This window comes from Prunus persica, chromosome G4 (assembly GCF_000346465.2).
Source record: "Prunus persica cultivar Lovell chromosome G4, Prunus_persica_NCBIv2, whole genome shotgun sequence".
NCBI lineage: Eukaryota > Viridiplantae > Streptophyta > Magnoliopsida > Rosales > Rosaceae > Prunus > Prunus persica.
In genome coordinates this window covers 9587848-9659180 of record NC_034012.1, presented here as the reverse complement: position 1 = coordinate 9659180, position 71333 = coordinate 9587848, and the positions used below count along the sequence as shown (strand labels likewise).

Here is a 71333-nt window from a genome sequence, read left to right as displayed (position 1 = left end):
ATAAGTCCATAGATTAGAAATAATTACCTAGCATATGAGAAATTATGAAAAAAAATAAAGGCCAAAAAAAAAAGGGACTTTTTAAATTTCCAAAACAAAAGATTGAGTCTTTACAGTTACCCTAAGAAAGAAAAAAAAAATTTGATTTCCCATGTTTGGTTTATAGGAAATCAATGATTTTCCATGTTTAATAAGTTCATATATTAAAAATGATTACCAGGCACATAAAAAATTATGAGAAAAAATGAAGGCAAAAAAAAAAAAAGAGGACTTTTTTAATTTCCAAAACAAAAGATCGAGTCTTTACATTTACAATAAAGTCTTTCACATTCACGATTTTAAAATTTGATCCAGCCCAAAGGCTTTACTAGGATGTGAAATTTTTTTTTTCTTCATTCCAATAAGATGATGACAAATCTTATCTCTTTCAATGGTAATGTACGTGACTGATGATACTATTGATACATATAGATTATTGTATGCATGCTATTGAATTATTTTCATGTGATTTTGCTTTATAATAGCTTTTCGCTATAACGTTTTCTCAATTTCAAGGTAATTTCTTTAATCTTCTCATATTCTGATTTAAGCTATCTAAATCAATAAAAATTTGAAGCTCTTAGTCTATCAAGGCATAGAAAATAATTTATCCCAAGTTAGTTCCCCAATTGGCTTACAATTGTTTGATCCGAATTTAAAATAACTTTTCTGATAACACTCATGCATAACATTCAATAGATAGATTTTTTTCATGAATGTTAAGTCCATACAATTTTAAATTTTAAGTATCAAATTTCGGATGAACCACCTATATCTTAAATAATCAATCATGTCAGTAAATAAGACTAAAGTTAAAAAAAATTGAATAGAAATAAGGTTTTACTCAATTGAATTGAATAAAAAACTCAGGCAGTTTGTATATATTATTGGACGAATATTAACCTGTCGACATATATGTGTATATATGTGTGTGCGCATATAGACAGAAGAAGCATGCGCACATTGTCAGGTCAACTGAAAAATATTCTATTCAAACAGTATGAACATGCTTGCATGAGAGCCTCAACTGAATGATAATTGTTTTATTCTGTAATTTCTTTCTCAACTGCGTGAGTGATCAATCATGCAGACAGTCACCAACCACATGATCCCAGTACTCAGGTTGTCGCCACATGCACATCAATCACGCATGCCTGCATGTGATGTGGTCTAGGTCACATTTACTCAAAAGAATAAGTTTTATATATATATATATTTATTTATAAAAAATACTATTGTTTGACACCATGACATTGACATCCAATAACTTTGGTGCCTATTTGTGTTGATTTACCTACAATGTCTATAGAGGTCAATTGTCCCCTCGATAGTTCGATCACATACATTATAAATGGGATACTTACGATATTTCTAATCTCAACTCGTTTTTTATAAGTTTCTTTTAAAATAAAATTACGCTTTATAAGAAGACTAACGTATACAAATTTGTTATTTTAAAATCGGGTTATTTATGTTCAACACAAAGGCATTATAATATGTATATTGGACTTTTGAAGAGTGTTATGCATACTTATTCATCAAGTCATATCTATGCTAACTTATACAATGAATTATGTTATAATATAATAATTTGATAAATTAAAAATATTGAAATTTGTGCTATGAATCTTTCATCACTCATGACAAAAGTAGCACATTCTTATACTTTGAAGAAAAAAGAGAGCATATTCCTTCCTAAAATGTAGCATATTCTTTTTCATATTCTTTTTCAGTTTTGACTAGGGTAAAATTTAACTGGCTTTGTTTGCAGTTTATGTTGACTTTCATGAGCTCAAGGGGAAGTCATATTCATATAAAGGATGAATAAAGGAAAAATATATATATATTTTTATGTTGTTTTTATTCTAGTCGTAAAATTATTTGGACCCTCAATCTTTTTGACTTTTTCTTAAGTTGCAAGTTTCTTCACTCCTCGTTGTGAGAGTTTGACTAAAGATAGCGGTCGGTGATTGATAAGTTGCGGGAATTATAGGGAGGTGGCTTTCTGCTTATTGAAGTGCTTTTTTATTTGACTACTTATCACCCACGCTTATCTGGGTTGACGATCTATCAAAATTAGTGCTTATATAAAATAAAATAATACAAGTGTTTATTATTCACGAAAACAGAAAAAAGTCGAAGCTGAAAGTGAAGTCCAGTATCCCACCGTGATGGAGCAAGCACGTGAGAATCTGGGAGTTCCAATTCTTTTTTATTCTTTAATCAGTTTCAATTTGTTATTGAATACCTCAATTTTATGAAGTTTCTGTTAATAATCATTTCTTACGAATTATGTTCATACTTTATAGTTTTAGAGTTTTAAATTCATCGTTGCTCTCAAATTCATCTTTATTTTCACTTTCGTTTTTCTCTATACTCTACCACGAAAAATGAAGTAGTATTATGTCGTTAATTTAGTATGGAAATAAAGGGAGAGTATTTTGTTTTTTTGGAAATTCTACCAAATGTGTGAATGTTTAGCATTTTAGTTGTCCAATGACAATTGTATTTTTAGAAATTCTACCAAACTCTTTCTCTCCCTTTATAGATAGATAAATCTTTCTTTGAATTGAAATAAATATCTTCTAAATTGTTTATCCTTTTTTATTATAGAATCAATAATATATTATTTTAAATTAATCTAATTTATTGAAAAAAAAACTCCAACTTAACACCCGACTAACTAACCTAATTCACATCGTTTATCTTTTGAGTTGCACAGAGATATTTGACAACCACATATGATGCTAACATCATGAATCTTGCAGGCGTTCACGTCAACCCTTGCCACACCAACAGGCAACATGATGCCACGTACTTCAATTGTTTCGGGGCATGTCATCCCCTTATTTTATTGGGTTTTTGTGATTTAGAAAGAGAAAAAAAGGGGGCAAGTCGTGCCATTTTTTTCTGATTCAGCAGCACATTCCATGAGATTCAAAGATTCCACCATACTATCAGTCATATATATTAAGGGAGGCCCACAGTATAGGCGAATAAGGCGGTCGTTTAGGGTTTTTAAATTGAGAGGGCCCAATTTTTATAAACCTTTATATGTGTATTAGTTATGATTTCTTGGTTCACAAGGATATAAGGGATTGTGGTCATTTATCATTGGATTATATTCAACGGTTCAAAAAGTTTTCTTAAAATGAGTGCAAGAGTGAGTGAACCATTAAATTTACATCTAACGATAGGTGACTATAAATTTTTTCAACTCCTGTAGTCCAAGAGATCGAAACTGATATATGCATATGTATGGTACTTTAAAAAAATTATATTATATTGATGTTATATTAAGCTCAAGTATTGTTAAAAAAAAAAACCTCAATTATTTACTCTTAAACTAAGAAGGGGAAACTCAATAAAGGACCATTTTTTTATTTATTTTAAAAGTTAAACCAGTTTAATAAGTTAACCTAGCAGCATATACCTTAAACAAAAAATAAAAACAAAAATACTTAGCAGCATATAGGGAATTATGCTATGCTCAACAAAAGAAAAAAAAAAAAGCAGTTTATTGAATATCTATTGCCAGAGGAAGCACTCTTGGAGGAAGAACAAGAAAGTAAAAACCCACATGACTATTGCTTATATTTTCTATTAAAAAAGACATGATAGAAAAACTTGATAATATAAAATTAATTGATACTTTTTACATTGAAAAATGCAAGACGAGTAATATTTAAGTGATGTTTTGATGCATTTTATAAAGTTGTTATGTGAATTACACTTTGTTTGTTTCTTTTTAGGTTATAATTGTGACATTTTTAGTTCATATAATTTTTTTTCTAATTATTTGATAAAAATCACACAAATATACATAGAGGGTAGAAGGCCACATTTGGTGGTTCGCTTAGGGCCTCCAAAACCTTAAGACCGCAAATGAAAAGCAGCCTCAAAGTCGACCTACCACACACACACAAAAAAACAAAACAAAAAAAAACAAAACCATACAATAATGTTTCACCAGAAAAAGAAAAAAGAAAAAAATGTATAATAATGCTACGATTATTAAATTTATTTACCAAATAATTATATGTCAAAGTATTTGTTAGCATAATATTTGATAATATGAAGACTAAAGCAAGTTCATATTCAAAAATACACATTAGAGAGATCATTTCGTAAACAAAATTTAGCAGAGCAGCGCTCTAATGAATATGTTACTCAATTATAAAGAAGAATTAATAACTTTTTAATGTGATAAGACAACCCGGTCTTTTAAATTACATTTAAACACCTTCGTGTGACAAATAATATTTTTTTTTTAAAGAATAACAATAGTATTGTATTGATAGGAGGATCAATAACTAGTATAAAAATTAAGTTATATGGTTAAGAATTAAACAAGTTTTTCTATACAAATGGACTCAGTCATCGAGCTAACTAGATAATCTTACCTTCTCAACTGCATGCAAAAGAAGGAAAGTCAGGCAAAAGATCAATGTATGTTGCATGCATCTCATATTATAGTCTTATATTGGCCGACAATGTCGTCAAGTGATAACCTCCTTTCGGGGTGATACAATACAATAATATTTTGATGAGGAGTTTAGATGAGATTGATTATATAAGAGACTTCCCGTGACTTCATAGATAAACAACTTGGTGGATAGGTATGTCGTGATGTAACCTACAAATAATTCAATATAAATTTGATATCAACTGTTAAGTCGGTGTCTTTACTTATTTTTATTTTTTTTAATATCTAAAACTCTATTGGAGGAGAAATTATAGAATGATACAGTACTACCACGTCAGCTGGTAGTACTTCCATTCAAAATATGCCATATGTCATTTTTTTATAAAAATTATAATTTTTTTTTACAGCTGGATTTAATACTTTCTTTTTAACTTTAGAATAAGATTTTTTTAATTTTAAAAAGAGAAAGAACCCAAAGAAGCCGCCGAAAACCACCTCCCACCACAACTCAATCCCCATCCTTGCACTTCTTCCACCCAACCCAATAGTCCATGGATTAAGAAAATAAAAATTAAGAAAGCAAGCTCATTAGGGACTCGACAAGTTTCTGTATGTGATGGTTATTTCTTTTTGGGTTTGTTGATAATCATTTGTACAGAAACCACAAAGGAAATAATCAGTTTTTGTTATTTCCAGTGATTTCTTTATGTAGTTCTTGTTTTAGATTAACCAGGTGGCCAACCAAAACTCTTGTGCGATTGGGTTGGGTGGTTGGTAGTGCAAGGTAGGAAGATTTGGGTTGTTGTGGGAGTTGGTTTCCAGCGTCTTTGGTTTTTTTGTTTTTTAAATATTATTCTAGAGGGCAAAAGTCCAGCCGTAAAATAAAACATTATAAAAAATTTTAAAGTGACATATGGTATATTTTGAATAGAAGTATACTAGCTGACGTGGTAGTACAGTACCATTCTATAATTTCTCCTATTGGAGACATGCAAATGGGACTTACTAAAAAAGCATCTGTATGAACTTACAAATTCATAACAATATAAATACAAGATTGATCATATTAATTTTGGTCTGAATGTTACAGATTCATAACAACATAAATACATATCTTGTAACATATATAAGTTTAGCAGAGAAACATTACTCAAACTATACATGTTTAATTTAATTGATAAAGAGAAATGTTATTCACATTCTCAGCTGATTCATTAAGGGGTAGTGTTGTAGAAGCAAATTTGGAAGAGGGAGACTAAAGTTGGAAGGGTCTTAAACTATGTCAATTCTTGTGGGAGACTAAGGGCCTGTTTGGTATTTAACTTGAATCCAACTTTTTAAACTCAAAAACATAATTTGAGTCCAAAACAAAGAAAATCTGTTTGGTAGCCTTGTTTTTAAAAACTCAAACTCACGAACAACTAAAAAACACCCCAATTATTAAAAACAAAAAAAATATATATGTTTTTCAGTTTTTTTTTTTTTAATTTCCCAAAAGTTCTCAAATTTTTAAGATTTGAAAACAGTTTTCAAATTGCATACCAAATAAGTTTTTGAATCTTAAAAATAGATTTAAGAACTCCTTATTTTTAAGAAAAAATCAAAATTTTTGAGTTCCCTATTTGAATAGAATACCAACGCCCCCTAAATTACTTCCCTTGGAACATCTCTCGTGGACTACATTTACTTGGAAGGATTGACTGAGATAAAAATTCAAATCAATTCGGAGAAAAACTTTTGGAAGCTTTTATCATTGGAGACACTTTGTGATCAAGGGCGGAACTACAACACGGCTGTGGTGGGTTGTAGACCAAAAAAGCTTTGTTTTTTTTTCCCCTCGAAGCATGTGGCCTTTTGCTTTTTGTTTTTGTTTTTTTTAGGCAAATCAATAATCGTTTTTTTCCCCAAAATAATTATATGTGAAACTTAATTATTTATATTTTTTCACTTTGTATTTGTTTTATTCGGTTGATACCAAGAAACAAGAAACTTAAATAGGTACATTTTTAATTATATTGTTGAATACAGTAATTTTGATAATGTGTTTTTTTTAGTTACATTTAATATGTATTTGTCTTATAAAATTTATTAAAAATTAGTCAATGAAAAAATATATATTTATATATCATTAGAGATTAAGCTAAAATTTTTAGCTAACCTATCCATCGAAAAATTTATAGTTCTGCCATTGCTTGAAGTTGCATGCTCTCTTTACTATATACATACATATGCTCATGTATGCACTGTGTCTTTTCAGATAAATATTCAAGCTAGTCAAAGGATGTGGAGGGGTTTGTTTGAGCCAACGTCAAACTGCATTTCATTATATATTTGAATTTTTCGTGAATTTGAGTTATCAGCTACTAAAGTTCCAAGACTGACATTTTACAATATATATGGTTTTAAATGATCCTACTATAGAAGGATAGAGACATTATTGATACACATATAGACACATTAAGCAGCATAGAGAATCACATGCAAGATTTGAACAATTATTAGTAACTCTATTTTTTTACTATAACTAAATTCTAATCTTTGTGAAATGATGAAGAATAGACAATGACGAATTATTTACACTTTTGTATAAATAAATTCTGACAGAGTCATTTAGTTTTCTCCAATACCTTATATTTTATATTCCATATGAATTTAATTTCTCCATAACACCAAAGTATATTACCCTCATTGACACAAGAAACAATATGTATGTAAGTATATATGGGTGGTTATCACAAGTTATAAGAAAAGTACATTTTATTATGACCAGCTTTATCACACGAAAGTTAACTACAAAAACAACTCATACGGATATTGAGGTGTATATGGTGATGAAAAGGCAAAGAGAGTGAAAAGGCACATGGAGAGCAATCTTGGCATGGTGAATGCTGGGGAAGACATTTGATTTGTATGGTGTGGTTTATGTGCAGTGGCGGATCCAGGATTATGTGGCAAAGGGGGCTTAGTGTAAAAGTTCCGAAGATTGGGAGGTTGGGGAGGTTAGGGTTTCAGATGGTGGGAGAAGAGGGGCTGTATGTGGAAATGGCTTTGGTTCTGTTATGTCGAAGCATATTTTGCTGTTCTGTTTTGTGCAGTTTTTTTTTTTTTTTTTTTTTTTAAAAAAACAGGCCCAAAACGACGTCGTTTTGAGGCCAGGTCATTTTAAAAAAAATTTGACTGAGCCTTGACCAAACGACGTCGTTTGGCAAGGCTGGTTCTAAAAAAAATTAGAACCCGCGCGCGCTGCGCGCAAGGCGCAGGCTCAGCACAGCAACTCCAGCTCGTCTTGTGGGACTTCCGTCGAGCACTTGGTGTGCGTACAAGGGGGCTTCCAGCAGCTATCCAAGGGGGCTTTCATGGAGTCCCTTCCCAAATTTTCAGCCTTCCAAGGGGTCGTCCGACCCCTCTTGTCCCAATGTGCATCCGCCTCTGTTTATGTGTAGGGCTTAGGGTAAAGAAACATCAATTTATATTGATCAAAGAAAGCTTCAACTTAATTCTCTTAATATTTTATATTGACTTGGATTTGGATCATCCTAATCATGACTAAAGAGGGAAATGCAATGTTCAGAATAGCTAACTAAGTTTTCCTTAATATGTGTGAATTTGTGCATTGTTCTGTTTGATTTTTATGAGAAATGATAAGAACATGATACAAGCATGAAGCACCCGCATCTCCCTTATCTTAACCCATGTCCACCCTTATAACAAAAAAGAAGAAAGAATATTTGAAAATTTTGACAAATGTCAAAACCACATTGGTTATAAGGAGAAGCTCCTCCTCAATTTTAAGGAGCAAAGCTTTTTTCAATAATTTTATGTCAACGTGTTTGTTAAATACTAAAAAACAAATGTATTTGTTAAGTTGTCAATGTGGTTTAGTTCAAAATGGCCTTAATTTATATACCATTGTTACCTTGACAATGTGTATAAGAAAACCCATTCTCACTTCCTAATTTTGGGAGAAAAAAAGAGAGTCTAAAGTAAGTTCATATTCGAATAGATACACATTACAGAGATCATTTCTTAATATTAGTAGTTCTAGTCAATATATTACTCAATTTAAAAAAAAAAGTAATTTTCTTTGTGATAAAACAATTCGTCTAATTTAGTTTAACAATTTAATATGTCAACAAATTAGGGTAAATATCAAAGTCTGTTGCGTGCCTCTCTTTCTTTTTATTTATTTTTTAATTTTTTGGTGTTAAAGCAGATGCTCTATAAACTAGAAGCATCCTACAAGATTACAAAAGATAATAAGAAAACCATATTTGAAACCAAAATGTGAAAGAGGGACAAAGTGACAAAGTGATGAAGTGATAGCCTCCTTTTTGGGGTGATACAATACAATAATATTTTGATGGGGATTTTTGTAGAAATGTCACTTGAAATTATACCTTAGTTTCAATTGGTCACCTTAAAGAAAAATTTAAGAGAAATGTCACCTTAATTTTTCAAAATTCATTATTTGTCATATGACTTTAATACCATCCAATTTTCCATCCATGTTAAAGGGTATTTTAAAAATGAAAAAATCATCATAAAAAAATTATATTTAAAAAAAATCTCACATTCCCTCATCCCATGTGCGCCCTGTCGGCTCTAATCAACTCCACCCACCTTGAAATCCATTCCCTATCCAATGTGTTTTAGGGGCGAGCGGAGTCTTGTGCGATATGTTTTCGGGGCGGGTGAAATCTTGTGCGATGTATTTTGGGGGTGAGTAGAGTCTTGTGCGATGTGTTTTGGGGGGGTTGGGGGTTAGAGTTGTGAAGTATAAGTTTAGAAGAAATTTATTAAATATAGTAATTATAATATATTATATAAGAAACTTCCAACAACCTCATAGAAAGAAAGAAAAGAAAAAAAGAAGAGAAAACAAACTGGTGACTAGGTATGTGGTGATGTAAACCTACAAATAAGTCAATATAAATTTCAATTCAACAATTAAGTCCGTATCTTGAGTGTTTAGCTGCGTATCTTGAGTGTTTAGCTGGGGAATTATAGTGTTGGCTCTAACCAACTCGACCCAACTTGAAATCCATTCCCTATTTAATGTGTTTTAAGGGCGGGTGGAGTCTTGTGCGATGTGTTTTGGGGGTGAGTAGAGTCTTGTGCGATGTGTTTTTTTGGGGGGGTGTTAGAGTCTTGTGAGGTATAAGTTTAGATGAAATTTATTAAATATAGTAATTATAATATATTATATAAGAAACTTCCGACAACCTCATAGAAAAAAAGAAGAGAAAACAAACTGGTGACTAGGTATGTGGTGATGTAAACCAACAAATAAGTCAATATAAATTTCAATTCAACAATTAAGTCCGTATCTTGAGTGTTTAGCTGGGGAATTATAGCGTTGGAAACAGAAATTACATCTAAACAACTATTTGAATGAATGAATTTGATCTTTGAAGAAATGCTAACCGGACTTGCTCAAGAGAGAGATTATATTACAAGGACATGATGTCACCTCATAATTCTTACCACGAATGCCTGATGTGAACAAGTTTATGTAGAGATTATCTTTTGAACAAATCCTGTCAGCTATTTTGAACTCTGTTGTAAAATGCTTGTATCCATCATTTTGATTGCGTGGGCGAGCTGCATCTTCATATTTTCCAAAGCCCAGATCCTTTCATCATTTTGATTGCGTTTTCCAATTTGCCATGAGAGGGAGAGGCAAATAGGGAATTCTCAGCTTTCCAATTGTCATATTTGGTGGGCTGAAAATGATCTATTGACCCGGCCATACGTCTCAGAGACAAGCACATAACATATTTAACATGTGGATGGTCGATGGTGGGTGGTGAAGCTTCTTCTCTTTGGGTTTTAGAGAGCTTTGGAAAAGAGAATGTAGGATCCAGTTACTGATAGGTTTTGGACGTCCAAGATTGAGATGCTCCAAAAATAATATGCATTTCAACTATAGAGAGAAATGTTTTCTTGCGGAAATGTATGTTGAGATTGAATCTGAATACTTGATCATATTGAATTTTGTCTAAACGTATGTTACAGATTCATAACAATATAACTACACGAAAGGGCGAAGTCACATACAGACCTATCTGCGTATTATGTTCCTTCTTAAAAAATGACCGCTAATAATTGATGCATTAATTGACAACCGATCGCGTATCTTATTCCTCCTTAAAAAAGACATAAGGCCCCGGCTCACGATCAAATCAGTTATGATGAGTGATCGAACTTTAAGTCGTACTAAAAGTCCACTAGGATCCAACGACTTATCACGAGTTTGAACTTTAAAGTGGAATTTCTTAAAATTGATTAGGAACAAAAAGTGATTGTGAAGGGTTCCGACTTTTAGTATTTGAATAATTGATGGATAGACAACAATAAAGTAGAAAGAATTTGAAGGGCGAATCTAATAATAGAAACATCCAATTACAAGTGTCAAATTTTTTATGTTCTTTTAATCTGGGTTACAGAGATTTTAACGTTTCTCAACTGATCTTTTTGGGTCAATAGACCCCATCCTCGTTGGTAAGCGTTCTTAATAAGGATGGATTACTTTGTCCACCCCATCGTTAGTTTGGGACTAGTGAGGAATTTGACGATGCCACCACCAGTTGGTTGGGTCGTCTTCTTTCTACTTGTGTTTCCTCTAGTTTTTGTATTTGTCTGCTCTATTTTTCTGGTTGTGGTTATCGATTAATTTTGGACTCTGACTCTGTAACTTTGGCATTTTGCCTAGGTATTACTATTCCTGACCAAAATAAAAAACCTGAAGACATATGCCCCGCCGACAAACGGAGGATTGATTCAAAAGGGCCCACGATTCTAGTGAGACTTGATAAACAATGTTCAAAAAGAACCCACTCATTATTTGTTGGCTGATTCTTTACTTTATAACGAGAGATCATAACATGATCTTGAAAGATGGGCATTGACAACCACACACAAAAAAAAAAAAAAAAAAACCACAAAGAAAGAATTAGGGAGAGTAAATGCTCATAATCACATTGTCTTAGGGACAGTAATATACTATGCCCTTCACTATGCTATTAATTTTATTATACGACCTACTTACACGATTAATGTCACATAATTTTACTAACTCTTGATTCAAGAGTAGATTTTTGTTCTTCCAATTTTAGAAGTAATACCAAATTTAAATCTCCCCGCCCCATTTGATAAAAATAGTTTACATACCTTTTCTTATTCTATTACTGAGTAGAATCCTGCAATAAGGGAAAAATAAGAAGTACGACAAAGTGATCGATCTAGCTAATAACCCGTATGATATGATAACGTATTAGCTAGTGATTAGATGCCCTGATGTAACCCACATGAATGGAAAGAGCAACTTTGGTCTAGGTTTTCAAGTCATAAGCTCTCCAACACCAGGATGCATCTTGTTTTAAAAGTAGCCCAAACACTTGCAGTCCAAAGTACACTTGCTAGCACAATCCTTCTCCTTCATAGCAACTCCCGCAGTGAAGAACTTGCTCATGAAGTGATCAACCCCATCAACTTTGGTAATGGAAGCTATTTTCCTCACAAGATGTTAGCTTCTGAGGCTCACAACTTTTGTTCCAACCCATCAGTCCATAGGGCAATGGGCAAGCAACACATTGGTTGTCCTCACAAACCCCAAATTTCCCACATCGCTCCGGCAAGTGTAAACCCTAAGATTTCCATCAAATCCAAGCCTAAAAAATGAGAATGTACTATGGTATTTGGGTCTAGCTAGAATTTCAGGTCCTATTAGGGAAGACATGCGAGTTTGCTTTAAGCTTATGGAAAAAGCATAAGCCTCATCTAATTCCGACGTGGGCTGGAAGCTCAATGCCACGTTGTCCAACACCAAGATGTAGGGCCCATTTGAGTTATCCTTCTCTGAGGCCCAGATCACAAGTTTATTGCTCATTGACCCAGCCCTCAAAGCTTGGCCCACCAATAAGGTGTCTGTTGGGTAATTAAAGCTTTGCCAAACAAAATTGCCCTTTGAGCAATGAAGGACTGAGTTACCATTTGGAAGCAACTTAAACCCACCGCATCTTTGTTGGCAGTGTTAGTTTGCCAAGCCACTCGGCCATCGGCGTCGGCCAAGAGACGGTTTCCATCGGTCCCAAATGCCAGGGTAGCATTTTCGCCAACCGGGTTTCCTCGGTTCGCATCCCAAACCCGATACACGTCGTACCTAGCATGTCCCATATACACAGGGCAAATGTGGAGGCGTTAGGGGTGGTGTTGTAGAAGCAAAGTTGGAAGGGGGAGTTAGTAACATTCAGAAGACAATGGTTTTCATATGTTGCAGAAAAGTTTCATAATCAAAGAATTCTCCTTCATTGACAAACTTGAAAGTTTGATTTGCGGGAACTTGAGCTTGAGAAATGAAAGCAAAGAGTGAGAAAAGAAAGAGGGGGATGATGAATGACATGGTGAATGAAGTGGAAGACATTTCGTAGGTAGACCTCTCTATTTATAATAATGATCAAATTGATAACAGAAGAAGAAGAAGAAGATAGTGAATAAGAACAGAGAGAAAGAATAGAATTTCTGTATTGATTTTCTCTTAATGACAACTGTTACAGTTAGGCTCAGCTTATATACATAATAGAAAGCTTAGAGCTTAAGAAGGAACAATTAACAAACTAACCACTTAGCTCAACAGCTAACCATAACACATGCTAACCATGTGCCAATCTCAACAACTTGAACCGACTGTACAACAGAGTAGCACACTCATCACAAATAAGGCTTCAAAGAAGGCATTGAGCTTGAATGCTCTCTTAGCATCTCATGTCAACTTGGATTTGGAACATCCCTTGATATTGATAAAGGCACTAAGGAGAATATAGGATTGCTACTGCTCAGGGCCGTCCCTGAGATTTTGAGGGCCCTGTGCGAAACTTAAATTGGGGCCTCACATAATCTTATACGAAAATATTATAAATAAAAATTTATCATAACTTAATGTCATAAACAATTTTTTTATAACTAAAAGTCACCATCAATAAACATATAATGACAATCAGAAATTCAATTCACAAAAATTTAAATGTTTTCATTTGATAAAGTTAAATATTAGTATGTTTGGTACAAAATTAAGCTCCTTGTGCCCCTATAAGGTCCCTTACTGCCTCCAATAGGCAATTTATGTTTAAGAGGAAAAAAAAATTGGCAATCACAAATTAAAGAGTAGTTGCATACAACTATCATTAACAAATTAGATTATATTGCATTAAACACAAAAGCAACAACAAAAACATACCTGACTATCCAAAAATCAATCACATTGTATTTGTTGTTTTTATGTGTTCATAATCGAGTTTTTCAATAAGGATATATATACTCCTGGTGGTTGGCTTCGATGTTTCCCTTTTTAAAAGGTGTTTCTGTTTTTTTAATTATAAATAACTAGCCTCTCAGCATGCGCTTCCACACTTGCGAGAGGCTTTTTTTTTTATAAAAAATTTAAATTTATTTTAGAATTAAAAAAGATAATGGGTAATTGTGTTCCATAAAAATAGAATTCATTATCTTATTTTTCTTTTAATTTTAAAATTTTTTAATATGAAAAAGTGTGAATTTACCATAATATCCTCATTTAATTAATAATTTTAATTCTTAATGTTTGGATTAACTAAGGACATTTTCTGGTATTTTGAATGTTTCACCATTTTCTACCTTTTGCTTTATATATATAGATTACGTACAGCTTGTTGTTATAATGCCAAAAAAATATAAAAAAGCAAATAGCTGAATTCGATAAGAATCGAATTTGGGCACCTCTGTTAACTGGAAACACACTGGAATGCCAACTCCACCACAAGCGCTTTTGTACAAATATTTATCACGCTATAATATATATACAATCTTTATAAATATTATATATATAATATAACGAATTTTTTTTTTCGAAAGCCCTCAAAAATCTAGAACCCTGTGCAATGAAGTCATTTACACCACCCCAGTGCCGCCCCTTCTACGGCTGCTGGGGAAGTCAAATAAATAACCGCACATCATGCTGAAGAGAATCATGGGTAAACTTCCTTGCAAATGCATAATTTTTTTTTTAAAAAAAAAACTGGTTTTTTGCATGTTATTGTTATCGTTGAGGTATTTATTTACTTTATTTGTAGCTTTTTGGATAGGAGAAGCAAATGCACATGTTCTTGAGGGAGCAACACCAAGGCAGGGGATGGATATTTCGGGGTCTGTATTAATATATATATTGCGACGTAATTACCCCTATCTCAATATATATATGATTTTAAACTAACTGTTTAGAAAGGTGTATGGGCACCAATTATATACACATACTCACATATGCTCCCCTTGTAGATAATGGACATATAATGTTAATATGAAAGCTTTTCAAACGTTGTATTTGTAGTCAATATGTAAACTAGTACGATCCAAAATTTTCCTAATGCAGCATAACCAAACCACACACAACATTTGGACCATTATTTAATAACTCTATTTTTTTTACTATAACTAAATTATAATTGTATGAAATGATGAATAATAGAAAATGACGAACTATTTACACTTATATGTAAATAAATTCTGACATAATCATTTAATTTTCTTCAATACTTTATATTTATATTCCGTATATGAATTTAATTTCTCCGTATAACACCAAAATATTTTACCCTCATGGACACAAAAACAATATGTATGTAAGTATATATATATGGGTGGTTATCACATGTTATAAGAAAAGTCCATTTTATTATGACCAGCTTTTATCACACGAAAGTTAACTACAGAAACAACTCATACGGATATTGAGGTATATATGGTGATGAAAAGGCAAAGAGTGTGAAAAGGCTCATGGAGAGCAATTTTGGCACGGTGAATGCTGGGGAAGACATTTGATTTGTATAGTGTCCTTTATGGTGTAGGGCTTAGGGAAAAAAAAACATCAATTTATATTGATCATAGAAAGCTTCAACTTAATTCTCTAAATATTTTATATTGACTTGGATTTGGATCATCCTAATCATGACTAAAGAGGGAAATGCAATGTTCAGAATAGCTAGCTAAGTTTTCCTTATAATATGTGTGAATTTGTTCATTGTTCTGTTTGATTTTTATGAGAAATGATAAGAACATGATACAATCATGAAGCACCCACAACTCCCTTATCTTAACCAATGTCCACCCTTATAGTGCGTACTTAGCTCAACTCATTAATTAGTAATTGTCACCACAAGTGTTTGATCATCAAATAATTACAAGGCATTAATTTTTGGTATGTGGCTTTCAAACCAACAATTTGGATTCGTCTACTTATAGCACTTGTTTGAGGTTGCTTTGAAAGGGTTAAAAGTATATTTGGACAACGAAAAACGTTTCTGATAGCGTTACATTGAAAAATAAGTCTTAATGAAGAAGTAGAAACCCAATTTTGGCGTCTTCTAGTGGAGATGTTTTCGAGCCATATTTTACCAATTTTGGGTTTGTGACCCTCTGGTTGGAGATGGACTCAGAGCTTAACGTTGTATATAATTTGTCATTCTAGCCAAGCTAATTAATCAATGAGAGTTGTCAAGACGAGTTATTCATGCTTTGAAATACTTCAACGATTGCCCAAGTATTAAAATCCTAATTAAGGGTTTAATTCATTTGAACTTCATGAAGAAACAAGAAAGTAAAAAAGGAAAAAAAAAAAAAAATTCACAATCTCACCCCATTTATGGGGAACTCTTATGAATTATTCATGCTTTGAAACATTGGATACAATGGATTCTTTAATTAGATTTTAATCTCCATTTTAAATCTAATTTGATTGAAGACATACTATCTTTGCCTATGTGGCTGCACCTTTACCTTTGCCTAAACCCTTAGGCCTGGTTTGGTGGGCTAGACTAGACTGGATATTTTCATTTAAAATAGACATGGGTCCTAGCCATCGTTTGGTGAGTTTAAGTGTGTCTCGGACTGGATATGAGCATGGGATCCATGTCCCAAAAAACTATGGCTCTAGAACCCAATCCCAGATGTGGGTTTAGAATCCGAGGCTTTTTCAAGCACGCCTCTTCTCTCTTCTTTGCAAGACTGAGCCTCTTCTCTTTGCGAGACCAAGCACCCCCTTCTCAAATTCTTCTCTCCTCTCTCTTCACCTCTCTCCTTGCTCTTCTCTTCTCTCCTCTATCTTCCTCCATCCCCTTGGTCTCTGCATCAGAGAAGTTCACTTTGGCTTTCATTGAACAAAATATAGAGGGTTCCATCTTCAGCAATCTAGCTATCCGTCGCAACAAAACACTCGCAAATAAAGCATTGATTTTTAACAGAGACAGACCTATTTCATCCCCTTCATCCCCACTTCTAACCTTGGACTTGAACAACACATTGAAAATTACCCAAACAGGTCAAGATTGTATTAGATATGAGTTATCTTCTTCGTTTGATTAGGATTTTGCTTTTGGGTATAGACTGTTTGATTAGGATTTTGCTTTTGGGTATAGACTGTTTGATTAGGATTTTGCCTCTGGTTATAGACTTTTTGCGAAATGTGATGGGTTTTCTTCGATCTGAGGAAAAAAGTTGGAATAATTGTTAATAAAAAAATAAAAATAAAAATTTGATTTATTAGAAAAAATAAAGTTAATTCCAGTCTGTTGTTTGGTGCAAGAATGAATGGGACATGACTCAAAACCTAGCCAGTCCAAACCAGCCCAATCCAATGCTTCAAAGTCTATTCTAACCAGTCCAAGCCAGCCCACCAAACGAGACCTTAATATCCTCAATTTTGTTGATGCGACATAACCAACCCATATGCAAGATTAAAAGCATTATGAGTAACTCTATTTTTCTACTATAACTTAATTATAGTTATATTGAAATGATGAATAACAGAAAATGCCGAACTCTTTACATATTTATGTAAATATTCTGATAGGGTCATTTAATTTTCTCCAATACCTTAGATTTATATTCCATATGAACTTAACTTCTCCCTAACACCAAAATATTTTACCCTCACTCCAAAATATTTTACCCTCACTGACACAAGAACAATATGTATGTAAGTATATATGGGTCGTTATCACATGTTAAAACAAAAGTACATTTTATTATGACCAGCTTTATCACACTAAAAGTTAACTACACAAACAATTCATACGAATATTGAGATAATTGATCATCACGATTTAAGATGTTGAAAAATAAATTGAAACTTGAGGGTCCATTATTATTTAGACAAAAGTTTCTTCTTTAATGGAGTTTGGTCTTGGACCATTTTATCATTATGATCCTCTACAATTTCAGTCGTATTGTATGTATAAGTTTAATATATTATTGTCCCTCTCAATATAATACGTTAGACCAAAAAAAAAAAAAGAAGGTAATTTAGAGAGTGTTTTTGGTTGCACAAATGAGTGTACTTTTGGTGCATGATATTTCAACAAGGCCAGGGAATTTAGACCTCATATTTCTTAGTTGCACAAATTTAACATTTGTATTCTCCCCATGGAGAATCGAAACAAATATTTATTTAACGATATTTCAAGTTCGACAATGCAAAATACAATAAATTAAAACAATGTCAACTACACGTATTATTAGTGATTAGGTGCCTTAATGTAAGCCACGTGAGTGGAATTGGCAACTTTGGTCAAGGTTTTCAAATCATAAGCGATCCAACACCTTGACGTATCTTGGTTGTAAAAGTATCCCAAACACTTGCAATCCGAAGTACACTTGTTACCACAATCGATCTCCTTGGTAGAAGATCCCCTGGTGTACTTGCTTAAGAAATAATCAACTCCTTCAACCTTGTAGTAGTGGAAGCTCGTTGCCTTACAAGAAGTTACCTTCTCAGGCTCACAAGTCTTGTTCCAACCCAAAAGCCCTTTAGCCAATGGACAAGCAACACATTGGTTGTCCTCACAAACGCCAAAGTCTCCACATCTAGACGGAAGCTGGCACTCAGTCTCCCACACCGAATCTCTGTCGAAAAGTGTGAAGGTCTGCTCCCATGAATTTACCTTGTCATAGTAAGTATAAAGCTTGATGTTTCCATCAATTCCAAGCCTGAGGTACGTCAATGTGCTGTTGAATTTGGGTACATCTAGAAAGATATTTCCACCCGTGGAAGAGTTGGCCGCTTGATACTCTAGGGTTAGGTCATAAACATAACCCTCATCCGTTTCCGGGTTGCTATTCAAGGTGACATGATCTAATGAGCCCTCTTGAATGGTGATCAATTGAGAGTAGAGTAGTGACTTTGGGGAGTTTTTGCTCTTATAGTACAAAAATAATCCCTTGGGCTCCATCACCAAGCTGTAAGCCCCATCTTTGTTTTCCTTTTCGGAGGCCCGACTCACGAGCTTGCTTACTGCCCCGGCCCGGAGAGATTGACCCACCAACAAAGTGTCAGTTGGGCTGTCAAAGCTTTGCCAAAACAAAGGAACCTTTTGAGTTGTAGAGGACCATGTTGCCTGTTGGAAGCAACTTGAAGCCTACCACCCCTTTGTTGGCAGTGTTGGTTTGCCAAGCCACTCTGTAAAATAGGTATGAAAAGATATTTGACCAGAATAATCTTATTGATCATTGATATATGTTTATATAATACATTCCGTAGGTTTTCCCTATAAGTAAGCTAACTAGCTAGGAAAGAATATATACGGGAATCAAATAATATAACATTCCTATTCTATTATACAATCCCTAAACTGAAGGGTAATCTTTGATTCTCAACACTCCCCCTCAAGTTGGAGAGTGGATGTCAAGAACTCCCAACTTGCGTGACATACGAGCGAAATCATCTTTGCCCAATGCTTTGGTGAAGATGTCTGCTATTTGCTGGGAAGAAGCAACATGCTTTGTCGTTACAGAACCATCTTGGATTTTGTCTCTAATAAAATGACAATCCATTTCAATGTGTCGTGTTCGCTCATGGAAAACAGGATTTGCTGCTATATGTAACGCAGCTTGGTTGTCGCAATGAAGTATCGCTGCCTTCCGATGTGGCAACTGAAGATCTCGTAACAAACTACGCAACCAAGTCAGTTCACAACAAGCACCAGTCATAGCTCTGTATTCTGCTTCTGCTGAAGAAAGTGAAACAGTTTTCTGTCTCTTTGATCTCCAAGAAATCAAGGAGTTTCCGAGAAAAACACAATATCCAGTGGTAGATCTTCTGGTGGTTGGACAACCTCCCCAGTCAGAATCACAATAAGCTCGCAATTTTAAGTCATTTTGAGCTGGAAAAAATAAACCTTGTCCTGGAGTGTTTTTGAGGTACTTCAAGATGCGCAACGCCACCTCCATATGAGGTTTACGTGGCTCATGCATAAATCTACTGAGCACATGCACTGCATATGTAATGTCTGGTCTCGTGATGGTCAAGTAAATCAAACGACCCACTAACCTCCTGTACTTGGCTGGATCTTTAAGCAATTCACCTGTGTCAGATAATTTCAAATTTTGTTCCATGGGAAATAAGACAGGTCGTACCCCAAGAAAACCACTATCTTTAAGGATGTCAATGGTGTATTTCCTCTGAGAGATGCTAATGCCTTTCTTTGAACGCGAAACTTCAATACCCAAAAAGAATTTAAGGTCACCGAGATCCTTAATGCGGAAGCGGGTATGAAGAAAACGTTTAAGAGAATTAATGGCACCCAAGTTATTTCCTGTGATCAATATATCGTCAACATAAATCAAGAGAGCAATGAATGACTTTCCTCTGTTGCATGTGAATAAGGAATAGTCTGCTTTGGACTGAGTAAAACCAGCAGCTTGAATAGCTTCAGAAAATTTTGCAAACCACTGACGAGAAGCTTGTTTTAGGCCATATAAAGACTTGTGGAGGCGACATACCAGATTCTCCCCCTGTCGCTGAAGACCAGGCGGTGGTGTCATATAAATCTCTTCATGGAGATCCCCATGAAGGAAGGCATTATGGACATCTAATTGATGAAGGGGCCAAGAGGAAGCAGCAGCAAGTGCAAGAAGGCTGCGAACAGTAACCATCTTGGCGGTAGGAGAAAAAGTATCATGAAAATCAACACCCTCTGTCTGTGTATAACCCTTGGCGACTAACCGAGCTTTGTACCGTTCAATAGATCCATCAGAATGATGTTTGATCTTGTAGACCCACCGACAACCAATAGGGTGCTTGCCAGGAGGAAGAGGAGTAAGAGTCCATGTATGATTGGTCTCTAAAGCTTGAAGTTCAGAGCGCATGGCTTGCTGCCAGTTAGGATCAGAATTGGCCTCAGAGAAGGAACGGGGCTCCACACTGTGACTGATGTGAGTAATGAAAGCAAGATGTGCTGGTGTATATCTGTGATAAGAAATAAAGTTGCTCAAGGGATAACGAGTACCTGAGGTGCGATGTGAAGACGAAGACTCCGATTGGACATCGTTGGGTAGCGTGACTTGAGAGCAAACATAGTCTTGGAGGCGCACATTCGTAACCTTGTGACGTTCAGATTGGCGAGTGGGTTGAACGGGTGGTGCCGGTGAAGGTGGTGCAGTAGGCGGAAGAGAAGATGGGATTGCAAGAGGATCTGGTGCTGGAAGAGGAAGATCTGCAGAAGGAGGCGCAAAAGGAGTGGAACTCATTGGACTAATAGGCAAAGTGTGCTCCGTGGGTTCAGGAGCTAGATTGGAATTTTGTGGTGGAGATGAGTCATGGGCTGAAATGGGTAAAGGAAGGCTAGTGTTTGGGATGGTGGTGGGACCAGCTGTTGGAGTAGAAAAAGGGAAGACATCTTCCTTAAATAAAACATCTCGGCTAGTGAATATTTTTTGAGTGGACAAATCATAGAGTTTATATGCCTTTTGACCAAGTGGGTACCCAATAAAAATGGATTTAATTGCTCGAGAATCAAACTTTTTGGTAGGGTGGACTATAGTAGCATATGCAAGGCAGCCAAATACTCTTAAATGTGAATATGATGGGGTTTTGTGATATAAACGTTCAAAAGGGGTTTGTTTGGAAAGAACTAAAGTGGGAAATCGATTAATCAAATGAACGGCAGTGAGAATGCAGTCCCCCCAAAAACGGAGAGGCAAGTGTGCTTGAAATCGCAAAGCACGTGCGGTCTCAAGAATATGACGGTGCTTACGTTCGACAACACCATTTTGTTGGGGTGTGTAGATGCAAGAATGTTGATAAATGATGCCTTGTTCTTTAAAAAAATCTCGCAATGAAGAAAATTCACCCCCATTATCTACCCTAATTGCTTGGATTGTAGCAGTGAATTGGGTCTGAACCATGGAAAAAAAAGATTTTAGAATCCCTTGTGTTTCATGCTTATGATGCATAAGGAAAACCCAGGTAAAGCGAGAATAATCATCCACTATAGTTAAAAAATAACGACCCCCAGAAAGGGAAGGAACTTTGTGAGGTCCCCAAATATCACAATGAATAAGGGAAAAAGGTTTTGAAGTTGAAATTGAACTAATGCCAAAAGGAAGGCGAGTTTGTTTAGAAAAATGGCAAGCATCACAAACATTATGGAAAGAAAATGAACAATTCAAATGTTTTGCTAAAAATTGTAAACGAGAGGATGAAATATGCCCTAAACGGCGATGCCATAAATCTCCAGGAGTTGTAACCAGGTGACAGGAAGGTTGGATGGTGGATGGTGTTCTGTCAGACGCCAACGCCACAAGGTAGTAGAGCCCATCACGCTCCTTACCCAAACCAATCATCGTCCTCGTCTTCAAATCCTGTAAAATACACCAAGTGGGAAAGAAAATTACTGAGCATTGTAATCCTTTCGTAAGTCGACTTACGGACATCAGATTAACTTTAAATGTAGGCACACATAGCACATCTCGTAAATAAAAATATGAGTTCAAAGGAAGAGTCCCAGTAGATGCAATTGGCGCTGTTTCTCCACTAGGCATAGTGACTGGCAACATAGAGGAAGTATTCATCCTCTTGGTAAGGAATTTCGAATCTGATGTAATATGATGAGTTGCTCCACTATCAATTATCCAATGTAAATTGGGTAACAATTCGGAAATACCTGAAGAAGCTGAGGCGGTATTGGCTTGTGGTGCAATGTGGGATGGATTAGTGTTGTCACTCATCATCGCATGAATTTTCTTACATTGATCCTCGGATAAAGATGGCATAGCTGTGTGAATCTCCTGCAAGGATGGACCATTGGATGCCACATTATTGGCGGAACTGCTGCTACCTTTCCCTTTACCTTTCCCGGATTTGTGAAGCCTGTGTCCAGGGGGATAGCCATGTAGCTTGTAGCACTTGTCCACTGTATGGTGATCCTGATCGCAATGGCTGCAGTGAAGAGGTTTGCGCCCAGAAGAATTTGAACGCTGATTGTTTCGAACTGCCATAGCTGCTGGTTCGGTGATTGCTTGGCTGGAACCTAAGTCACGCTGCTTTTCTTCTTGGGTGATCAAAGAATAAGCCTTGCGAACCTTAGGGAGAGGCTGCATAAGAAGTATTTGGCCTCGAATGGCGCTGTAGGACTCATTAAGCCCCATAAGGAACTGCATCAACGAGTTTCGTTCCTCCTGTTCGACATGCTTCTTCATGGCACCGCAAGAACAAGCTGGGACGTCGCTGTAAGAAGACAGCTCGTCCCACAGACTCTTCATCTTGGTATAATAAACAGCAACAGACATCTGCTCCTGTGAGAGGGAAGCTATGGTGCGTTGTATCTCGAAAATACGAGGAGCGTTAAGTTGGGAAAAACGTTCTTTAAGGTCCTCCCAAATCTCTTGTGCGGTGGAGGAGTATAACACGCTTTCTGCAATATCTGGTTCTATCGAATTGAGCAGCCAAGATAAAACCATGTCGTTGCAACGCTGCCAAACCTCAAAAGTCTCAGGATTAGTTTTCTCCGAAGGGACTTTGATTGTCCCATTCACGAACCCCAATTTGTTCTTCGCGCTTAGGGAGATGCGCATAGAGCGGCACCATGTCGCATAATTGTTTCCATTAAGGATTTTGGAAACAAGAACCATTCCAGGATGATCAGAATGGTGAATGAAAAAGGGATCGGAAGCATCGTTTTTGCTTCCCGATGCAGCGGATTCTTGGTCTTTGGTCATGGTGGCAGCGTCAAGGAGAGGATGAAAATTAAGGTTGAAAGGTGACTATTTGACAAGTGCGGCTAGAGCCAAGAGCTAGAGTTTCCTCTGCTCTGATACCATGTAAAATAGGTATGAAAAGATATTTGACCAGAATAATCTTATTGATCATTGATATATGTTTATATAATACATTCCGTAGGTTTTCCCTATAAGTAAGCTAACTAGCTAGGAAAGAATATATACGGGAATCAAATAATATAACATTCCTATTCTATTATACAATCCCTAAACTGAAGGGTAATCTTTGATTCTCAACACACTCGGCCATCCGCATCCGCCAATACAAGGTTGCCATCTGTCCCGAACGTGAGGGTGGCGTTTTCGCCAACTGGGTTACCTCGGTTGGCCTCCCAAACCCAACGCATGAGTGACTCAGAACGCACCAAACCCATGCGTAGAGCAAGAGTGAAGGCATTAGGGGTGGTGTTGTAGAAGCCAAGCTGGAAGGGGGAGTTAAAGACATCAGGCAGCATACGATAATCTCCAAAATATTCCACAACATAAGGCCCGAATTCTCCCTCGTTGACAAGCTTGAAAGTTTCATTGGCAGGAACTTGAGCCTGAGCAATGATACAAAAGATCGAGAAGAAGAATAATAAGGAGAGCAATGGCATGGTAAATGTAGGGGAAGACATTTTTATTTTGTTGCTTGGTTTGTGTTGTATATCTTAGAGGTCGAGACCTTTTGTATATTTATAATTATAATTATCATAGACATTGAACTTGTAGTCTTGTTATTATTTGATATTTACTTGGATTTGGATCATGTTTGAAATGGTCTTCTTAAAATATCATCAAAACAAAGTCATCAATGCCCAGCACAGCAGCACAATTGTAGAAAGTCGTAATGATATAATATTTCTCTACCCAAATAATGCTGATCTGTATAACGTGCATGAGTGTGGGGATTAAATTTTGTGTTTTCTCCCCCATGTTACCCAATACCCATTCAAATCAAGATCCAATTTATATTGATGAACTAAGGTTCGGCGAGTTCCTATCTTTTGCCCCAAAAAAAAAAAAAAAAAAAAACAACAACTAAGGCTTGTAGAGTCAATTGCATTCATTATCTTTGAATGAAGAGAGGTTTGGAGAATGGGAAGGAAAAAAAGTCATGATATAGAGTCTCGGACTACCCAACCATTGGATCAAAGAAAAAAAAAAAATCAAGGGAAAGAATGACATTTATAGTGATAAATTTTTGGCTTAGATGTGAATATATACGTTTTCTGGGTAAAGATTAATTTTAAGGCTTGATTAACAATACATAAAACTCGATCTCTAACAATAAACTTTTAAAAATTGGAATTTTTTCACTTCTAAAATGTCATAGAAGTTTGAATATATAACTATTGATATGCAAATTAAAACTCTTTTACACCAGCTAAACCCGTTGACTGTAAACAAGGAAAATCAAGCCATTTATATGCGGCAACTTGTTGAAAAAGACTACGACAAGTTGCTATGTCTCAATTATGATATGTACAAGTTGCATGCATCCCCCCCACCCAACCCTCTTCCCTGCTTTTTCGAAATGAATGACAACAAATAATTGTGCAAGTATACCCTACTCTTCAGCCCAAGTGGTGAGGATGACTACTCATCCACTAGTGGAGAAATTTGCTAGAATTAGAATAGTTCATGCTTGCTTTCTTTTCTACTTTAAAATAAATAAATAAATTCACCGCCCAATTAATTGTTTTGGGTTCTAAATAATTCACTGCCTAATTAATGTTTTGTGTGCTCCGCACACTGAATTTCAATTTTGTTATTTCGTTTCGTTAAATAAATAGATCTTTTTCGTAGCATCTCTGATCTCCTCCTCAGTACACCCATTTCTCTCCAAGTGGCTGTCTCCGACAGTGTATTTGTGGTTTTTGAAGACACCCGGCCTCTTTGTTTGACTTTGACTATAATTACTAGAGGGACTAGCCCAGCTGGATTTTTTTTTTAAATTTATTCATATAAATCATATGTAGGTCTTAATTATTATAACATGTTTGTAACTAGATCGACTAGCATTTTTTTTTTCTTGATTGGAGTTCGATTCTGGGATTCAAACTAGGGTACATGAGGAGGGGAAGCCACCACCATTGTGGTGGGAATCCGATGGCGACCAACTAGCACTTAAACCATGCCAAAACTAGAAAACCTTTAGAACACTTTACCACTTGTAGCTAAAACAATAAAGCACAATAGCAAAAGCCAGAAAACAACTTGTAGCTAAAACAATAAAGCACAATAGCAAAAGCCAGAAAACAACTTGTAGCTAATTAATTGAATAAAGTTAAAGTTTCGAAAGTTCATGTACCTCTTGTCTTCAAAAAATTTAAAAAAAAAGTTTACTTGCCTCTTCGTGGAATTCAAGGGACATCTATACATATCGTAAACAGTTATGTGTTGTTATCTGTACTCTTCTCTAATACCAGTAAATCTCACTTCTGTGAAAGATGAGATCAGTAAAATCATCAGTAAATGTTGTAGTATTATTGTTTTCTTAATCCACTAATTTTAATGCATTTACAGAACAAATTAATCACCTGAAGAAAGAAGATCTTCTCCGGACTCAGTTATGCCAACTTAGTTTATAATTATAATACAGTATTGATTTGATTCACAGAGCATGTTAAATATATATTTCGATAGAGATTTAATGATTAATATTATATTATTTGCCTATAATCAAATCACACAAAGAGAATATTGCACTGCATTTTTAATGATATAATGTTCTCCACTCACCTGGAGAATCCAAACAAATCTTTATTGAGTTCATAACATTTGATGTTCGATCGATCAGAAATACAACAAAGTGAAGATCTAGTCCCTATAAATATATTACTAGTTAGGTGTCTTGATATAAGCCACGTGAGTAGAATTGGCAACTTTGGTCAAAGTTTTCAAATCATAAGCTATCCAACACCTTGATGTATCCTGGTTGTAAAAGTACCCCAAACACTTGCAATCCGAAGTACACTTCTTACCACAATCAGCCTCCTTTGTAGCATCTCCCCTAGTGTACTTGCTCAAAAAGTGATCAACCCCTTCAACTTTGTAGTAGCGGAAGCTCTTTGGATTGCAAGAAGTTAGCTTCTCGGGCTCACAAGTCTTGCTCCAACCCAACAATCCCTTTGACGATGGACAAGCAACACATTGGCTGTCCTCGCAGAGGCCAAAGTTTCCGCATCGCTCCGGCAACTGGCACTCAGTTTCCCAGATTGAATTATCTCTGTCGAAAAGAGTGAAGGTCACCTCCCATGCACCCCAATCCACCTTGTCGTTGTAAGTGTATAGCTTGACATTTCCATCAATTCCAAGCCTGAGGAAGGTCAACGTGCTGTTGTATTTGGGTCTAGCTAGAATGCGATTTCCACCAGAAGAAGAGTTGGCCGCTTCATAATTTAGGGTTATGTCATAAGCATAACCCTCATCTGTGTCCGGGGTACATTTCAAGGTTGCATGGTCAAGTGAGCCCTTATCAATAGTAATCACTTGAGAGTAGAGCAATGGCTTTGGGGAGTTTTTGCTCTTATAGTACAAAAATATTCCCTTGGGCTCCATCACCAAGCTATAAGCCCCATCTTTGTTTTCGGTCTCGGAGGCCCGACTCACGAGCTTGTTTACTGCCCCGGCCTTTAGAGATTGGTCCACCAACAAAGTGTCGGTAGGGTGGTCAAAGCTTTGCCAAACGAAGTTGCCCTTTGAGTCATAAAGCACCATGTTGCCTGTTGGAAGCAACTTGAAGCCTACCACCCCTTTGTTGGCAGTGTTGGTTTGCCACGCCACTCGGCCATCAGCCTCGGCCAAAACAAGGTTGCCGTCTGTCCCGAATGTGAGAGTGGCGTTTTCGCCAACTGGGTTTCCCCGGTTGGCCTCCCAAACCCAACGGAAGAGTGACTCGGATCGCCTCAAGCCCATGCGAAGAGCAAGAGTGAAGGCATTTGGGGTGGTGTTGTAGAAGCCAAGTTGGAAGGGGGCGTTAAACACACTAATCATACGGTAGTTTCCATCGTATTCTATAATGTAAGGCCCAAACTCTCCATCGTTGACAAACTTGAAAGTTTCGTTCGCAGGAACTTGAGCTTGAGAAACGAAAGCCAAGAGTGAGAAGAGAAAGAGGGAAAGCAATGAGATGGTGGATGTAGAGGAAGCCATGTTGTAGCTTGTAGGTTTGTGTTCGCCTTGTAGAGCTAATAGCAGGCCTCTATTTATAATCTCGTATTGGCTTGGATTGGGATGATTCTGGGATCAAAATGTGAGAAATGAACCGACTGTTTTCAGACGCCAATTTTGATCAAACCATGGACAGCTATGATTCTATGTATAAAGCCGTGGTCAATAATGATTTTTATATTACATGGTACTTTGTTTGGTACTTGTTTATTATTTTGTGCTTGAAGAACGTGCGTTGGTGGCGCATATTAATAATTTTCTTCCCCATGTATCCAATGCAGGAATGTTGCTTTTGTCATTGTTTGTCGGAAGGAGAGGATGCCTAATCTTAATCCTCAACCCTTATCCACTACAAGGTGTTTCTGGAAAGAAAAGAAAAGCCAGCTGGTCATAAAGCGAAAGAAGCCTAAAAGTAAATCCTTCCATTATTGGAAGTTTTTATGTCGTATTTAGAGAGAATTTGCTCTCTTTTGATTTGTAATTTATTGATCAAATGGATATGTATTTGACTGCGTGGTCTTGGTTGACTGACAAAATAACATGGAAATTTGTAGGTGTTACGACTACAGCTGGTGTACTAACCAATAGATATAGGACATATGAAATATTTCTAATGCAGTCAGTCATATGTCATAAAAAGCAATGTAATAAGTTAGAGAATAATTTCACATGGTTTATGTGTATTGAATGATATACCCGATAGGCACTGGTGGATCCACAGAGGTGCAAGGAGGTGCAGCTGTACCTCCCCTCACCGGAAACTTCCTTAGAGATGCCAGAATTTGCTCCTTTGCTAGTGCCCACTAATTGTTTGACTAAATGCCTCAAAGACATTGTATTGTTTGCTGCATTGTGAGACCCTGAATATTTACCTTATATTGTTGGGCTCGATCTCAAAAGCATGTAGGAGAAAAGGGTTCATCAATCGGAGCTCCACAGCCAAAGTTATGAATTTTCGAAGTTTTTCTAGAATATTTGAAGTTAAGTTGCAGAGGCACGGTTCAAGGAAGAAGAAAGACTCCGCGTCAGCGCTTCTGATTTTGATTTTTTTTAAATGATCCAATAGAAAGCCGACGCATGGCTATTTCGAATTGGCCTAAATTAAAAAATTTATTAAAAATTCATATGTGTGCCAAAAAATTCATTGAAAATTACCCCAAACTTTTAATCATGTGTACTTTTATTTCATGACCTCCAATTTACATGTGCTTTTGGTTAGATTAATTGGTATTGACTTTTGTTAGATTAATTATGTAGTTGACATGGATTTGGTTCATATTTGATATGAAGTTTTTGGTAAATTAATTGTGTCAATGACAAGGATTTTGTTCATATTAACTGATATCCATATAGACTATAATCAATTAGTTGTAGACGTAAAACTCTTATTTGTTTTAATTATGAGTGACATTAGTATTGGTTAAATTCTAAGGGCATTTGGTTGTATAAATTTTTATTGAATTTTTAGCCTTATTTTTTTAAACATACTACACGGATGTTAGGACTTGAACCTAGGGTCTTGCTTGAGTCCTTTATAAATTTTTAGCCTTTTAAATATTACACCTCCTCTGAAAAATTCCTGGATCCGCCACTGCTGATAGGTGATCAATCAAACAAGAACGGAATATTGTGAGCCACTTTTTTTATTTTTTTATTTTTTTTATAGTGAATATATTATATTAAGCATAATTCCACATGTCATATGTGTATTGGATGGTACACCAAGCAGGTGGTCAATCAAACAAGAACGGAAAGTTGTGACACTTTTGCAGTTAAGTATTAATTTGAAACGAGCCCCAAAAATTAAGTACTTTTATTTAGTTACCCCTTAAATTTATGCACCCTCAAAGTAAAAATTGTTCAAGACCAAAAAGAAAAAAAAAGTAAAGTTTATTCCTTTCGAAAATACAAAATATAAAATTAACCAATTTATGTCATTGGGTTTATAGAGATACAACTTGGGCCTGTGCGTATGTGACAATTGGACGAGCATGTAAATTCGTTAGTGAAGTTGGTTAGAGTGGATATAATCCCCACTTTATACCTGAGTTCAAATCTCTCTCCTCGTAATTTAGATTTAATTAAAATAAAGTATTACTTATATAAAAAAAAAAATTTGTACTCATTTCTTACATGTTCACTTAAGAATATGATTGTCGATAACATCTCCCTTCATTGCAATTGCTTGAGGTAAATGTCTTGCATCATAATCGTCAACAATAATTTTTTTTTTTAAAACTGATAAATAATGGCCAATTTATATATAATAATGGGATCGATTTGAATACATTCAATTGGTCCATATATATTTTTATTCTTTTATTGTCAAAAGACATTTTAAAAAAAAAAAAAATCTACAAAGCAATAAACATTTGTTGATCAGCTACAAGTACACCAGCAATGTGCTTCCTGACAAACTCTAGCTCGCATCCAGGTGGGCATATGTGCTTGCACTGCCACCACCAATACGTGCAATAACCTGCTGCATCATTCATCTCCACTCTTTGACCAACAAAAATAAATAAATAAAATTTTCATCTCCACTTGTTCCTCTTGCATTTCACTTTCTGCTTCCAGACCCAAAGCTGATAAGAAGAATTAATAGATTATTATTATTATATTTGTTGGCTAATTACTATGAATTAATTAGTGATTATTTTAATTAATATGGTTACTTATCTGAGTGTTTCATACATACACTACAAAAAAATATTGCTCATAGGACACTATTTCTTTTGTGCTCTTTAAGCTTAAAGGCACAAATATTTGTGTTTAATAGATCATCAGAAATTACCTTATTTGACTAATTATCATGACTTGACTGGAGCAATGACAGGAAAGAGGGGGATCTTGCATTGAACTCAGCTGCACATTGATCACAATGGTCACGATCGTACTAGGTTGTGGCGACCGGTCGCTTTCTCCAGTGCAATCGGTCGCTTCTTCACAGAGAGAGATTTCATCATTGCCAGGCAGTGGCGACCAGTGCTTTCTTTAGTGCGACCGGTTGTTTCTTCATAGAGAGCACCACCTTCAGCTCCAAGTTGTGGCGACCGGTTATTTCTTTCCCGAAAGTAACATCCTCAAATATATCATTATGCAATTCAAGTCCACGATTCTTTAATCTAAGACTCTCCAATTCACTTTCCCTCTCTCCTTGAGTTGGAGATGAGGGAGAGACATAATAAGACACTTATTCATTGAAAGTCATGTCTAAAGTAACATGCACTTTCTGAGTAGGTGGATAATAACACTTATAACCATTCTGGGTAGAAGAGTAACCAATAAAGGCACAGCATATAGCACAATAATCAAGTTTACTCTGTTGATGAAAGTAGACATGAACATAGACAACACACCCAAAACTTTAGGAGGCAAACTTGGAGATGGAGACAGGGCAAACATGGTCACTATTGAAATCAAGAACTCGGCTAGGAGTACGGTTAATCAAATAAGTAGCAGACAGAACAGCATGCCCCCAAAGATGATGAGGAACAAACATATCCAATATGAGTGAGCGGACAACTTTAAGCAATTGTTGGTTCTTTCTTTCAAACATACCATTTTGTTGAGAGGTAAAAGGGGTTGTCGTTTGGTAAATAATACCATGAGCACGGAAGAAATATACCGAAGTATTATTCACATATTCTCCTCTGTTATCAGTCCGGAAGACATGAGCCTGAAATTGGGTAGACACCATAGTACAAAACTTTGGAACGATGGAAGGAGCATCATGTTTTTTTTTAGTAAGAAAACTCAAGGGAGTCGGGTACAATCGTAAATAAATGTGACGAACAATGAAATCTGTTTGAAGTAACGCGAGCTGGACCCCACACACCAGAATGCACTAAATCAAAAAGCTTTGCAACTTTATTGTCACTCAAAGGAAACATAATGCGATGACTCTTTGCAAAAATACATGTCTCACACTTAAAACTGGATTCATCATAGGAGTGAAATAAAGATGGAAACTTTGGAACGATGGAAGGAGCATCATGTTTTTTTTTTAGCAAGAAAACTCAAGGGAGTCGGGTACAATCGTAAATAAATGTGACGAACAATGAAATCTGTTTGAAGTAACGCGAGCTGGACCCCACACACCAGAATGCACTAAATCAAAAAGCTTTGCAACTTTATTGTCACTCAAAGGAAACATAATGCGATGACTCTTTGCAAAAATACATGTCTCACACTTAAAACTGGATTCATCATAGGAGTGAAATAAAGATGGAAACAGACGTTTAAGGTAGCCAAACAATGGGTGTCCCAAGCAACGATGCCATAACCGAATTTGTTGTTTGTCTTTAACACTGCAACTTTGAATAGTATAAACAACACAATCACGAATTGATGCAGAAGGCAATGTCAAATAATAGAACCCTATATACATTTACCATGCCCAATCGTATCGTGAGTCTTGAGATCCTGAAAAGAGCAAAGTGTAGGATAGAAAGTAGCAGAAGCATTAAGTGTATCAAATAATCGACCAATAGATAACAAGTTACAATGGATAGTGGGAACTAGTAAGGCACGAGACAATGACAGAGTAGGAGTGAGAGAGATTGTGCCCTCACTAGTAATTGGAGAGGGCAAACCATTAGCACTAGTTATGTATAGGTCACGGGTGTTACTAGACAACTCATCAAAAAATTTAGCATCATAAGTCATATGATCAGAAGGACTAGTGTCAATTATCCAAGAAAGTACCTGGAATAGAGTCAGAAACACACAAATGTGCAGAAGCAGCAACAACAACACCAACAATGGAGTTATCACCCAGGATTGCAGCAGAAACTCAACAGATCACGGTAGAGTACACAACGGAACACAACAAATGCACAAATATGGTAGATGCCCAAACATAATAGAGGCATGAACACGACAGAATACACAACGGAACACAGAGGCACGAAGACAGGAATGACACTAACACAGTAGAGGCACGAACACTACAACACTACAACACAAACCTAAGAGGGCACACTCGACATAGGTTAAAAAAAATAATAAAAAAAAGGAGGCTAGAACACGGGTGGGCACAACACACAAGTTACCAGAAAGTCGGCTCCGATACCAAGTTAGACAATATGGGTAAAATATTTTCAAGTTGTATTTCATTCTTCAAAAAGGAGGTATTTATAATACAATGGTGTAACCCTAATAGGGTTAAACTAGGAAACAATATAAAATCATAATTACATAATATTTGTACAAAAGAAAAGAAATAAAGTCCTAATAGACTAGAAATAAATCTTCTAATTAAACTAGGATCTAGCTAACATTTACATCGTCATAGTAAATGTAAATCCTAAGGTTTCCATCGATTTCAAGCCTAAAGAACGAAAGAATGCTGTTGTATTTTGGTCTAGCCAGAAGGAATTTTGTAGCATAAGAAGAGTTGGCTTGGACTTGATGTAAGTTTATGTCATAAGCATGGCCCTCATATGTGTCCGGGGTGCAATTCAATGTCATATGGTCCCATGATCCGGTCATATCAGATTTCATATTCAAATAGGGTAAAGGCTTTGGAGAGTTCTTGCTCTTATAGTACATAACCAATCCTTTAGGCTCCAAAACCAAGCTGATGAGCTTGTGTTTTGACCGAACTTTTAGAGATTGACCTACCAATAAAGTGTCTGTTGGGTAGTCAACGCTTTGCCAGATAAAGTTGGCCTTTGAGTTGTAGAGGACCATTTTGCTAGTTGGAAGCAGCTTGAGGCCTACCACACCTTTGTTTTCAGTGTTGGTTTGCCATGCCACTCGGCCATCCGCGTCGACCAAAACAAGGTTGCCGTCTGTCTCGAATGCGAGAGTGGCGTTTTCACCAACCGGGTTTCCCCGGTTAGGCTCCCAAACCCAATGCAAGGGTGGCTTTGAGTACTTGAAGAAATTGCCCATTTGCAGACCAAGAGTGAAGGTGTTGGGGATGGTGTTGTATAAGCAAAGTTGAAAGGGGTAGTTAGAAACATTGAGAACTCGATATGTAGCATCATATTCTGCAAGAGAATAGTTAGGAAATGGTTTATATCCTTGAGCTTGAGCAATGAAACAAATGTTTGAGAAAATGATAAGGGAGAGCAATGACATGGTGACTGTAGGGGAATTCATTTTCTATAGCTTGCTTAAGGCCTACATAAACCCTCTATTTATATAAAATTATGATTGAAAATTAAGGATAATTATGTGACTACCTCAGCCCTTTACAGCCTCAAAGAGAGATAACTAATGCCTTTGAAAAAATCGACAGTATGGATATGTAAATTTTGCTGTAACCATTAAAGATTGATCATCTCTTAAATTTTGCTGTAACCATTAACTCTTGCTCTGCAAATGGGCAATTTCTTCAAGTACTCACGTAGATAAATTGTACGTTACTCCAGTACCACACTATAATTACTCAAAAATAAGTATTATACGAATATGTGAGTACACTGTTGGTATATGTAACTTGGTTTGAAGAACCCCAGACTTTATTTTTGATATCTTATTTGAGGATTGTAACCGTTAATTTGTAGGGGCAGCTTTTTATGGTGATGTGTTTTCTCTACTCTGTTGGTTCTGCCTAGAGAAATTCATCTAACCTTTGAGATATTGTCGGACCATTCTGTAATCTTGGTTCTCCTCCTATCAATAATTCACTATCGTTTCTCCTCAAAAAAATAAAAAAGTTACTTTAACTGTAATATATGTGGGCTTCTTAAAAACCCAATGATATGTCATATGTGGTTTTGGACTGGATGTTAATAATTTATTTAGAACTGAGGTTGAAATAGAAAAATTGGGGCCGATGGTGCCCGTAATGTTGCTATTTAAATATAGTACATAATTGTAGTCATCCTTATTATATCTATACTATACATAGCAAAATATATATAAAATCCATTAATGCAAGATTACAAATATGATAAGAGGGAAATGATCTACTTAACAGTTTATATTATGAATAATAAGCTTCTTCATTACTTCCTAGGAAACTTTTGAACCACCGAGTTGAGAGTTTTGGTAGTCTTTTCAGCCCATTATTGTAATCCACATAATTGGTACCAAATCGAACAGTGAATCCCTCGTTCCATTCAAAGTTGTCTAGTAATGACCATAGAAAGTATCCCTTCACGTTGACACCATTTCTAGACAAAAAAAATAAAAAATAAAAAATGAAAATATGTAAAAATCAAAGCCACCGATTTCTAGGTAATGGTTCAATAACTGAAATGTAAGAAGGCTAGCCTCAATTAATTTGTTCAGGAAAATACTTTCATTTTTCTATTGTAAGTATGAACTCCTCCATTCTTGACAACAACAGTTTGACATGTGTGTAAAAGTTTTTCTTTTGTATTTTTGATGAATTATTTTTTCACATGTGTCAAACTTTGATTTGCAAGAAAGAGGAGTATCTGCTTCTAAAAAAGAAGGCAAATCATATCCATTTGTTAATAAGATCTTACTTGATTGCAGTTTGAACGTGATAGAGGTGAAGAATGTGATAGTCAACTCTTTGGGTATCATAAAGAGCTTCCTCAAGCGATAACTTTGGATCATTAAATTCATCAATGCCTACAATACAACATGCTCATTGTTACATAGTTTTGAATTAGACATTGTAGCAGTTAACTGTATTTTATATAATATATATGTGAAACATTGATGATGTAATTAATTAAGTTTAAAAAATAATTACCATTCTCAGTAATGTAAATGATTGGATCATTATACTTTTCCTTCGTGTACAGTAACAAATTTTGAATTCCTATTGGATAAACATTTAGCCAGCTTGAAGCACCCTGCACTTCAATTTGTAGATAATTAAGAGTGACAAACAATTAATCATCCAATTGTACTCACAAAAGAACAATAAATTGTGCAACTAATAATTTAAGTTAAAATTTTGATGTGTACCTTTGCACCAATGGGAATCCCATTCCGCTCAGCTACCACAATATATATTAATAGTGTCAGAGTCTAAATATTCTAAGAAACTTAAGCTACTTGAAATAAGTTTTCAATTTGTACTCACATGAAAGAGTCACTCCAACATCTGTTAAGTAGCTTGCATGTTCATAAACATTATTAGATGCATCGCTTGCATAGTAACTAGTGTAGTAATTTAGTCCAAGAAAATCAAATGACCCAATTAGCGTCTTGGATTGTGCTTTTGTGAATTTTGGTAAGCGCGTTCCAACAATAGATCGCATGTTGTTCGGATAATCACCACATGTCAATGGTTCCATAAACCTACATAGCAATGGAAATCCCAAGCATGATCTAAATATTCTATTATTGCTAGGTAAATTTTATCTTCGTAAATAAACATTTAACTGAGTTGATATATAATTAATGATATACTTGCCATCCAAAAGTAAACTCCAATGCTCGTAATGCAGCCTTTTTATCTTCATTTGCCTCTGAAAGAGGCACAAACCATGGTGACACGAGCGTTATTCCTATCACACCTTTTTGATATGCCTGCAAAAGAGAAATGATAACCTTATCTCACTGCACAATATATTCCCTCTTATATTTCACCTTAATATTAGTAACTCGTATAGAATTTTCAATTAGGACCCAATATGTTAACAAAAAAGAAAGAATTGTTTTTAACCTGAAATTTATTCTTATACAAGTTTGCAGCAGCAGCATGAGCAAGTAGAAGGTGGTGAGTCACCAAATATGGTTCAATAGCCGAATTTCCACCAGTGCAATTTAATTTCTGCCAATTAGAACATCGTCCTGGTGCATAAGACCCAGAAGCATAACCATTGATACTATAGGTATATGGCTCATTCAATGTGGTCCAGTACTTTACTCGATCACCAAATTCCTTATAACAAAGTTCTGCATAGTCTCGAAAATGATTGCTGTATATATACATATTTAAAATATACGTTATACTAATATGTATTTAATAAAATGATTAAAATTTAAGTTATATAGAGGATATAATTGGTTGACTCACACAATTTGATCGCTTAAAAGACCACCATATTCGTCTTCCAAAGCTTGAGGAAGATCCCAATGAAAAAGTGTGACAAATGGCTTTATACCTATATATACACGATCAGTAAAAGAAATTAAAATTTTGACTGAATGATATATTTATGAGTGCATGAAATGTGAAGTGATTCACCATTTCTGAGAAGTTCATTGATTAGATTGTTGTAGTATCTGATTCCAACCTCATTCACACCATCATTTAACTTTCCACCTAATAATTAAAACAAAAAAGCAAATAAGGAAGTAACTACATATATACTTTAGCCTTTTAATTCATTTTGGTTTGATTATTTTTTAATTAAGAACAAGATCTTGGTTATATTCTATCCTAGATAATAGGATACTTGAGCTAAAAACATAAAGGGAATAAGTGTATGGAGGAAAGCAAAATAATAATAAAGAACAAAAGGTCTAGTTGCGATTCCCAGGCAAATATGTCAATGCGGATCATGAACTTACTTGGTAATAATCTGGGCCATGAAATAGAAAACCTATAAGCATCCAAGCCTATATCCTTCATAATTTCCACATCTTCCTGCAATACAAAACACAAAATATATCAAAAGCAAGAAGCTAAAAGTTAAGGATTTCATTTCAAGCTTCAACGTTTAATTAGTATGTACACACTGTGACCTTGAAATACAAAAGGTGAAGAGAAAATTTGAACCTTATACTTGTGATATTCATCCAGAGCAACATCTCCATTGCTGCCATCCATGATCCTTTCTATAATTAATCATAATTTTCTTTTAATTATTTGCAAAAATCATATAATCTGTACATGCTTGGGTGGATATACTAATTAAGTATCCGTACTACATGAATCTCACCATAAGTAAGTAAAGACAAAATGATTTAGCTTTTTAAATATTTTTTTCGATAATGAAAAAAATATAAAGACGGCTTTGTTGATAATTCCCAATGAGTGATGTTATTTACATATATATGTCCTATTTTCCTACCCACCGTGTAAATTAAAAAAAACACAATTCCATCTTTTCACCCACTATTATTCCTAAAATACCTTTTAATTATTTGGTGGTTCACTTGTATCTAACCACTTCAGGGGGGTGTTATTGCTCATGTGTTAGAAGGGTGCTGTGCTGAGAGGATCAGAACAACTCAAGCTAATGTTGTGTGTTGTATTGTTCTTGGGTGCACGATGCTGCAGAATTTGGGTGGTCATGCAATTCACACAGAACTTGCATGTTCTTGGTTGCATGATGATGATGCTGCGGAAGTTGAAATTTGTTTGGGAAACTGCTTTGTTGCTAACCTTCGGAGAGTTTGGAAAATAAGGGGTGTATAATGAAGCAATAGGGATTTATAAAAAATTTCCGATCTTTTTATTACATATATGAATATTTTTGGGATGTTTCTCAACTTTCGCAAAGGCACTTGGGTTGAGGTTTTTTCCTCAAATATTTAGAAGTCATTTTTACAAAGAAGTAAATTTGTATTTAAAATTTTAAAAATAAAATAGATGAGAAAATACAACAAAGAGTGAAAATAATAGCACTCTTCTCAATAAGCCATCCAACACAAAAAATAATAAATAAAAGCCAGGACACTATTGCTACCTAATCTTATCTTATCCAAATATGGGCCGAAAGTCGTTTTATTGGCTCAGTTGGGACCCATGGCGTGGTCTGCAGCAGTCATTTTCCAAGAGAGGAAAAGAAACAAAAATAAAATAGGGTATGAGAGTAGAGCATTTTTAATTTATTTATTTTAGTACAAACGATTAGAAGAGGTAAATTTACACAAGTATTCAATTGGGTGTCTGGTTATGAAAAATAAAGGTTAAAGGGAGATTTTGGAAAAGGCCAAAAGAGAGAAATTTTTTTTAAAAGAAGCTAAAATAGACAAAATTGCCCTTATTTATTTTTGAATTTTCTAAGGAATCCTTAACATTTGCATGTTTTTTGTTTGAAAGTTAAAATTTTTTATGTCTTTTTTGAAATTTTTTTTACTTTTTTCAAAAGTGAAAATTTTTGTGTGTTAAAGCTTAAATTTACTAAAACGGTTGTCAACAACCTAGATATTCGTCTATTCATCACATTTACATGCCTGTAGCTAATATTCTATTCTAAGCTGTCACCATAACTTTAGATAGTGACCAAAATCTAAGGACTTGATGTTTGTTCTGGCGTTTTCTCTTGGATCTCGTGTGGTAGGGGCAAAACACTATTTAGCTAGTACAAGCTATCCCCACATCCCCTTTTGTCACACCACACTATGAGATGAGCCGATTAGAAATGGATTAGAATAACAAAAAGAGGAAACAAATGCGCATGGGAATAATTATGAACACCGCATCAGAAATTTTTCTGCATAGTAAATTCGTGGGTGGAGGTTAAAAAACTTGACTTTTTAATTTAAGAAATGAAAAATTGTAGATTTATATTCTTAAATTTGCAAGGAAGGCATACATGTACAACACAACAAACCAACCCTGCAAATTATTATGAGCTTAATTATGTTTTAGGTTTCTTTAATTTGACGGGAAAAAAGAAAAAAGAATATTGGATTACACAGACAGACAGACCTGGATGTTTGTGGGTGTAAGAATCCCAGATGCTTGGTCCTCGACCACCTTCATTTGCAGCGCCTTCATACTGAAATTATTGATGTTACACTCACTGAAGATGTCAATATGTTCTCGATGGATGGATGTATGGATGCTAAATGAATTAGTAATAATAAAACAAAGATTAAGGGGTAAATTAAGACCTGGTAAGATCCTGAACCTGAGCCAAATATGAAACCTGGAGGAAAACTGCTCCTGTTGAGGAGAGCAACAGCTTTGTTATTCGTCAATAATGCAAAGCAAACCAGCAGCAGCAGCTCCCCCACACCTAACATCAAAGACCTTAATTGTTTTTCCATCACTAGGCGTTTGTTTGTGTTGTGGTGATCTTGATTCATTGTCTTCAGACTTTACTCAGATATATATAGCATGGCGTGTTCAGATATATTGCGGCTCCTCTCGAATTAGTGGCGAAAAGCTAATTAAGTCGTGGTTTATCTTTAATTATAGTTGCTGATGCGTTTAGGGTATTGAAATTACTTAAGCGTGTAATCGTTGCTTTATGAATACCCTTTTTTTTGGTTTAATCAAGTTGAATGTTGGCTCAGGCCAGTGGTTTGAGGTTCAACAACTACCCACAAAACCAACACTTCAAACCAAATGGTAAGCCAACCTCAGCAATAACATTGGCTGCTGCTGAGGTTCAGCATTTCGCCTTACTTTGGTTGGTTGATTTTGATGCTATATATTTCAACCTTAACTCATGTAAGCAAAACGAGTAACTTTATTGACTTAGATCAATTACAAAACAATTCACAATGAAAAAATCATTACAAAGCCAGCTTATAAACTGGGTTAGCAACTGTAATATCCCCTCCTAAAACAGCTACCTTAACTACTTATCTAACATTCGTTCCAAAAAAAAAAAAAAAAAACCTACTAATCTAACAACCCGGCAACTGATAACAATTGGGAGGTAAGAAACTTGCCAAATGGACCAATGAAATGAATACACCTAACCATCAACTATCAAGCTAAACTAGCAACTATCAGATGTTTTTGACAAAGTTGAGGAGAAAAAAACTCACACACAGAGGTATCATGGGAGTTTGAACCTAGGATCATTGGGAACACATCAAATACCTGGACAATTCATCTAACACCTCATAGGTTATATTATTTGGTTGATGAGTCAACCCCCCCCCTTTTTTTTTTTTTCCATGATATCCATATTGTACCTAGGGGTGGGCATTCAAACTGGAAACATGAAAAACTGAGCCGAATTGGGTCAAAAAAAAATCGGGTTAACAAAAAATCGGACTAAACGGTTTGGTCCGGTTTCGATTTAGGACCTTGTACGATGGCACCACTCGTATGTTATGAATTGTTCATTGGTGACTTCTTTTACTATCAAATTATGAATATATTGCAGTTGATAAGATTTCAACGAGAACATTGTAGATAAGTTTATTATATTTTTCTTTAATCTTAAAGTTATTTTTTCTTTTATATGAGTGATTTTGGGGAGGAGGAATTTTTCACCCTGTTTTCAGAAATTTTGGCGAATGATATCATACATACTTATTTTCTGCATGTTTTCCTATCACATATTTCAATAATTACGATGAAAGTATTTCATGAAATGCTTATGATGGAGGTTTGAATAACATGATAGTGTCTTGTAACACCTTCTCTTAACGGCAGGACCTCAGCTCCTATACTCGATTATTACAAGGGAAAAATAAGAAATACAACAAATCATAAGCAATCCATATTTAGTGATTGGGTGTCTTGATGCAACCCGCATGAATAGAATTGGCAACTTTAGTCAAGGTTTTCAAATCATAAGCAATCCAACACCTTGATGTGTCCTGGTTGTAAAAGTACCCCAAACACTTGCAATCGGAAGTACACTTCTTGCCACAATCATTTTCTTTCACAGAAATTCCACTTGTGTACTTGCTTAAGTAATGATCAACCCCTTCAACCTTATAATAGCGGAAGCTGCTTGCCCTACAAGAAGTAAGCTTCTCAGGCTCACAAGTCTTGCTCCAACCCAACAGTCCCTTAGGTGAAGGGCAGCAACACATTGGCTGCCCTCACAAAGCCCAAACTTCCCACATCGCTCTGGCAATTGGCACTCATTTTCCCACCAGATTGAATTGTCTCTGTCGAAAAAACTGAAGGTCACTTCCCATGCACCAAAATCAATCTTGTCATTGTAAGTGTAAAGCTTGACATTTCCATCAATTCCAAGCCCAAGGAACGTTGATGTGCTATTGTATTTGGTCTTAGCTAGATAGATAGTTCCAATGGAGGAAGGGTTGGCTGCTTGATAATTTAAGGTCAAGTCATAACCAGAACCCTCATCTGGACCACTATGTATCGTTACATGCTCCAATGATCCCTTCGGAAGAGTGATGTGTTGAGCCAATGTGAAGTAGTGGTTTTGGGGAGTTTGTTGCTCTTATAGCACAAAGCCAACCCGTTGCGCTCCATGACCAAGCTGTACGGCCCATCTTTGTTTTCTTTCTCGGAGGCCCAACTCACAAAATTGGTTACTGCCCCAACCCGGAGAGATTGACCCACCAACGAAGTGACAAACCCTTTGAGTTATAGAGGACCATGTTGCCTGTTGGAAGCACTACAAACCCTTTGTTGGCAGTGTTGGTTTGCCACGCCACTCGACCATCGGTGTTGGCGAAAACAAAGTTACCGTCTCTCCCAAATGTGAGAGTGGCGTTTTCACCAACCGGGTTTTCCAGTTGGCCTCTGAAACCTAATGGAAGAGTGACTCGGAAAGCCTCAAGCCCATGCAAAGAGCAAGAGTAAAGGAATTTGGGGTGATGTTGTAAAAGGCAAGTTGGAAAGGGGAGCTAAAGACACAAAGCATGCGATAGTTTCCATGTATTGGAATTTTAGGAGGTGTGTGATGAGTGTTTTGATACCACTTGTTAGATTGTAGGTGATTGTGAGTGGTGTTGCTATGATACCATTGTTGGTTTATGTAGTGAAAGAGTTTAGGATAATAGACAATAATTGAAACAAAGTGAATAGTACGTAGTGTAGGCTAATTGGCATTCTTCACAGCTTATTGGCTTATTGGCTTATTAGCCATCACACCTGATTTAGATTAGTTTGGGCTATTTGGCCCTAGCTTGAGTTCTTGTCTTCAAGCTTCTTCCATAGGTTGGGTAACTCACCTGTAGCTCCCTCTTGGATTGGGAGTTCTATTAGTAACTCCCACCACTTTTAGTTGATTAGCTAGATAGCTAGTTTTGTTGGCTAGTTTCCTAGCTTTTCTAGCTTAGAATTTTAGGTAGCTCTTGCCTCCCTTAGTTTGGGAGTTAGTGGTTGACTCCACACTCCATTGTAGGTTGCATGCCAATATAGGCATTATTTGCTGACATCACCAAGTCCACCGACTTGGCCGCCTTTTTCCTAGCCATATGTTTCTTGTCCCAGTAGGTATGAAGTTTTATTACAAAAGGTCTCGGTGTTATTAGTAGTAAAATCATTCATTATATTTTGTATTTTATTCAGTCAAGTTTTCGATGTGTGACTCATATTTTTTAGCAGAATGTTCTTCAAACTTCAATTTTCTTTGTCTAGCCTATATAGTCTTGGTAATATTCTCCACAACTCTAGGCTCTTCCGCCAATTCATATTAATGTTTCTTCTAGAACCTTTTAGATCTTTTTGTCACAAATGGACATTAGTATTTTCAACACCATGGTATTCTACAATGTAAGGTCCAAACTCTCCTTCATTGACGAACTTGAAAGTTAGATTTGTGGGAACTTGAGCTTGATTAATGAAAGCAAAGAGTGAGAAGAATAATAAGGAGAGGAATGGCATGGTGAATGCTGAGGGATCCATACTTTTAGCTTGGTTTATGTTGTAGAAGAGCAAACATCTATATTTATAATATCATCATCTAGATATGAGACGCCAACTTTGACCAATGCCAATTGACATTTCCGTACAAGTATTGTACGACCATTCTAATGATGTAGATCTAATGGTTTCAAAATGTTTGAGGCAACTTGAGGATGTGATGAGAATAGAAATTAGATAAGATAGTAGACTCCATCTACGCACCAGCTCCAGCTAGCACACTGCAATTCATTTTCTGTGTACCAAACTTCAGTCAATATTGCCTCCCTAGTTGGGTGAATCTATCTAACCGAAATTATTCCTCTGACTGAAGAAAAAAAAAAATTATCAAACAGAAATTATCCACAGAAAATCTAAAAAGTGAGAGAGACATTTTTAGATAATCGATAGATGGTCCTGCATTATAAAGTTGTCCGCAATAAATTGGTTTTAGAGTGAAATTTCGATTTGCTTCAACCAACCACTCTTCATCAAAAAAAAAAAAAAAATTAAAAATACAATAATAATATAAGGCATAAAGTATTGTTCTTAAAAGATGCTTCAACATCATCAAGTTGTCGATCGAGTTCACTGAATTAAAAGGCACCAACCCTTCTTTCTTGACTTGTCCTATAGCAATAAAATTTGCTATTTGCTATTCTGGGACATTGTTTCTAGATAATGAAATCTTCAATTCCTTTTAAGATGGACGAAGATCCAGAAATAGTAGATCATCATGTGATTTAATCATGAAAAACAAAACAAAATTAAGTTATGAACTACAGTTCATCACCATAGTTTTATTAGAGTTCAGCCAAAGAAAGAAACAGAGCAACTTCTAAGAACAGAAATTATATTCCGGATATTATCGGAAAAAAAAGAAAAGAAAAGAATCCAGCTCTTATAAATTAATGATTAGGAGCTTTGATGTAACCCACATGAGTTGAATTGGCAACTTTGGTCAAGGTTTTCAAATCATAAGCTATCCAACACCTTGACGTATCTCGGTTGTAAAAGTATCCCAAACACTTGCAATCCAAAGTACACTTCTTGCCACAATCACTCTCCTTGATAGCATATCCCTCATTGTATTTGCTCGAGAAATGATCAACCCCTTCAACTTTGTAGTAGCGGAAGCTCTTTGCCCCGCAAGAAGTTAGCTTCTCAGCCTCACAACTCTCACTCCACGCCACTACTCCCTTAGGCGTAGGGCAACCGACGCATTGGTTGTCCTCACAAAGGCCAAAGCTCCCGCATCGCTCCGGCAATTGGCACCCAACTTCAAATATTGAATCTTTATCAAAAAGAGTGAAGGGCACCTCCCATGCACCATACCTCACCTTATTATAGTAAGTGTAAACCTTCAAATTTCCATCAATTTCAAGCCTGAGGAATGATGATGTGCCGTTGTATTTGGTTGTAGCTAGAACGAGATTAAAACCTGAGATAGAGTTGCCCGGTTCATACATCAAGGCTAAGTCATAAGAAGAATCATCACTACTTACCGGGTAACAATTCAAAGTCACATGTTCCAATGAGCCTTTGCCAACATCTATCAATTTTGAAGATGTGAAGTAGACTATTGGCTTTGGGGAGTTCTTGCTCTTGTAGTACAAAGCCAAACGTTTTGGCTCCATCACGAAGCTATAAGATCCATCTTTGTTTTCTGTCTCTGAAGCCCGGCTCACTAGCTTGGTTACGCCCCCAACTCGTAGAGATTGGCCTACCAGCAAAGTGTCTGTTGGGTAGTGAAAACTTTGCCAAACAAAGTTACCCTTTGAGTTGTAAAGCACCATGTTGCCATTTGAGAGCAACTTGAAGCCTACCACACCTTTGTTGCGGGTGTTGGTTTGCCAAGCCACTCGACCATCGGCATTGGCCAAGACAAGGTTTCCATCAGTCCCGAATGTGAAGGTGGCTTTTTCGCCGACCGGGTTCCCCCGGTTGGCCTCCCAAACCCAACGGATGAGTGATTCCGAACGCCTCAAACCCATGCGCAGAGCAAGAGTGTAGGCGTTGGGGGTGGTGTTGTAGAAAGCAAGTTGAAATGGGGATGCAAAAGTATCGAGCGGACGATAGTTTCCATCATATTCTATAATGTATTGCCCAAATTCTCCTTCATTGACATATTTGAAAGTTTCATTTGCTGGAACCTGGGCTTGAGCAATGAAAGCAAAGAATGAAACAAGGAATATGAAAGGCAGGGACATGGTTGTCTTAATGCAGGGGAAGACGTTTTTGTAGAGTGGTTTGTGTTTTAGAGCTTGGGCAAGCGTTTACTTATATTGAACAATAAGGGCTAATATAGTCATTGAACCCAGAACTCCTTCTCTTTTGATTTATCAGATTTGGATTTTCTCACAAAGGGATGTTCAATATCTCTTCATTGTAAGCGATAGACTAGCCTAGACTCCAACTTTGACGAATCTTGCACTCTGAAGCAGAGCATTCTGATGTGTGCAGTCACCTAAATGACAGAAAGAAAGTCAAATATAGGCAAAGTGCATGTAATGTAGTTGAAGTAGTTAAGAGCATTTACCCATGTATTCAAGATTCTTGGTTCATTTTCCCCTTCTTAATATCGCTTGTGTAAAAAATACACCATTCGAATCCACTAGCACTTGTAAAGGGTCGACGAAATCAGAAACATTTTTGTCAATCGAATCCACTAGCACTTGTAGTCATTTTATCAGTCGTGCAGCTAATGTGTCTTAACATTAATCTATGGTTAAGCAATTGATCTAAACATAAAAATTGCAATTAGCCATGACTACATTGTAATTAACCTTTGTGGATAAACCCAACTGATGTCATTTAATATGCAGCAACTTGGGGATGAATAACTCAGCTACCTATTGCCATTTTGGGCCAAACCTCTGATCAAACATGACAGCTTGCAACCATTTTCTTCCACATGCTTCTCTGACATATCTACCTACCCACCAAGTTGTAGACATATCACTTATAATATGTCTCTGCTTTCCGCCATCTTCAATGTTTGTGCTTTCTGCCATCTTCAATGCCAAAATACAACTAGTTTCCTTTGACTCAGCAGACAAACTAGACAACTCCTTGCTAGTGGATATAATAATGGATAAGGTGGTCCTGCATCAAAATTATAGTTGTCTAGTTTCCTCAAGCTCACGCTCAATCCTCCTTTGTTGACTTGTAATTCAGATTTTAGTTCACTATGAATCTCATTTACTAATTTTCAGCAAAATACTGCTACATTTTTACGGAGCACATTTGGTGATTCTAACATTATTGCTAATGTTCCGACTATTTTCTTATATATTCCCCCACAAGAACTAGCAGAAAGTATCACAAAATGGCAGCTATAATTCCACATTCACCTTTTCTCCTACTACTCTTCTCCCTCCTTGCCATCTTCTTTGTCATTCCCATTCAATCCCAAGTCCCAGCAAACCAGACCTTCAAGTTCATCAACCAAGGCGAATTTGAAGACGGAAACGTCGAATACCATTCTACTTACCGTGTGATCCAAACCAATGCATACACCTTCTATAGATACCCTTTCAGGCTATGCTTCTACAACACCACCCCAGATTCCTACGTATTCGCCATCAGAGCCGGAGTTCCGAGAGACTTAGGCCTCATGCGGTGGGTCTGGGACGCAAACCGGAACCACCCGGTGCACGAGAAGGCCACTCTCTCTTTCGGCAGAGACGGAAACTTGGTTCTCGGAGAGGCAGATGGGACTGTTGTTTGGCAAACAAACACAGCCAACAAAGGTGTCACAGGCATCAAGTTACTGGGAAACGGCAACTTGGTTCTTCATGACAAGAATGGAAAATTCATATGGCAGAGCTTTGATTACCCTACTGATACTCTTCTGCTGGGGCAGTCAGTCAAAACTAATGGCCGTAACAAGCTTGTTAGTCGAAAATCTGATGCCGATGGCTCTGACGGGCCATACAGCCTTCTTCTTGACCACAAAGGTTTCGCCATGTACTTGAACAACAGTGGAAAACTTCTTGTGTATGGGGGGTGGCGAGGCAGCGACTATGGAAGTATTGTGACCTTTGATGTCGAAACTGAGATTGGCTTCGACGATGTAATTTATTATGAGTTAGTGCTCACTGTAAACCAAGACGTTAATGCGCCGCCGCCTCCTCCACCACAAAGCCATAGGCACCTCCTACAAGTCCGTCCCATTGGCAATGCACACCAAATCAACCTTAACAAACTCAACTACAATGCTACATACTCATTGCTAAGGCTTGGGTCCGATGGCAGTCTCAAGGCCTATACTTACTATGACAAAGTGAGTTCCAATACATGGGAAGAGAGCTTCTCATTCTTTTCAAGCTATTTCGTTAGAGAATGTGGATTGCCATCAAAATGTGGGTCATATGGGTATTGTAGTAGGGGCATGTGTGTGGGGTGCCCTACCCCAAAGGGGCTTCTGGGTTGGAGCAAGGGCTGTGCACCTCCAAAGTTGGGGCAGTGTAAGAGTGGAGCTAAAGTGGACTACTACAAGATTGGGAGCGTTGAGCACTTTATGAGTCCTTATTTGGACGGTGGAGATGGCCCGATGAAGGTCGGAGAGTGCAGGGCCAAGTGTGATAAGGACTGCAAGTGTTTAGGGTTCTTTTACAGGGAAAATAGCTCCAAGTGTTTGTTGGCTCCAGTGCTTGGAACTCTTATAAAGGAAGTGAATACTTCTGTTGGTTACATCAAGTATTCAAAGTAGAAATTTGATTACTTTAGTGTGTGGTTTCTTTTCTATTCTTAGTATGTTGTTTTATGGATGGCTAGACTGAATTTCAATTCAAAGGACTTGTTATCATGGCAGCCACTTTCTCCATTTTGTATTTTAGAAATTTAAATAAAGAGAAAAATAAATGTTTTGAAATTAAATAGGCGTTTTGAGCAGTACAAATAGAAGAACTATCCTCTCTCTAGATCATGTATGAACTACATCGACCCTTAGTTTTGCAACTAGGGCCAAATTTCACTAGGGCCATCAAATTTTAATACATTTTTATCAGAACAATGCAAAGAATGTACTGCATTTTTCTTTATTCAACCATTTTATTTTCTGAATAAGTTAAATAAATCGGTTTACATGATACAGAAACAGGGGAATAAAATGTACCATTTTCTAGGATTTGTAACTGTCAAAAGCATTACCACATGAAGCTTTGCCACCCGTGAGTAATCTGGCAAGGAACAAATGATGAGCAATCTCATATGCACCATGATGAGACAGCAATGTTTTCTCTTCTTCATCCAGGGTCAGTGATGAAAGAGCACAATTTGCAAACTCATCATCAAACTTCCCTCAGTTTTTTGTACTCTTCAAGACCCAAAAGTGAATCTTTGACTTTGAGCCAATCTGCTGGTTTTGGCATGATAATGGCAATATATCCTTCTCTATCTGCCTGGAAAGAGGAGGAAAAATTATGAACAATGAGCAACCTAGATATAAACGGAAGAAGTAGTGTAAAGAACTAAAACCACTTTCAATAAGTATAAAGAAGAAGACCAAAATTAATATATGTGATGGCCCTGAAGCACTGAGGGAAGAGGCATGTAAAACTCAAGCATGTGTCAGGGAAGACGCTTCTTTCCATCCTACAAGTCCAAATTACTTAGGAATTCTAATCCTACACTGTCACCACCGCCAATTCCACGCTCAATTAAATCATAGCTTTCAAAAGCCATCCCAATACAATTGGCCATCTCAAACCTTCAGATACCTTCACGACATATGCCTCTTCTCAGATAATATAAAAGCTAGATGAAGTATGTTCAAACACAAATGATGAAGTCCTAAGGAGTGGCATTGGTGCAATGTCCATCGAATGTAGCTATGAAAGAGACCCTTAACCACCACCCCACCCCCCCACCCCCCTCCCGTGCCCCCCCAAAAAAATAAAATCTCTCTCTCTCTCTCTCTCTCTCTCTCTCTCTCTCTCTCTCTCTCTCTCTCTCTCTCTCTCTCTCCACTATCTGCCCTGAATGTGCATCTTTGTAGTATTTCTCCTCGTTTTGGACACTAAATGATGTTGTGTGCATCTTTGTAGTATTTCTCCTCGTTTTGGACACTAAATGATGTTGTTTCCTATACAGGGATATGGAAATCCAAATGCTGCAGTTATTGACATCAAATACACGAGAAGAAGCATGCTCAATCCTATGTACGTTGATTTCATTTAAGCATAATGATTCAAAGAATGATTTTTAATACCACAGAAAATCTGACAGCTGATAATGCAAGGGTATTAATGATTCTTACTGCTGAATTAAGCAATTCTGGCTGCTTGATTAATCTATCATTCACTTCCAAAAGTGATCCTTTTACACAACACCTGCCAAGAGTAACTACAACTTCAAACCTCATATATGGAAAGGAGCTGCATGCAAAATAAAGAAAACTGGGGAAGATGAAGGCGGCATTGAAAAAAAATTTGCTACCTCACAATATAAGTAGCATCCTTGCTGCAAACTTTACACAAGGCTGAGTTTGACTCCAAGTGTTGTGCATTCTGCATAATAACATTTTTCCTAGATTACAAAACCACAGTATAAGAATTGGCACTATGCCACAACAAGACTCCAGAATCTACTGACCAAGTACAGAACTCTAAAAGAAGAAAGAACAATACATAAAATTATTCTGATTGAGAGGGAGAGAGAAATAAAAGATACCTTCTTGCGCTTTCCAGTAACCTTAATCCCACTGCGATCAGATTTCCCAACATTGAAATCAATGGCAGTGATTCCCCCTTCGTCCTTAAATGCCACATGGGTTGGAGCCAATCCAATCACACACAACCTTGCATACAAAATTACAATTAAAAAACAACCAGACTTCACAGAACAAAAAAAAAGAAGATAATTAACAAATGCACATACGAAATACAAAGAGAAAGGGCGGATTTTTTACCCATTGGCGTGGCGATAAATGTATTGGTCGTGTCCTGGCTTCATAAAATCTGGAAACCAAACAGAGCTTGGGTTTAGAAAAGCAATTATGCTGTTTTCATAGTTATAAAATTGAATAAATACATGAGGAAGAACCTGGAGCGAAATAAGAGACGAAGTTGGCTTCAACGGAAGAGGGAGGAGTGAGAGGAAGGTCTTCTGGGTTCGGTACAAGAAGCCTACGCAGCTCCGGATCTTCTACTTCATGTTCCCCTTGTTCTTGTGCATTGTTTGTTTCAATAACGCTGTGGTCGTTCATTGGAAAGGCGGGAGAGAAAGCTTACAAGAAGGTTGCAGAATTTTCCCGAGAAAATGAGAGAAAGTGTTTGAAGATTTGAAGAATTTTAAATCAGTGGAGACTTGGAGTTGGGGAAAGGAAGTAGTAGGGCGGGGAAATTTTGCTCATAGTTTGCTTTGCTCTGGGATTGGGAACAGAACAACGTCGTTTAACTGCCTAAACCCTAACGACATTATGTTTGGAGGTTTATGAGGAACATGTTTTGTACGACGTGAAGTACGCAATGTCTCAGAAGAAGGTTTGGGCTTCTTCAGTAAAGACATAGGGTTTCTTGGATCTGACTTGGGCTTTTGTTTGAGCTTTTGACATCTGTGAGTTTGAACTTGTTTGATCTAGTTTTGGACTCAATTTTTTGCAGCTGCTAATTAGGATTCAAATCAAAGCTCATATAGTAACTTTCTTTAGGATTTTTACCCTGGCAGAAATGTCACCTGAACTTAAGAGAAAATTTTAAAAGAAATATCATCTTAATTTATCAAAATTCATGATTTGTAATCTGACCTTAACACCATCCAATTTTCCATCCATTTTTAAGGGTATTTTAGTCTTTCCATTTTCAAGGAAAAAAAAGATAGACAAAAGAGACCTCTCTCCCATTCTCCTCACCCCAATCCCATCCGCCTTAAAACACATCCCACAAGACCCCCCCTACCCCTTTTCTCTCTCCCTATGTCTCTCTGTCTCTCTGAGCATGTATACATTTGTTATGATGTTCATTGAGCATATCTGAAATTTTCAAATACCTAATTTAAAACTACTTAAGCTTCCCACCTAAAATCCAACCCTTTTCTTGTCATCATAGTTTCATTAACTTGTGCCACTGTATTTTTGTTGAAGGAACTAAAGTTTGCTTGGTCACCATAAGTTACGTAGGCTACTGAATTGTTGGTTTGGCAGTTGTCCTTCCACAAATTTTCAATATGCAAATGGAAAAATACCAAAAAGAAAAAGAAGAAGAAAAAGGTGGACTCAGTTTGCATGGACTGAGGGAATTTATGTGTGGAGGGTATGTGTTCCATAGTCGAGAGAGAATAAGGAAGATGAAGACGAAAAAGGCTATGAAGTGGGAAGGGGGAATGGATTTCAAGGTGAGCGGAGTTTGTTGGAGCAGCCAGTGGCTCACAGGAGATGAGGGAAGGTCAGAGAATTTTTTCAATTTTAATTGTTTAAAATATATACATTTTTTATAATGATTTTTCCATTTTTAAAATACCCATGAAAATGGAAAGACTAAAATACCCTTAAAAACTGATGGAAAATTGGATGGTGTTAAAGTCAGATGACAAATCATGGATTTTGAAAAATTAAGGTGACATTTCTCTTAAATTTTTCTTTAAGGTGACAAATTGAAACCGAGGTATAAGTTCATGTGACATTTCTACAAAAATTCCAAAAAATAATAATAATTCAAAGCCCATATATGCAAACACCCAAAATGCACACACAAACAAGCATGGTTTGGCTCCTTAAAATTGAGGAGAAGCACGTCCTCATAACAAATGAGATTTTGACACTTATTAAAGTTCAAAAGAAAAAAAGATTAAATGAATTCAAAAGAAAGAAAAAAAGGAATTTGTCAAATGTCAATCCTCATCAGTTTTAAGAAGCCAAGCTATTTCCTATATAAAATACCTTTAACCAATCAAATCCAATTAAATTCGAAATGAATCAAATCTCCCCAAGTAGGATTTGAATCTATGACCAGTCAGTTAACAACTGATCGCTCTATCACTGAGCTACTGTGGAACAACAAGAGATTAAATCTCATAGAGTTCAATTCTCGTGGCCATGTTTGGTGATTGAGATTGGATTGAATTATGAGGTAGAAATGAATTACATTGGATTAAAATGATAATACTAATCCAATGATGTGTTTGATACCACACGTAATTAAGAGGTTTGATTAATTGAAATGTGCTATTACATGGCTTAGTAGGATTAGACATAATCTAATCCAACTTAATCCCAACCTTTTGGTGGATTCGTAGTCGTACTATATCTGGCCCTAGTAGGATTAGACATAATTTAATCCATGTTGTTTTTAGGCAACCAACCATTTGATTAGGATTATGAATCCTATCCAACTACATTATCCAACTGTCGGTGCCCCATTAGTGTAGTGTTAAGAAGTTTCGTCTCCACCCAACTGGTCCTAGGTTCGAGGTTGGCATTGTAAAGTGTGTGCGAATTTGCACCCCTCTCCTCTCCCTCCCTAACTATTGGCAACAAAAAACCACATTATCCAACTTACAAAACGGGTGTCAATTAGATTACTTTGTAATCCACTCCAGCATGGTCTCAGAGTTTAGAACATAACCCAATCCAATTTGAATGAATTGGTATTGAATTAAATTGGATGAAACCAGATTATCTATTGAAATAATGGAAAACAATTCAAATATGAAGTAATTCCCGTCAAAAACCTAATCCAATCATACATTTTAATAGATTAAATGGAAAATACAAATTAAATGCTAAAGAAAAGTGTTTTGGTCCATCAATTTCAAATGCCTATATGATGAAAATAAAACATAAAATCAACTAATGGCAGGTTTATTAATCCGTAATTAGATTAGCAGGAATTGAATTGAGGAGGAGTTGGATTGAGGAGAATTAGATTCCAGATTACTATTGAAGTTGTTTACTAAATCATATGGATTGAGGGGAGTTAGATTCCGGATTCCTATTGAAGTTGTTTACTACATCATACAGAATTAGGGTAGGAGTGGTGCTAATTACTAAAATGTCCTCGTTGTTAGGTTAAAGTATATGACAAATTTGGAATTTTTAAAATTGTGTGAGGATAAAAAAGATGTATTCCTAATGGGTTAGTTCTCCAGAAATTAATCAGGAATTCAATTCCTAATTTTGTGTGAGCCTCACTTACTTTTCAATTCCTTTATGTGAAGTAAACGCAGAAATCTTTCATAAGTGAAATAATTCCTAATGAGAATTCCAATTCTTGATTAATAAACACACCATAAATTGAATTTGATTGAATTGTCACAAGCAAATTCGTTATCCAATTTAATCATGTTGGTTGTAAAATTTAGAGATCAAATTCATTGGACAAATCATGTGGATGACGGCATCATTCGATTTGGGCAAATAAGGTTGGATTTTGGGCTGATAAGGTTGGATCTTGAGTACACTTCTATTTTTCAACTATATATGTATAATATCTCCCTCCACCATTCAACTTTGGCAGTAGAACCCTCATAGCCTTGCAACTTTTCAATTTTCAACAACATTGTCTAATAGGTCACACCTTGTCAAATTGACTTCAATACATAGAACTATCAATTTTATCGCATAGAACTATCAATTTTATCTTAAAGCATGACGAAATCTCCAACAACCCGTTTTCTCAGGAAGTATGAGGTATTAAGGTAAATTTCAAATACATAGAACTATTGACAAGTCACACGTCTCTTCAGATCGATTAACATTAGCGGCTTATGATTCCTTCAAAAAGACAATCATGTGCCGTATATTTTTGAATTAAGGAAGCAGCTCATTTCCTCTCTTAATCTGTGGACCATGTGATTCCTAAAAACAGTTTCCTCTTTGTTAGGTTTCCCTTGACCAACTTATAGAAAAAAAGAGCCACAGATGTGTCTCCCAATTTATCGAAACACTAGCACATGAAATCAGGGCGTTAAAATCTCAAGGAATAAAAGCCCCAACATATTTAAATCAGGGTATAAAGTCAAAAGCGCAGACAAGTCCTAAAGTCTAAAGGTGAAGCTGGTAACAAGATGATTTATTTGGTAGAGCTCATATCATGGGCTATAATCATGGTGGAAAGTAACTGGCTTAATTGGTCTTGATGCTAAAATTATGAACACACGTTGCTGTGACTACTTTCGGATTTAATGGTTTATATATATATATATATATATATATATACCACTTTGAAAAGAAGATAAAGATGTCACACCAACAGACCTAGCTATGTGTTGTCGAGAGAGCTCACTTTATGCAAACCTGTCTGCAAAGGAGACGAACTTTTCAGGCTCCAAGATTTTATTCTAATTGTCACTTTCTCCGGCAAAGTTCCCAGAATAACGATGCTTATACCAGATTATATCAAACCAGCAACTTTTCTCACTGCACCCTTCTTCATTTTCAAGACCCTAGAGTCCAAATTCTAGACAACTTCTAGCTATCTTGGCCTGGTCTTTCAATTATCAAAATGCATTCATATATATACCATCCCTACGAAGGCTTATGTAGCATGGTTTCCACTTCTAATTTCACTCTTGTTCTTGATTGCAGATGTTGGTTAGGTCATTTGGCTTAGACAGTGAGCATGTTCCCTTGCACCCAAGTTTGAATCCCCTTTTCCGTAGATTATCCTTGATTAAGAAAAACATTAAGATATATATACATTGGGAGAAAAGAAACTCTGAAATTTCGATATTGTGTGCCAAGCAGGGTAAGAAAGAGGACCAAAACCACAGTGTAACCCGCTCAACTAATATTCTCAAATCTACCTCAGGATGTGGATGATAAGGTGGTTTTACCTTTCTTGCTCTAAGGAGTAGTGCCCTACCCTGCATATATATTTTAACATTTCGCCACAAAATTAGAGTAATTATTGCGACTACTGGTCTATGAGATCATTATGTTGATACCATTCAGCCCATAAAAAATGCTGACACAAATGTTATTTTGATAAATTAAATGTGAAAATGGCCATACCCGGTGGAATGTCATCATTTCCTCTCAATTATTAGCAGCTATAGTCTTCTCTAAACAATACCGTATAGCATAATTCAGGACCAAAAAAAATTACGTATCCCAAGTATATATTTCACCAAAGTTACCCCCACAATGTAATTTGAAGTTACCCAGAGAAAGTAATAGCACTCATTAAATTGTCGGTACATTAAGGGGAAATTTAACCTTTTTACTAATTATGTGATTGACGGTGATACTTCCGCCGCGAGATGAATAATTGAAAATACATGAACTTATTGTGCAATTTTAATAGTAATAGTTTTTCTCTCACATTCTTTTTGAGCAAATAGTATTAGTCTATTTTGCTTTACTGACAACCGTTTTATTCGTGTTCATTTTTCACGCGAATATTAGTCCATTTTACTTTACTAATTGTGTGATTTGAGATGACATTTGATTTACACTCCCACATGGTTACGATTGACACACTACCATCTTGGATAATTATACTTTACCTGAATGCATGTCTTATTACTAATACACAAATTTAAGGCAAATTGTACTATTCCTTGTAAAAGTGGAATGTTCATTTTCAAGAAACTGATGAGGTTATGAAGAATTTTATTTCAGGATTTCTTTGTCATTGGTCTAATCAAACCCATCAATTCTACTAGTAGAGTAACTTTCCCAGCTCACACCATGTGAAGAAGATCTAAGAAAGATCAACGAAAGATTAATTAGCATCAATGTGTCACCATCTTATATGTTATTGTTAAATTAAATATCAATTTTGAGTTCATGCATCGTCATCCTAAGAAATAAAATATTCCAATAAACAGCACCATCCACCATTGTAACCCCACGAACATATCTATGCTGTTACAAAATCGTACGGAACTCTGATTTTGGTCAATCCTTTGAATGAAATAAAAGAGAAGATACATTCAAAATTTCCATGGCTCAATCAGTTCGCCAATCAGCTCTAGCTTCTTGACATTATATCTAGTGTGAATGAAATAGGTTATGATTGAATGGTTAAAATTTTCGTCCCTCCGAAAGGTGCTTGTAACTCAAATGGTTAAGAGGATTTACTCTTACGTTCGAGTCATGTGTTCAGGTCCTCTTCCCACCAATGATGTTAAAAAATAAAATCATAAAATGTTTCATCCCTTCCAATATAACCAAAACCAATGAATAAAGAAACACAAATATACATCGATGAACCGCCACCCTAAGGTTAATTTTGATGGATCCGTTTTCTGGGAAAGAAGAAGAAGCTATAGGACTCAAGCATGTTATTGAAGGAGACTCGCAGATCCTTTTAAGATTATTGCAACTTGGAAAAAATCCTTCATGCCTCCATCTCCATATGGCGTATTTCTAAGTTGCTACGTGAGATTTTGATGTCTGATGTTGGGGTGCATTCAATTCAACATGTTTATCGAGAGGCGAATATTAGTTGTAGACGAACTTGCAAGGAAGGACCCATCTAAACTAATCCTCGTATATGGTTTTTCTAATTGGCCTTCGAAAGTAGGACTTAAAGTTATATAGGATAGAAGAAATCTTGAAATCTCAAGATAATTCTCTTTTCAGTCGTTATAAGAAGACACCCCAAATGGAGTTTCTTGCATACAAATATCTGGACAAAATAAATCCAATAAGATGGTGAATGAAACATGACAAAATCAAACTCAGCTCACTTAGAGTTGAAGACTAGAAGATCAATAAGACTCAAGGTAGCACCAGTGCTTCAAAGATCATGGAAAAAATAACATATTTTGCACGAACAGGGAACCAAAGGCTCCAAAAGCCAAGGGGCCTAATTACCGCTCAACATTCACCTAGTAAGAGAAGATCACAACACCTCTCCAACAACCCACATGATCCCGCAACGCCCAATAGTGAAAGATCCACCTAGATTTGACAACTCTACCTCCATAAAAGCCAGTTCAAGAAGTACAAAATTGGGGACAAACAAAATCCAGCAGAAAATTGTCTACAACATGACGAGGGAGATAAGTGCCCGATTTATTAGCCAAGGGGTTTAGTTCCAGGGATCCGTAAACCGAAAGGGTTGCAGAGTAGGGGGGGTCATGCTAGCGAAGAAGAAGGGGTGAGAGAATAGAGAGAAAAGAGAGGTTATGCATATAAGGTGTATAAGGGGATTCTATGGACATGCAATTATCTCTCGACACGGAACCTAAGATACAACTTAGTTCCTCACAAACAATTCTCGCATGTCCATAGAACCACCCTCATTTATAATGGTAATTTTACAAACATTAAGTCTTATATCCAAATTCTTAACAAACTCTTTCACATAATCTAGGATCCTTAAGATTATGAAATCATGTAAGACCCATATAGGGTCCATATACATGAGAGTTTGTGTAAGAGTTAGGATAAAAACTTGGTGTATTTGTAAAGTTAGCAGACGTTCATATACCCACTTTACCAGGTAGTTTCAAGTAATCTCTGAAAAAACTAAAAAAGGGATTTGAAACCCTGAAATATCTGAAACTAAAATCGAGGAGACCTGCTCAGCCTATTGGGCTCATGAAATGAAGTTCCTGGGGCCTTGTCTTTCTATTAGTTTTCCCAGAAAACTAAAGCCCATAACTGTCGAGAAACTCAAAGACTCAAAGGGAGAATTGACATGTTACTAGAATTCTGGAAACAGATGCTCAAAGATATGTATAAGGTACCATTTGGCCCGTAGCCATTTTCTGATAAAAGGCAAAAAGATGAGGGAAACCAGAAGAGGGAAACAACAAAAACATCACTAACACGATCTCGTTCGGATATTATTTTGTATCCATCACCAAGCATTATTGGCAGTGGTGATGGCTTCCCTATTATACGAGACACTATCTCCTCACCAAAGCACCAAGGCCTCAGCTTGATGATACACGTGACACGTGGCAGGAGATTTGAGTTGATGGAATTGTGGTGAAGTATTACTGTTGAGCATTTAGAATATTATAGTTAAACTTAAGTCGGTAATCATCATTAATTTTTTTAATATAAATCTATTATTATATAATGGAAAATCTTTGAGGGTCAACCGGTTTATCTTAAATTCTGATTGGCTATGTGCCTACCCCTCCACCAACATAAGTCAAAAATCAAACTGTTAATCTATCTAGGAGACCAGATAGGACTGAGATTAATTTCAGTCACTGGGTTTTTGTTTGTGTAGCATTTGGAGAACCAATGAATTTGGAATCATCCCAGAAATGAATAACCACAAAACGTATTGGCAAGAAATTGAACTGAGGCAGTGCATGATCAGAAATTCCTGTGCATGACCATCACCACCTATTATTAGACCTATAAACGGGTAGGATTCGGATCGGATATATCTCAATTCAAATTTGAATCCATTTATAATCTGATTATCGGATTCGGATCGCATTCGGACTACTAGATTGCACCTATCTATCCATATCCGTTACGCATCAAATTCGGATTCGAATCGGATCAGATTATTATCGGATTTTATTTTGAGATGTACAAAAAATTAAAATTTCATCAATAGCCTCGTTCTTTTATTGTATTTCTCTACTTTTTATATCATATTTGATATTTTATCATAAATATTAGTTTTAAGTGTATTCTTAGTGCACTGGATTCGAATATTAATATAATGCATAGAAAAACTAAATTATATTTCATATTAAGTCGGATCATATTATTATTGAATTGGATAAACTATAATCCATATATGGATCCATTTATAATCGGATTACTGGATTTAGATTGTAATCGGATTATCGGATTGAAAAGTCCAATCCATCTCCTATTAATTACACCATATTCGAATCAAAATCCGATCCATTGGCAAGTCTACCTATTATTACGAATTCATACATATATATGACATGTATAATATATTATAACTTTATAAGATACCAAACATGCCGTTCACTCATATTATAGTATATATATAGTTATAAATTAATAACACCACATGACGGTATGACTAGTCATACCAAATTTCGGTAACTATCACAACCAAGAATTTTCCATCCGCGACTAAAAATCAAAATGCTTGATTGATTTGAAGAGACTGCCACTAATTAGGTGAACATTGCAAATTTCCAAGGATACTTATACTTTTGTAATGGCAAATTTCAATTCAGCTTGGGGCTTCCTGAATTGGTAACTAGAAGCTAAATCCAAAGCTAACTAGGGTTACTAAGCTCTGGTTACCTAGTCAGCAGGTTTTGAACCACAGTACTAATTACGCTAATATACTCGATAATGATTGCTTTGATGATGGAAGCACAATAATAAAAATATGGAAAATAATAAAGTATTATTAACACTATCTAATAGTACCATTAAAGCAAGAAAATAATGTGAGAGAGGAAGAAAAAGAGGAGCTAAAGCACTTTCATTGGTCCCATACCATGTCTCCTCACTAGCTATCCTCGATGTGATCTTGTTCAATATTATTATTTCCTTTTCTTCTCTCCCACTGCAAATTTGTTTTCTTCTCCCTCAAATTCCTTTCCAACTTCTCTCCTACTCAAAGAAATACTAAAAAAAACAAAAATAAAATTATCACTGGCTATGATGTCCACCAACAAGGGGAAAGATGTAGCAGAAGGATCGTCGTCTGCTTCTGCTGCTGCTGCTGATCAGCAACAACTGAAGCAGGCGCAGCCGGCTCAACTGAGCCGGTACGAATCACAGAAGAGGAGAGATTGGAACACTTTTGGGCAGTACTTGAGGAACCAGAGGCCTCCAGTTGCTCTTTCACAGAGTAACTCAAACCATGTCCTGGATTTCCTTCGGTACTTGGACCAATTCGGAAAGACCAAGGTGCACTTACAAGGGTGCGTGTTTTTTGGGCAGCCAGAGCCTCCTGGCCCTTGCACTTGTCCACTTAGGCAAGCTTGGGGGAGCCTTGATGCACTGATCGGACGGCTGAGAGCTGCTTATGAAGAGAATGGTGGTTTGCCAGAAACAAACCCATTTGCAAGTGGTGCTATAAGAGTGTATCTGCGTGAAGTCAGGGATTCTCAAGCCAAGGCTCGGGGAATTCCTTACAAGAAGAAGAAGAAGAAGAGGAATCTATTGAAGGCCAATCTCGACCACAATCCCAACTTCACCATGCACCAATCTTGAATCTTGATCACCTGTCTCTCTCAACAAAATGGTAATTTCATACTACATATTTATAGTTTTGTATATAGATCGATGATGGGTTGCTTTAATCTCTTAGAGAAAGAGAAAATTATATATTTTTAAGCAACCAGCTTAGCTAGATTCTGAGTTTTTGTCAAGAACTGATCAACTTTTCTGTCCGGAAGAAGAAAATTTCAGTCAATAAGATGTAATTAAAGACAAAATCGGTATGCTAATGGGCATATACATGTTCAAATGGCAGCCATCTCATTCTGTACTTCCCTATAAAACCCTACGCCAAGTATATTTTAAACCCTAATTTGCATAGTAGCTAGCAAGTTGCTTTATGAGAAAAGACATAATAACAGTACTTAGTAACTTTACCTTAATTAACTTCTTTTACCAACATTTGATACTAAGTTATGATTGGATCTTCCTCTCTCTCTCCCCCCCTCTCTCTCTCTCATGCAAATTAAATCATGGTATTTTTTGTGGGTTTCAAAAATATATATAATATTCTCATTAACATGTTTTTGCTTTTTTTGTATTCATAGCCCTTTTGGGATTCTGCACGATCTTGTGCCCGCCATGAATGGACATAAACAGCATCTCACTGTTGACATTCATGTACTCATATATATGTTATATATATACATATATACATATATACATATATAATATAAACCCCCAATTATTTATATAATATTTTTGTCATAATCTTGATGCAATTTTATGATGAGAGATCTCGATGGGGGCAGTACGTAGGATTAGGAATAGGATAGACCAAATGCTCATCCAGCGGCCAAGTTGGTTTGCTGGTGTTAATGACACATTAGCCATTACTAAGATATATATCTCTCATGTACCATTAGCACTAAATCTTCACAAGCTGCGCAAGCTTTGTCTTGATCTGATATTTAATAATTTACATTCCTTCTCTTCTTCCCTTTCTATACTCACCATGATGCGATGTCCCTTTTTTTGTTGTTAATTATTCAATATAGAATGAATTGACCTTTGTACCTAAATCAGTTTGTCCTTTGTCTAAATCAGATTAATGCTAGGGGTAACCTAAATCAGCCGGAATTGCTTAATTAGTTTTCGATAAAAACGTTGTACTACGCGTTGTTTGGATTGCTACTTATGATCAAGCATATTAATTAGTTTCAATAAATGTATATTACCATCTCCTAAAGCATATCCAAATGATGTCACACTACCCTATCAACACATATCCAAATTTACCAAATAATTCACTTCATAGTTTATCATATTTTCCCTCTTATGTTTTGTAATTTGACAGTTTGATTCTAATTTCTGCAACCCGGATTCTAATTTCAGGCGCCAATTTGATTTCCAACCCAAATGCACCATGAAGGTTTGGAGCTGCACCAGTCTGGGTGGTGCAAACACTCAACTCCATGTCACCATTGATGGTCATTGTCTATTTTCTTTCGCATTTATATATTATTTTATCGAGAAATCAAAACACGAAGTAAGTGAAGACGAAGCTGAATCGAGATTATGAGTAAGTTCCCTCTACCACTTTCTTTGTAGGTTAATCAGTACAATGTCTCATAGATATATGGTTTAAGTATTACTACGTACCATAAACAAGTCTCTCTCCTTCTCTTTTTTTCTCTCTCTCTCTCTCTCTCTCGCTCTCTCTCTTTCTCTCTTCATGCAAGAGTATTGTGTTTCGGTTGTTCCTATAATTTTGGATAAATGCTGGTTAAGATTACATGTGTAATTATTGTGGGGTTCCATGAATTTCTATATATACAAGCAGGCTACTTTATAATGATCATCCGAATTTGAGTGTTGAATGAAATTAAATTGAGCTTCTGGTTTTGTTGAGAAGATTGATTTCTTCTTAAACTCTCATATCTACATGTTTGTCATCAAATCAGATTCATCAAGTTAGAATGTCCTGTGTTTTTCCACATAAGAAATCCATGGTCGATTAACTTACAAGTGTCAAGATACTATTTGCTAACCTCATAGTTCATTGAGCCTTGTTTTTTTTTTTTACCTTGCATGGGCACGCGGCTTGTTTCATAACAATCAATATGCGCCCTCATATGGTGATATGAAAATCATCAGAGCTTCACTTCCAATCATCTTCAACTCCCATAAATTTTTGGTACTCTCATTCAACTTGCCAACTCTCAAGTCCATGCCGAAATGACCATTTTGTTCATCAATTTCAATGTCATTAATTGTTTCAAAGAGTTTTTGTAGACATTGTTCTATTGTGTATGAATGAACTTGTGTTTGAGATCATGTTGGAATCTCTGCGTATGTTTTTGTGATCAAGTCATTACCATCTCAACATATCGCAAGTCTTTTCATCATGAAGAATTCGTATAGCTTCAAAATTAGGTATACATCGTATTATATACATGACGATGATATGATTAGTAATAATTAAGAATCAATTAAAGCTCTGATACCAATAGTTCTGATCTCTTGGACTACGGGGGTTCAAGAGATCTGTGGTCACTTACCGTTGGATGTAAATTCAACAGTCCACTCACTCTTGCATTCCTTTTAAGAAACTTTTTTGAACCATTGGATTAATATCCAACGGTGAGTGATCACAATCTCTTGGACTCCTGTAGTCCAAGAGATCGAGACTGTTGATACCAATTTGATGTCAAAAAATTAATTGAGAGATGAGGAGAAAAATCCACCAAAGGGTAAGAGCTAGCAATAAGTTGACTATTCTATGGAATCCACCGGAGATAGGCAGAAGAACTCGTCACCTATTGGAATATATCCACATAATAATGGGGAATTAACAAAAAGTTGGTCTTATTCTTATCAAGTTAAGCACTAAACTTTCATTTTTATCACGACATGAAATGAGAAAAATATACTAATTCGATAGATAAATATTAGATTAGTTTTCACATGAAGATTTTAGAAGTCATGGAAAAACTCAAAGACTGTCAAGATTAACAAATATATCCAGACACTTATAAAGTTCGAGGGAGGGGAAAAAAAGAAAATTACGGGAAATTGAAAATACATAATTTTTTTTATCTCTTCTCTCTTTGGTTTCTTTTCATTTTTTTAATGAATTTTATTTATGCATTTTTAATTAGTTTATAGTCATTGACATTAGTGGCACATGATGAGATAGCTAACAGTACAATTAGTACTGAACAACTACAATTATTCGTGCTCATACATGTGGTATTAAGCGCTGTTATTGTCTTTATCGTCATTCTGTACTACATAGATGACAACGACTACAACGTTGTTTTCTTACAGTGGTATATTCACATCTAAGGCTACAATATGATCCTTAGTTTTTTTTTTTTTTTTTTCTTTCTAACAAATAACTTGATGTGTTAAGATTTGTTGTTAAAGGATGTGCATACATAACTGCAAGCATTCATGCATAAACGCATGTATCCGTCCCTCTCTATAGAATCAGTGAAGGATCTAGATCCATGACACTTGTACATCACAAATACGGTCGAAGTCTTGAAGATGCTGAAAAGTAAAAAGTAGGATCGTGACCCTGAAGTAAGTTGCTGCTGGCATCAATATCATCGAAATAGCATACCAAATGGGTAAAATTAATTGCACAAGAATTATCTAGATATCTACAGCATTCCCTGGCCCTGCTCAATCAGTTTTAGTAAAGATGCTGCATTAAAAGTATAAATCAATTTTCTCAAAACCGATTTAGTAGATTCATATGGGCCCTACAAAATCATGGGCACCGCAACTTGCCTGCACCAATGGAAATGTATGTATATATTTTGTGGGCCTCACTATTATTACCTTGAGTTTCGAAATTCAAATCTTTCGTGCGTCAATTATCGTTTGTGAAAAAAAAAAAAAAAAAATTTGAATTACTATTAGGTAGGTTTTCGAATTAAAATAACATGTCGAACTATATGACAAGAGAATATTTATGCATGTGTACACGTACATATATATTTTCTTTGGATTGGTAGTGATAGAAGTTGATAAGTATCTAGCATCTAGTTCAGCTTTAGCTATGGAAACTATTTAACATATGGATCACCAAACGTAAATAGTAGTGGGGAAACCACTCCCTTATCTATTTCTAGTTTAATACACCATTTGGAGCAAAATTCAATCTTAACCCATCTTAGCACCACGAAAAAATCATTATCTTCTACACCCTTGTATTTGGAATTAAAATAAAAACTCAGCTTATCATCAATAGTTCAGATTAACAATCTAATAATTAGGGTGGAGTTAGCATGGGACTAGTGTGATTTCAGGCCTCAACCCCATTTTTATCTTTTTTATTTGTATATTATATATGATATATAATATTATAATATATTAGGTTAATTTTAGGATATTTACTCTAAAATAAAATAATATATTATATTCTTTTGGTCTATAAATTAACCATAACATTTCTTGATCTCTCTTCTACTCATCTCCCTTAAATTTTTTAAGTTAATTTATAACATTTGCACTAAGAACTCCTAAAGTTTTAACCTTTCTTTCTCTTCTTCTTCTTCTTTTTTTTTTTTTATTTTTTTATTTTTTATAAAAAGCTTTGTGATTTTTTTTCCTCATTTTTCAATGTATGAGTTGGATACCTTAATATTACGCTTTATGAACTCTTTATGTTTCTATTTCTTTTCTCTATTGGAATATAAATTATTAAATTTTAAGTTTTTAATAGTGTAGATGGTGAAATTAGTATTTAACTAATTTAAAATATAAAATTCATGATAATTATGAAGAGAAGACAAATTTTATGAAGGAGCCCATCTAATGTGAAATTTTGGCTCCGTAACTGCTAACAACATAATATATCAAAACCACAGAATTATTGAAGATTTGTACATGTGTAAATACGTATAAAAACTCAATTACGGTATTTAGCTAGAAAACATATATTTTAAAAAACCATTTGGAGCATAACCAAGTTGTACGTGAGAGTGTATTTGCATGCATGGATGCTTGTGGTTTCCCATTACAAAGTCACCTAGTGTGTACGTAGGCATTATATAGCCTTATAGGCAGCAGGCTGAGGCCAGAGATTGTCATCTCATATCATACCCCCACGTAACGAAAGTGATCACACAGTGAGTGGAAAATCTTTGCAGATCGCAGCCTCCCACTAAAGGAAGGCCATCCAATTGGGATGAAGTTGGGCCACAAGACCGACAACATCTATTGTTTTTTTTATATATATTTTTTATAAAATTAAAAATATGTTCGTACAACATTATTGGCATGGTGATCTCAATGTTAACTTCAAAATTCAATCCAATAATGTGAAATCCGATCCCATTAATTAATCATCCCCATAGAAGATTAAGATAATCAGCGCCCCCCAAGTGGAAACATAACTAATTAATACAAGTGATTTAAGGATTTTATAGGCCAATAAACGCCTGAGCGAAGGTTAGTATTTTATTGCTTCCAGAAGGAGAATTGTGGTATGTCGACATGGTGTTATAAATCCGAGATTGTATAAAATTCATGAGATGGACTAGCTAGCTAGCTAGCTCACCTGAGACATTAAAAAGCTAACACAAATGATTACATTTATAAACATAATATTTCATAATTTATATACTTGGTATTATAATATACCTAAAAACGACAAGAAAGTTAAAATAACTCAATTACCCTTTAACTGAAAACATAACATAATTCATCGAGAAAACCTGTTGAAGAACTACAGAGAAATACTTCTTCAGCATCAAGCGAAATGTGAAGTTTTCATCGAGAATCAACATAACCCATTCTTGGCTCTGACACCATGTTAAGATCGAAGAATTTGCGAGAACGAATGGACGATGATTAAAGAAAAACAACTGATTAACTTTTTGTTGACTGATGATTGTATTACAGTAGCCTTAACCATTGTGAGCACTCGCATTCTTACAATGAGAACATTAAAAATCTAGTAACTTTTATAAGATGAAAGATGTTGCAGAAGAATTAGGTGTTCATATACTTCATAGATGCAAATCTAGAGAATTGATTAAGCATGCAACTTAGCTTAGAAACGTTATAATTGGAATTGATAAGCATAAGTTTTGATTAGAAACACATGACTCTGCAATACCCCAAACAACAATATAAGTGAGAGCCCTCTAGGCCTCTAGCTATCATAAAAGGCAGTCACAAAGGATAGCTGTACAACAAGAACAGGTTCATTTATTCATCCCAGCTATCATTATTACAAAAATAATTGAATATGAGAAGTAAGCTCACCCTCAAGCATGTTGGGAACCTTAGAGCTCTTTTGAACCCTCAACTACATGAGGTGAAGAGCAATTGAGCACGATGCTTCCATAATTGGAAGTGAACTCTCAACCAAAAGCCAACTTGTCAAGCAAAATTGCTGAATTGTCTCACATTAAATTATATCACTAAACTACCAATTCCTTCGGTCGGTGTTTGTGTTTGTAGAAATGTATCATAATTCAAGCTTCTTGCAACTTCAAAGAAATGTCTAACGGATTCTTCAGGTGTCCGTACAAGAACACCATGCCCTAGATTGAGAATGTGTCCCCTTGGCCCTGCAGACCTCACCACCCTGAATATATTCTGTTAGTTTCAGAAATATAAACAATTGACAATTGAAAACTAAACACAGAAAATAGAAAACCACACAACCCATTGTCAATCCATATAGAATAAAGTAGAAGTTGACACTCGTTTGAGAAAAAAATTCAATTAATGAAATTGTTTAGCAGTAAATGTTTGGGGCAAGGACTAAATTCTAACCAATCGTCAAGTACTATGCTAGGATTTCTTTTTCTTTTTATCTTTTAGATGGGGCCAAGCTAATAACATTCACGTGTAGAATTCAAAGTGAAAATTTTGAACTATAAAATGGGTTATGGACTCCCTGCCCAAGCACCCCCTCTTCTCTCTGGAATCTGGATAGCCAATTGTCCAGGCGTAATACCGTCCAACTTTTAGTTATAGGGTGAGAAGTCACAGAAGTCTAATCCAATTTAAACTTAGGCAATTTCCAACAACTGAATAAGCCAATGGTCCACACAAATGGAAGTTCATATTGCAGGCCAAGTTTTGAATTAAATTAGTTGCAAGGAAGTTCAGAGATGTTCCCATAACAAACCTTAGAATTTCTTCAGTCAGGGATGGAAGAGGAGAAAATAGGTAAGCAGGGTCCACATTTCCCTGTACACTGATCTCACTACCCAATCGTTTTCTACCATCTGCCATGTCCACCGTCCAGTCAAGCCCAATCACATCTACTCCAGTTCCTTTCATACGCTCAAGAAGGCCGCCATTCCCATTAATGTACAGAACAAGTGGTGTTTTAGGGCATCTTTTCCTAACTGAACTCACGATCTGCAATTTAAGAACACTACCTTGTGAACAGAAGGAAAAGGAAGAGACTCCTACCCATAAAGAAAAAAAGAGGAAAAAATAACAGAATGTAATGGCATAACAACCACTCTTGCAACTTTATAAGGTCCAAGCAAGTGTAAGGTATAAAAAGGCATATAAAGATAAATTATATGCTGAATTTATTACAGATCAATAAACAATGAGATGAAGCAAACTTTCAAACAATGAGATGAAGCAAACTTTCAAACAATAAGATGGAAACAGAGCAAAGTCAGAAAACCATGACACAGAGTCTACAGAAGGAAAAAGCTACTTTGCCCAGATTAGCATAATAAATTCCTCAAACAGACACACACCATGAACCTGTGTAGGCAGTTATCTAGTGTATTTATTTCCATATGCACCTACGTGAAATGAATTCCATTTAGAGAAATATATATGTGTCTTCCCACTCACCTCTTGAATATATGGCTTCGACCAGCTATCCCACATGCTTGGTGGTAGTTGCCCACCCCATGAATCAAATATTTGTATACAATGAGCCCCTGCTTCTACTTGGAAAACAATATAGTCAGATATTGCCTGTGTCAAATGCGAAAGAAGAGCCCTCAATACATGTGGTGCTGTATGGCACATGCTCTTTATTGTTGTATACGTGGAAGTTGAACCCCCTTCTACTATGTATGTAGCAATCGTCCAAGGTGCCCCTACAAAACCCAAAACAGCAGCTTGCCCGCCAACCTGAACGAAAGAATAACTGAGAGAAGCAAGTATACAGGGATTGATATAATATAACCAGACATGTAAATTTGGCAAACAAATACAGTTCCTCTTCCTTTTCAAGCATGTGAGTATCTAATAAGTACCTCCTGCCGCAATATCTTTAAGGATTCCCCCACAAACTGAAGTTTATCCAAGTCAATTGGATGTAAAGTCTTCAAACCCTCTTCAGAAACAATTGGTGACTGGATAACAGGACCCCGAATGTCTTCTATGTCAAACAGCACACCAAATGCAGGTAGAGGGGTAAGTATGTCTGAGAAAATAATCACTCCGTCAGGATGGAAAGCTTCCCAAGGCTGCAAAGAAATTTCCACAATGAGATCAGTTGTCTCTGACCTCTCTCTGAATGATGGATATTTCTCTGCAAGCTTTCTGTAAACGGCCATATACCTTCCTGCTTGGCGCATCATCCATGCTGGAGGCCGACTTACAGGCTCACCTCTTGCAGCCTTAACCAAGAGTGGATCTGGGAGTCGGGGAAGTGGAGTTTAATATGAAAATTAAAATGCAAGCTTTATTTAACAACAAAAACAATTTTTAAAGAGAAGTTACTGAGAGTAAAACATCAAACTAGCGAAGTTCAAATATTAGGACAGGGTTGAACATTATGTGTTGCAATACGCACTAGCATTTTATAAGAGGCAATGCCTCAATATGCGTGAAGAGAAGGCTCATGGTCTTGGGTCAATTCAAACTATTAGCACACTAATATATATCTTTAATTGGTTAGACCTCGACTCATAGATCAACCTCAATATCAACTAACCCTGTTATCACCTGAGCCAAGCCAGATGGGAAACAATATATTCTCCATAACAGCAATGCCAAATCAACTAAAAGGTATGATGTGAGTAATGAAAAAACTTGATTAAGAGATCAGCACAGTTTCTCTCTATAGTTCATGGACCATAAAATAAAAAAGGAACTTCATTGATACATAGTATTTCCAAACTATGTTTCTCCCAGGCACCTATAACTTTTCATTACATTTTAGTACCATTTTCTCTCAAATGAAACATTGTATGCGAAGTTGTCACTCACTCCGACCGAACAAATATTATGCCAAAGCCCTGCAGTGCTATAAACACATTACTCCTCCTAAGACAGCTTCCACATCACAAATGCTTGTTCCAAACTGTCTTTAACAAACTTTTTCTGGGTTTTCCCTTTCTCTCTGTCCATCTCTCTCTAAGAGACAGCTCTTTCCATTTCTAGCCGTTCTGAGGGTCCTTGGGAAAGAGGGTAAATTTCTGCCATAGCCACTGAAAATGCGAGGCACAATTCCAGAACATATCCTCTTTGAGGCATTTAATCGAGCACATAGTGGGCACCAGCAGAGGGGCAAATTCCGGCCACTCTAAGGGGTTTTACGGCGCTTAACAAGCTTTTCTCTGATCCTTTTCTTCAATTGGTCTTAAATTAACCCTCTAGAGATTGCATTATTTTTAATTTCAGCTTCATTTTTGGTATTATCACTCATTTATCACTTTGTGTTCACTAAGCAAATAATTAGAATCTGGATAGTAGGAATTGCTCATTGATTCACAATATAATCAAAACCGAAGTATTATAGCATAACCGTGAACTACAATGCAAGAAAGCAAGATTGGAGAATAAACCATTTCAAGTTAACAGAAAATGAGCCACAAAAACCAAAAAAGTAAATACATTTCTTTAAAAAAAAAAAAAACAAGGGGGAAAAGAAGCATACCAGAAGATGAAGAAGAAGAAGAGCAGGTTACAGAAACTTTCTTTTGGGCACATTTTCTTTTAGAAGAAGCCATGGAACCACGGGGAGTAGCACAAGTAGAACTTGCCCCCGACTGCACGAACAAGCTCGAAGACTTCCATCCCAGAGAGCTGTTCACACTGCAAATAACCAAATTTCAGTTTGATAGGAATTGGGGTGCCCCAAGAAGGACGCAAATACCAAATTCAGAGAGAGAGAGAGAGAGAGAGCTGGCCTGGCTGGAGCAGATAAACCCATTTCGGATAGAGAGGGAGAGAGAGACGGACAACTGTATGTAGAGTTGGAGGATTTGTATTTTGCAGAAATTTTCCACTTGCGGGAGGAATGCGGGACCATACTGGTAACCGTTGGATCTGAACTAATGAGATCCAACGGCTGGTAGGATTTTAGCTCGTTCTAGCAATTTTTTATGGCAAAAAGTCACTTTTGATCCCTGTGGTTTATTATTTTTACCACTAAGATTCCTGTGGTTTCAATTTCGTCACTTTTATCCCTATTGTTTCAATTTAATGCAATTTTAGGACAATTCCTAATTTCTGATACTTATCGAGGGACATTTTAGTCCAAACTTGCAGCACCTCCCTAACCACCTCCACCGCCACTAACCCTCCAAAAACTCCTCCATGTTGTAAACATTGACAACCCCACTGTCTAAACTAGCAACAAACAATGCTTCTTGGAGATGTACAAAGAGAGGTACCATTATACAACCTTCATTAATAATTTTTTTAGAGATTATGTTGAATTACATAATAAGAAACTATCGAAGCTTGTGACATTGGCACAAGGTGCAGTAAGAGCTGCAATTGATGACGTTGTTGTAATCCTAAGCTACTTTTATGAAGCTTACAAAAGACCGAAGTAGACTTGCTCTGGCTACCTTGTTTTTCTTTTTTGGCTTGAGATTACCTTCATCCCTTATGAAGCAATGAGATGGATTATGATTATAATTATGAGTTTTTCTTTGGGTTCAGAAAAAAAATAAAGAAATGTATCTCCCTTGTGTAATCCAAAGACCCGCTCGATTATGATTTTGTTAGTTGATGTTTATGTATAGATGGCCATAATTTTTATCAACAAAAATTCAAATGGAGCATTGTTTGTTGCTAGTTTACAACATAGATAAGTTTTTGGAGGGGCTGTTGGGTGGCTGTAGGGTGGTTGGGGAGGTGCTGCAAGTTTGGACCAAAATGCACCTCAATAAGTATTAGAAATTGAGAATTGTCCTTAAATTGGTTCAAATTGAAACCACAAGGACCTTAGTGGTAAAAGTGGTAAACCACAGGGTCCTAAAATG

General features: G+C 36.1%; 8 protein-coding genes and 3 pseudogenes across 9 annotated transcripts; 2 read left to right on the top strand and 9 right to left on the bottom strand.

Moving 5' to 3' along the window:
- On the bottom strand, positions 11743-12887 carry LOC18779413 (annotated as a pseudogene).
- LOC18781181 lies at positions 17901-25025 on the bottom strand (annotated as a pseudogene).
- On the bottom strand, positions 26217-27753 carry LOC18779462 (epidermis-specific secreted glycoprotein EP1). Its single transcript, XM_007211428.2, has one exon. It carries the CDS (start codon positions 27680-27682, stop codon positions 26369-26371), a length of 1314 nt encoding a protein of 437 aa, XP_007211490.2. The 5' UTR covers positions 27683-27753; the 3' UTR covers positions 26217-26368.
- LOC18781484 (epidermis-specific secreted glycoprotein EP1) lies at positions 32972-33808 on the bottom strand. Its single transcript, XM_007212650.2, has one exon. It carries the CDS (start codon positions 33806-33808, stop codon positions 32972-32974), a length of 837 nt encoding a protein of 278 aa, XP_007212712.2.
- Positions 34444-40198, bottom strand: LOC18779303 (beta-glucosidase 24). Of its 2 annotated transcripts, XM_007214695.2 has the most exons (13): positions 39425-40197; positions 39240-39309; positions 37359-37417; positions 37151-37226; positions 36825-36902; positions 36654-36741; positions 36300-36555; positions 36048-36163; positions 35715-35932; positions 35597-35628; positions 35379-35481; positions 35146-35254; positions 34444-34827 (listed from the first exon to the last, which is right to left on the bottom strand). In XM_007214695.2, the coding sequence occupies exons 1-13, from the start codon at positions 39617-39619 to the stop codon at positions 34638-34640; spliced, it is 1590 nt and encodes a 529-aa protein (XP_007214757.2). In that variant the 5' UTR covers positions 39620-40197; the 3' UTR covers positions 34444-34637. The 2 variants fall into 2 exon arrangements, with proteins under 2 accessions (XP_007214757.2, XP_020417520.1); XM_020561931.1 differs by lacking the exon at positions 36825-36902 and having other exon boundaries at positions 39425-40198.
- LOC18778284 lies at positions 40997-43100 on the bottom strand (annotated as a pseudogene).
- On the bottom strand, positions 43853-45427 carry LOC18778393 (epidermis-specific secreted glycoprotein EP1). Its single transcript, XM_007211421.2, has one exon. It carries the CDS (start codon positions 45305-45307, stop codon positions 44006-44008), a length of 1302 nt encoding a protein of 433 aa, XP_007211483.2. The 5' UTR covers positions 45308-45427; the 3' UTR covers positions 43853-44005.
- LOC18780598 (epidermis-specific secreted glycoprotein EP1) lies at positions 46351-47973 on the top strand. Its single transcript, XM_007211534.2, has one exon. It carries the CDS (start codon positions 46426-46428, stop codon positions 47809-47811), a length of 1386 nt encoding a protein of 461 aa, XP_007211596.1. The 5' UTR covers positions 46351-46425; the 3' UTR covers positions 47812-47973.
- Positions 48129-50508, bottom strand: LOC18778887 (protein Simiate). Its single transcript, XM_007213800.2, has 6 exons — positions 50145-50508; positions 50011-50059; positions 49773-49899; positions 49539-49609; positions 49360-49432; positions 48129-48502 (listed from the first exon to the last, which is right to left on the bottom strand). Exons 1-6 carry the CDS (start codon positions 50305-50307, stop codon positions 48392-48394), a joined length of 594 nt encoding a protein of 197 aa, XP_007213862.1. The 5' UTR covers positions 50308-50508; the 3' UTR covers positions 48129-48391.
- On the top strand, positions 59332-62016 carry LOC18780559 (protein LIGHT-DEPENDENT SHORT HYPOCOTYLS 10). Its single transcript, XM_007212061.2, has 2 exons — positions 59332-60196; positions 61507-62016. Exon 1 carries the CDS (start codon positions 59608-59610, stop codon positions 60163-60165), a length of 558 nt encoding a protein of 185 aa, XP_007212123.1. The 5' UTR covers positions 59332-59607; the 3' UTR covers positions 60166-60196; positions 61507-62016.
- Positions 66174-70341, bottom strand: LOC18781451 (uroporphyrinogen decarboxylase 1, chloroplastic). Its single transcript, XM_007213761.2, has 6 exons — positions 70251-70341; positions 69998-70155; positions 68370-68752; positions 67960-68244; positions 67268-67503; positions 66174-66718 (listed from the first exon to the last, which is right to left on the bottom strand). Exons 1-6 carry the CDS (start codon positions 70271-70273, stop codon positions 66544-66546), a joined length of 1260 nt encoding a protein of 419 aa, XP_007213823.1. The 5' UTR covers positions 70274-70341; the 3' UTR covers positions 66174-66543.

What these genes read in the sequence shown, in the direction of transcription:
- LOC18778887 (XM_007213800.2), bottom strand. Translation starts at nt 50,307, where the DNA reads ATGAACGACCACAGCGTTATTGAAACAAACAATGCACAAGAACAAGGG. An exon ending in CGTCTCTTATTTCGCTCCAG is followed by an intron (nt 50,060 to 50,144) that starts GTTCTTCCTCAT and finishes TTTGGTTTCCAG; the next exon opens with ATTTTATGAAGCCAGGACAC. An exon ending in CAGAATTGCTTAATTCAGCA is followed by an intron (nt 48,503 to 49,359) that starts GTAAGAATCATT and finishes TCCTCTTTCCAG; the next exon opens with GCAGATAGAGAAGGATATAT.
- LOC18781484 (XM_007212650.2), bottom strand. Translation starts at nt 33,808, where the DNA reads ATGAATTCCCCTACAGTCACCATGTCATTGCTCTCCCTTATCATTTTC.
- LOC18780598 (XM_007211534.2), top strand. Translation starts at nt 46,426, where the DNA reads ATGGCAGCTATAATTCCACATTCACCTTTTCTCCTACTACTCTTCTCC.
- LOC18779303 (XM_007214695.2), bottom strand. Translation starts at nt 39,619, where the DNA reads ATGAATCAAGATCACCACAACACAAACAAACGCCTAGTGATGGAAAAA. An exon ending in TTGGAGTTTACTTTTGGATG is followed by an intron (nt 35,933 to 36,047) that starts GCAAGTATATCA and finishes ATTGCTATGTAG; the next exon opens with GTTTATGGAACCATTGACAT. An exon ending in GGATTCCCATTGGTGCAAAG is followed by an intron (nt 35,482 to 35,596) that starts GTACACATCAAA and finishes ATTGAAGTGCAG; the next exon opens with GGTGCTTCAAGCTGGCTAAA.
- LOC18779462 (XM_007211428.2), bottom strand. Translation starts at nt 27,682, where the DNA reads ATGGCTTCCTCTACATCCACCATCTCATTGCTTTCCCTCTTTCTCTTC.
- LOC18781451 (XM_007213761.2), bottom strand. Translation starts at nt 70,273, where the DNA reads ATGGGTTTATCTGCTCCAGCCAG. An exon ending in GGTTTATCTGCTCCAGCCAG is followed by an intron (nt 70,156 to 70,250) that starts GCCAGCTCTCTC and finishes GGTTATTTGCAG; the next exon opens with TGTGAACAGCTCTCTGGGAT. An exon ending in TAAAGATATTGCGGCAGGAG is followed by an intron (nt 68,245 to 68,369) that starts GTACTTATTAGA and finishes TCTTTCGTTCAG; the next exon opens with GTTGGCGGGCAAGCTGCTGT.
- LOC18780559 (XM_007212061.2), top strand. Translation starts at nt 59,608, where the DNA reads ATGATGTCCACCAACAAGGGGAAAGATGTAGCAGAAGGATCGTCGTCT.
- LOC18778393 (XM_007211421.2), bottom strand. Translation starts at nt 45,307, where the DNA reads ATGTCCCTGCCTTTCATATTCCTTGTTTCATTCTTTGCTTTCATTGCT.